The 72,089-nt window shown below is 45.9% G+C and overlaps 3 protein-coding genes across 4 annotated transcripts in view; 1 reads left to right on the top strand and 2 right to left on the bottom strand.

Annotated features, from left to right (window-relative positions):
- Positions 1 to 17,097: 17,097 nt before the first annotated feature.
- BIRC5 (baculoviral IAP repeat containing 5) lies at positions 17,098 to 20,060 on the bottom strand. Its single transcript, XM_075347886.1, has 4 exons — positions 19,868 to 20,060; positions 17,916 to 18,025; positions 17,672 to 17,789; positions 17,098 to 17,312 (listed from the first exon to the last, which is right to left on the bottom strand). Exons 1-4 carry the CDS (start codon positions 20,015 to 20,017, stop codon positions 17,223 to 17,225), a joined length of 468 nt encoding a protein of 155 aa, XP_075204001.1. The 5' UTR covers positions 20,018 to 20,060; the 3' UTR covers positions 17,098 to 17,222.
- A 15,656-nt stretch (positions 20,061 to 35,716) lies between these two features.
- Positions 35,717 to 59,227, bottom strand: AFMID (arylformamidase). 2 transcript variants are annotated; one of them, XM_075347885.1, is made up of 11 exons: positions 59,179 to 59,227; positions 58,556 to 58,646; positions 56,219 to 56,323; positions 55,885 to 55,933; positions 53,548 to 53,633; positions 50,418 to 50,490; positions 49,621 to 49,718; positions 36,707 to 36,785; positions 36,480 to 36,609; positions 36,133 to 36,237; positions 35,717 to 36,052 (listed from the first exon to the last, which is right to left on the bottom strand). In XM_075347885.1, the coding sequence occupies exons 1-11, from the start codon at positions 59,206 to 59,208 to the stop codon at positions 36,023 to 36,025; spliced, it is 876 nt and encodes a 291-aa protein (XP_075204000.1). In that variant the 5' UTR covers positions 59,209 to 59,227; the 3' UTR covers positions 35,717 to 36,022. The 2 variants fall into 2 exon arrangements, with proteins under 2 accessions (XP_075204000.1, XP_075203998.1); XM_075347883.1 differs by having other exon boundaries at positions 58,541 to 58,646; positions 59,179 to 59,215.
- Positions 59,228 to 69,969: 10,742 nt separating this feature from the next.
- The window catches only part of SYNGR2 (synaptogyrin 2), a 15,475-nt gene continuing 13,355 nt past the window's right edge, over positions 69,970 to 72,089 (top strand). Inside the window, exon 1 of the mRNA XM_075350666.1 lies at positions 69,970 to 70,123. Coding sequence (XP_075206781.1) covers positions 70,025 to 70,123 — 99 coding nt within the window. The 5' untranslated portion in view covers positions 69,970 to 70,024. The remainder of the gene's footprint in view (positions 70,124 to 72,089) is intronic.

Below are 72,089 nucleotides of genomic sequence, written 5' to 3'. Positions count from 1 at the left end.
AGACCCTCCGGTGTCTAGACTCTCAGCCCGGACAGTTGTATCTGTGGCTGATGGCACCTCACTTAAGGATCCCACTGACCGCCAGGTTGACCTCCTGGCCAAGTCTGTCTATGAGGCGGCAGGGGCCTCGTTCTCCCCATCCTTTGCAGCAGTGTGGGCTCTCAAAGCCATCTCTGCTTCCCTAGAGGAGATGCATTCCCTCACTAGGGACTCTATGCCTGAATTGGTTGCCTTAACTTCCCAGGCTTCAGCCTTTTCAGCCTACGCCATGTCTGCCATGCTGGAGGCTTCTAACCGCACTGCGGTGGCCTCCGCTAATTCCCTCGCTATCCGCAGGATCTTGTGGCTTCGACAGTAGAAGGCAGATGCTTCCTCAAAGAAGTACCTTGCTGGGCTCCCATTTGCTGGGTCCAGGCTGTTCGGTGAACAACTGGATGAAATAATTAAGGAGGCTACTGGCGGGAAGAGTACTTCCTTGCCACAGACTAAAACCAGGAAACCTGTCCAGGGCAGGAACCAGTCGAGGTTTCGTTCCTTTCGTTCCTCTAACTCAGGGGTGGGGAACCTCCGGCCCGCGGGCCGTATGCGGCCCGTGACAACATTTTATGCGGCCCCTGGGCACATTCCCGGTGACCGATGTACTCTGGCAGCAGCAGCACTTTTCCCGGCTGCTGGCCCTTTAAATCCCACAGCCTGATGCCCTGAGGGTAGATGCTAGAATGTACGGGCTCTATTCAGATCCTGACTTCCAGGACCTGACTGCAGCCCATACATTCTAGGCTTAACCCCGGCCTGTGCTGGTGTGCTCTGGTGGGCGGGGTAAGCAGCACGCTGCGATAAAGTCACAGAAGAGCTGCAGCAGATTACCGGCCTCCCGGACCTGTGCTGTGTTGAGCTCTATGACTCACTCCCCCCCCCTCTCTCGACCCCAGTACTGTGAGTATTCAACCCATCGCTGCCCCCCGTCACTCAGTGCTGTGTACCCCCAGTACAGTGTGTACCCCGCAGTGCTGTGTACCTGCTAGTACAGTGTACCCCCTAATGCTATGTACCCCTAGAACTGTGTACCCCCTAATGCAGTGTGTACCCCCTAATGCTGTATACCCCCTAATGCTGTGTGTACCCCCTAATGCTATGTACCCCCTAATGCTGTGTATACACCCCAGTGCTGTGTACCCCCTAGTAGTGTGTGTACCCTCCAGCGCTGTGCACCCCCTCAGCGCTGTGTAACCCCCCACTGCTGTCCATGCCCCCTAGTGCTGTCTGTACCCCCTGGGTGATGTCTATGCTCCCCCAGTTCTGTCCGCACCACCTAATGCTGTCCATGCTGCCACCAGTGCTGTCCATGCCAGTCAGTGCTGTCTGTGCCCCCTTATGCTGTCTGTGCTCCCCAGTGTTGTGTGCCACCCCTCAGTATGGTGTACCCCCAAGTGCTCTGTACTCGCCACTGTTGTCTGTACCCTCCCACTGCTGTCTATGCCCCCCAGTCCCTGCCCTTTTGGTGATGTCTATGCTCCCCCAGTCCTGTCTGTGTCTCCCTAGTGATGCCTCCTAGTGCAGTCCGTGCTGCCACCTAGTGCTGTCCGTGCTGCCTCCTAGTGCTGTCCGTGCTGCCTCCTAGTGCTGTCCGTGCTGCCTCCTAGTGCTGTCCGTGCTGCCACCTAGTGCTGTCCGTGCTGCCACCTAGTGCAGTCCGTGCTGCCACCTAGTGCAGTCCGTGCTGCCTCCTAGTGCTGTCCGTGCTGCCACCTAGTGCTGTCCGTGCTGCCTCCTAGTGCTGTCCGTGCTGCCTCCTAGTGCTGTCCGTGCTGCCTCCTAGTGCTGTCCGTGCTGCCTCCTAGTGCTGTCCGTGCTGCCACCTAGTGCTGTCCGTGTTGCCACCTAGTGCTGCCCTTGTCCCCAGTCATGTCTGTGCCACCGCCAGTTCTGTCCATGCCCCCCTAGTGATGTATATGCCCCAGCCCCTCTTGTGATGTGTATGCCCCCAGCATCTTCAGACCGAGACAAACCTGGAAAAGCAGCTGAGAGAAACAAGATGATCACTATCACTGAACATCACAGCCGCACACCAAAGAGAAGCAGCTTCTGCCTCCACAGTAGTTAATCGTTTGGCCAAATATAGCAGGGTTATTTTTCAAATTGATAATGTTGTGCGGCCCCCAAAGGTTAGTAGGAAATTCCAAATGGCCCCCGGCAGTAAAAAGGTTCCCCACCCCTGCTCTAACTGGTCGTCCTCTAAGCCCTCGGCCTCGTCCACTAACTCAGCCAGGGACCAGAAGCCCACCTGGCGCAAGAAGCCACGTCCACAAAGGTCCGCAGGAGCTGCTGCCACCAAGGCAGCCTCCTCTTGACTATCTGGCCGAGCCAGCAATGTCCTTGGTCGGTGGCAGGCTCTCCCACTTTGGCGACGTGTGGTTTCAACACGTCTCCGATCAGTGGGTGCGGGATATCATCTCCCACGGCTACAAGATAGAGTTCTCTTCCAGCCCGCCAAACAGATTCTTTCTGTCAACTCCTCCCTGCTCCAAGGCCGCCGCCTTCTCTCAGGCCGTGGCATCCTTACAGGCCAACGGAGTAATTGTACCGGTTCCCGCCAGGGAACGGTTCAGAGGTTTTTACTCAAATCTCTTCCTAGTCCCCAAAAAGGACGGTTCCTTCCGGCCCATCCTGGATCTCAAGCTTCTCAACAAGCATGTTCAGGTGCGGCATTTTCGCATGGAGTCTCTGCGATCAGTCATTGCCTCAATGACCCAAGGAGATTTCCTGGCATCCATTGACATCAGAGATGCCTATCTGCATGTGCCAATTGCAGTTTCACACCAGCATTGGCTACGTTTTGCAATCGGAGAGGAACATTTCCAATTCGTGGCTCTCCCCTTCGGGTTAGCCACGGCCCCTCGAGTATTTACCAAGGTCATGGCAGCAGTGGTTGCGGTTCTGCACCTCCAGGGGTTGGCAGTGATTCCTTACATGGACGACCTTCTTGTCAAGGCTTCATCCAGTGCAGACTGTCAGCGGAGTGTCTCGCTCACTCTCGCCACGCTTGTTCAATTCGGGTGGCTTGTCAATCTGCCCAAGTCCACTCTGACCCCGACTCAAAAACTTACGTACCTAGGGATGGAATTCGAGACTCTGCCGGCACTTGTGAAGCTGCCCTTAGTCAAACAGCAGTCCCTCCATCTGGCGGTGCGCTCTCTGTTGAGGCCCCGCCGTCATTCCATCAGGCACCTCATGCAGGTGCTGGGTCAGATGGTGGCGTCAATGGAAGCGGTTCCCTTTGCCCAGTTCCATCTGCGTCCTCTGCAGCATGACATTCTCCGCTGTTGGGACAAGCGGACTTCTTCCTTGCACAGGTTGGTGGCTCTATCGCCACAGACCAGGAGATCTCTTCAGTGGTGGCTTCGGCCCCTCTCTCTGTCTCAGGGACGCTCCTTCCTGATCCCGTCCTGGGTGATTCTCACCACAGATGCCAGTCTATCCGGCTGGGGAGCAGTATTTCTCCACCACCGAGCACAGGGCACTTGGACTCCGTCCGAATCAGCCCTCTCGATCAATGTGCTGGAAATCAGAGCTGTGCTCCTAGCTCTCGTAGCCTTTCACCACCTGTTGGCGGGCAAGCACATTCGAGTCCAGTCAGACAACGCGACAGCAGTTGCCTACATCAATCACCAGGGCGGGACTCGCAGCCGCCTGGCAATGTTGGAGGTTCAACGCATCCTTCAGTGGACGGAGGACTCCAAGTCCACCATATCCGCAGTCCACATCCCAGGCGTGGAAAACTGGGAGGCAGATTATCTCAGCCGTCAAACCGTGGACAGCGGCGAGTGGGCTCTGCATCCGGCAGTGTTCTGGTCGATCTGCCGCAAGTGGGGCACTCCGGAAGTGGATCTAATGGCATCCCGGCACACCAACAAGGTCCCGGTTTACGTGGCTCGCTCCCACGATCCCCAGGCCTTTGCAGCGGACGCGCTGGTTCAGGATTGGTCCCAGTTCCGTCTGTCTTACGTGTTTCCCCCTCTAGCTCTCTTGCCCAGAGTCCTGCGCAAGATCAGAATGGAGGGCCGTCGGGTCATACTCATTGCTCCAGACTGGCCCAGGCGAGCTTGGTACCCAGACCTGCTCCGTCTGTCCGTAGAGGTGCCGTGGCATCTCCCGGACCGCCCAGACCTTCTCTCACAAGGTCCGTTTTTCCGCCAGAATTCTGCAGCTCTCAGATTGACGGCGTGGCTCTTGAGTCCTGGATCCTGACGGCTTCCGGCATTCCTCCCGAAGTCATCTCCACTATGACTCAGGCTCGGAAGTCTTCCTCGGCCAAAAATTTACCACAAGACTTGGAGAATTTTCCTGTCCTGGTGTCGTTCTTCTGGCCATGCCCCTTGGCCTTTTTCCCTGCCGACCCTTCTGTCCTTCCTGCAGTCCGGTCTGCAACTAGGACTATCCCTCAAGGGACAGGTCTCGGCTCTGTCAGTGTTGTTCCAGCGGCGTATCGCCCGGCTGGCTCAGGTGCGCACCTTCATGCAGGGCGCATCTCACATCATTCCGCCTTACCGGCGGCCTCTGGATCCCTGGGACCTTAATCTGGTCCTCACGGTCTTGCAGAAACCCCCTTTTGAGCCTCTTAGGGAGGTTTCTTTGTTTCGACTTTCACAGAAAGTCGTCTTTCTGGTGGCCATAACTTCTCTCAGGAGAGTCTCTGATTTGGCTGTGCTCTCTTCGGAGTCACCTTTTTTGGTTTTTCACCAAGACAAGGTGGTTCTCCGTCCGACTCCGGACTTTCTCCCTAAGGTGGTGTCTCCTTTCCACCTTAACCAGGACATTTCATTGCCTTCCTTTTGTCCGGCTCCTGTGCATCGCTTTGAGAAAGCGTTGCATACTTTAGATCTGGTGCGGGCGCTCCGGATCTATGTGTCACGCACCGCTGTTCTTAGGCGGTGCACCTCTCTTTTTGTGCTGACCACAGGTCAGCGCAAGGGTCTCTCGGCTTCTAAACCGACCCTAGCTCGTTGGATTAGGTCGGCCATATCCGATGCCTACCAGTGTACTCAGGTGCCTCCCCCGCCGGGGATCAAGGCGCACTCGACCAGAGCTGTCGGTGCCTCTTGGGCTTTCAGGCACCAGGCTACGGCTCAGCAGGTCTGTCAGGCTGCCACTTGGTCTAGTCTGCTGTTAAAAAATATACTCTTAAATATATTTTTCGTCAAATACGTAAAGGCCGCATGAAAGAAAGAACTTCCAAAGATGTAAAAAATAAATGTATTTTATCTATTTAAAAATGGTTGCCAGGGTTCAGTTACAGAAAGGAAAAAATAATATACTTTGATAGCTTATGTAAAAAAAAGTTCATTTAGTCCATACTGAACAATGGGAAGTCTTTACCCATCTCTCTTTGGCTCCTGAACGGCAATGCAGGGGATGTCTTCTCTTAGCGTGTCTTCATCTTTGCAGCCTCGAGTCTTCTCACAGCAGGCAGTGTGAAGGAGCCCCCAGTAGCCCCTTCCATCGTGTATTATATACCAGCTGCTCAGCCCATATAGGGTGTTCTAGTGGAACATAGTTGAATATAGTTCCATATTACGTAACCTTCTGGAAGCCTCGGGAAGCTTCTGGAAGGATTTATATATATCCTTCCATGCTCAGCATATATATATATATATATTCAATATGGATATTTTAATACTTATTCCTTATAAAAACTTAATTAATAAATTATGCCCTCCAACATAAACAGAACTGTGGACTTGTATGTCTTACTATAACATATTTGATAACTAGATGTATTAATTTTAAGGTTTTTACAATTCCCCCTTGAAGCGGGTAGAATAACCCCGAAATTAATTAATACATCATTAAAACAACAAATCTTCTTTCCTTATTTGGCGATAATGGATTAATATCAATAATAATGATGAAGAATAATTAATTTGCATTATTCATGTAAGTTCAATAATATAATAATGTGGATTCATGTTATGACAGGCTGTGACTGATCATATAAAAATGTATAAAACTATACTTCGCTAGACCTAAAAAGAAATGCAAAAACCAAATCCGGTCACCATATGATGTCCTCTGAGTTGATGTCTTCTTATCTCCGATGTAATCCGGCATAAACACAGTCTCTTAGAAATAAATCCTTTGATAAAAATGAATGGTTACCAATTCATACAGTCCCATATTGTGTTTATCATTGTTAGATCACAGTCCATAAACTTTATTTTTTATTGCAAAGTCCATAGCCAATGTTGATAAACCACAGTTCATGAGTGTAGAAGAAGAATAGCAAAAAGTCTTTGATGTCTGTGCAGTGTGATTTACACTAGTCACCTTTCATGCTGCCTGTTGTCAAATAACCCAGGAACAGATGTTAAGACGTTCTTGGTCAGCACGACAGGGGTTAACTTTAACACGTCATTGCTCTTCTTAGTAACTTTAGGGAGGTCTTAATGCTCAGACCATGTGTCATTGTCCATCCTGGAATCATAGGACTATTATGTTTCTGAAGTGCAAACGCGGTAAGTGTATTTGGTATGTTTCACAGTCTTATTTGAGACGTTACCTTTTGGACCTTTTTGCAGAATCCCTTTTAACTTTAGGATAATTATAAAGTCTTTTTATCTTCTATAATCTTGATTGAAGACTGATTCATTCCCTAATCTAAATACCAAATATGGCAATAACTATCACTAATAAATTTCACAGCGTACCATAACTCTAATACTATAATACCATGTCATTATTATTATCGTAGAAGTATTGATATAATTGATACTCAGAATGATAAAATACTGCATAATGGTATAGACAATAGTATTCTCTTGTAATGACCTTTTTTTATCATTGGTGTATTACCCTTCCAAACCCATAGGTGGCAATGCGTTGAATGTAACCAAAATATAATATAAAATATGAAACAATATAATGTGTACCTATAACATGTATCATATTATAAATATGAAAGGCAACAATGTGGCTTATTAGTTAGATCATTTGTAAAATTATAAACCAAAGCAAATAACCTTTTGAAAAAGACTGGATGATTAATCAAAACACAATAATACCCATTATAAATTATTATTGATTAAAAATATAATATATATTATTTGTAAATATAGGAAGGTAAACCTAGATGTACCTTAATCTTCCATCTTTATTACTCTAATTTAATTTATTTGATTTGTCTATTATTTATTAAATAACCTACTATAAAGAAATGTGTAACTATAAGTAATATTTCATCCATATTAATATAAAAATAATGTATTACTAGGAAATAATTGTATATATTGATGAAAAAAGTATCTTTTCTTCCAAAAAATGGAACTTTTCCCTTTTAATATGATTCATATTTAATAAAGTAATATTCTTATATTAGATATTACTGAACTAAATATTGAAGTGTTTTCTCAATTGAGATATTTAAAATCTGAAGAAAAAATAAAAATTGTAGAATTAAGATTAAAAATGTGAATATTAAATAATAATTAATATAAAAAATAGGAATAAAAAGAAAAATGAAAATCGGAATAAAAATAAAACTTGAAATAAAAATAAGGCCTTCTATGTATATAACACCTATGTCTTTAATAATACATAACCTTAATGTTACCAGATAACCTTATAAAATTACCAAACCTATCAGTAACCAATAAAAATAATTAAGTCATGTAACCTTGCAAATAATACACTTCTCTTAGTATATAAATGCATTATGATATACTTCAAATATATTTTTTTATATTCCCAATTCTTCCTTTGTACTTGAAATATTAATTATTAAAGTATCCTGTAAACACATATATTTATCAAATATAAATGTGTGTGATTGAGACCAAACCTCTCCCTTTCAATATCATGAAATATGATATTATAAAAATTAATATGTTTAGATTAAATTAAATTAAAATTTGTGTTATATATCTTCAAGACCATATTATAAATATCACTTCCATATTTGAAAAGAAAAAATGATTACCAATCTGTGTATCAGTAAAAGAAGTGACTAACACAAAAGATATAAGAAAATCAAAACGTTATAACCTTATTCTAGAATGTAACTCTTCAGAATAAACCCTTAATAATAAAAAAAAAATCCTAATATCTCTATACTAAAAACATATGTCTAAGAATTAAAATATATATCTTGTATAAATTCCTTCATTATTTATACTTATGTACTATAACTTATTTATTCTATATAGTATACATACATATCTTATAACTTCTAAGTTAAAACAAAAATTCCCCCCTTTTTTTTCTCTCACTCTGGATCCAAATACTTTGACTTTAGCAGCTGCTCAAACAATCAATCATTCATTGACACATCTATGCACACAAGACTGCCATGGTCTTTAACATACACTTCTACATAGAAACTGACAAACACATATCCCTTTTTTTTTTCCAATATTCTATGCGCATTTCAAAAATTATGTTACTAATTTGAAGTACTTCTTGAAAAATACAAATTCCAATGTATTACATACTGTACATTTGACCATAGAAATATTTGATATTAGCTTTAGTAATTCAAGTCACATGCTCTAGTACGTGCAAGGAACACCATTCCAAAACAGCAAGCAGTTTTACTACATTCCAAAGCTCAGATTACATTTCTAATAACTCTAAAGAAGATGTATGTGTATTCATAAAAGAAACATTAAAATAATAGTTCTCTGGCAATTGGTACCTGAGAAAATAATTATTATTATTATTCGTGCTTTCGCGATTAAACTTACCCAATAAAATATATGTTACCTGATTGAGGACAAGAACATATGTATAAATAAAAAGTTAATACTTCATCAATCTGCTTTACTGATAAATTCTGAGGGAAATAAAAGAATAAAATTATTATCATATTCATGATAAAAATGAAACACTTTGAATCTGTTACTTTCTCTTATTGTTTTATTTTAAATATTATTATTCATATACAGAGATCAAATTATTAATTTATAACATTAACTATCATTTGACTAAATGAAAATATGACCTTGATTTACTATCACTACCTTTAATATATATATATATATGTATATATATATATATATGTATTGATTCACTGTATATGAATAAGCACATTTGTCAAACAATAAAATTAATTTACCCAGAAATCCACTTTATTTAACTGAAGACCATACCTAATTTTTTCTTCAAAGATTCGATTTATTAGATTCCCTTTGAACTTATAGGAATCTCGGAACTTATGTAATTCAAGGCTTTCTCTTATATGAGAGAGAATGTCCCTCTCTGAAAGACCCCCCAGCTGTTGCTGGCTATCAAATCCTATCCCAGGGAGAGGATCTCCACAAGACACCTGTTTCTGGTTTTCAAAGCTTTTACTCATCATTTGTCTGGGATCCTCAATCCCAGTGATCGATCCCGTCACTGGTGACAAGGGTTTTTCCTGTGGAAAAAGACTTTTAGATGACAGAAATTGGGGTGGATTGTATGGTTTATAACACGTATGCATCTTCCTCCGAACTGCATACACCCTGTCACAGAAATATCTGGATCTGGGAGACACTGTTGGTTTTTCACGGAAACTCTCCCTTTTCCGTGTTGGTTTTTCAGAATTAATTAATTTCTGTCTTGATTGACTTTGGCGACTTCTAACAAAATTGATAAATGTCGTACATTCGAATAGGGACTTTTTATTTAATGCCACTGCACAGGCTGCATTATCAAGGAAATTAAATTTCTTGATGAATAAACGTATCATTCCATCCAATCTGACATTTGGAATGACCGCCCTATACAAACGTTCAAAAACGGACATAAATGAGAACGTACTCTCATTCTGTTCAATTTGTAATTCCTTCAACATCTCATAGTTTGGATCAGATTCATTCCTTGCACAGAAGATGAGATATTTCAGCCTTATTATATCGTTATCATTTGAACAATCAAATGTCTCATTGTCAGAAGACTTTTTTAATGCCAATTGTCTAAAGAAATGCTGAGGTAACCACATACGGAATAACTGATTCGTCTCACTATTGGTTAAATTAAATTTCTCGATGGAACTTTCAAATATCTCTGAATTTCTGCAAACATGTATTTTAGGATTATATGCGGGAATTAATTTGCATATGTCCAATAAATTTTTTCTAAGTGTAATCCCTAACTTAGCCTGTTCTATTTTTAGAAACTGATTGTCGCCATTTTCTCTCTCCACGTGTCTTTCTCTGACGGCTTTCTGCCTGTGTCCCATTCTGGCTCCTCCCCCTTCTGGCTTCTCTACGTCATTTCCTGCTTCTTTCTCAGTATCTTGAAAGGCACCTTGATTAGGTAACACGTGTCTGTCGCCATTATCAAAATTCTGATTTACAAAATTACAGTCTAAATCATCTGACTGATCATTTACAACATTACAGTCAGAATTCACAATATCACTGACTGACATTCCAAGTTCTAAGCAGTCTTTGGATTTCTCTGTCACTGACTCTCCTGACAATTCAGGTTGTCTATTTCCACCATTTTTACACTTTTCTACGATTAACTTGTGAAAATCATAGACTAAATGACAGACATTTCTGATTTTCTGTTTCTCTCTATTAAAAGACCTTGCACATTCTATACGTGAATTCTCAAGTTCACACTCCTCATAAAAGCGTAACCAAAGCTCCTCTACATTAGAAATATCTGAATAAGTGAACTGAAGTTTACTTTGCTTAACATATGAAGAGATAAAATCCATTTTCTTACCTGAAATGATCAGATGATCTGATTGATGATCCTCTAAGACTTGATTCACCTTACTCAGCAGGTCCAATACTTCTTATGGACTGACTTTATCTTCTTACTCAAAAATACGTCAAAAGTTAACTTCTGTGGCTTTGTAAAAACTTTAAAGTTCATTAAAAAAAACATTCATGCAACTTGACTCATACGTATTTCCTAGGTTCTGCGTGATTTTTTATAAATTGTCGATTCCTGATCCTTTGCAGGAGATATTTAAAATACTTATGACTTTGATAACTTCGACCCCCCTTATGCAAAGTGAAGGAACAACAAAAAAATGTAAAAAAAAAAAATCACGAATAGCTGACTCGCCAAAATGTTAAAAAATATACTCTTAAATATATTTTTCGTCAAATACGTAAAGGCCGCATGAAAGAAAGAACTTCCAAAGATGTAAAAAATAAATGTATTTTATCTATTTAAAAATGGTTGCCAGGGTTCAGTTACAGAAAGGAAAAAATAATATACTTTGATAGCTTATGTAAAAAAAAGTTCATTTAGTCCATACTGAACAATGGGAAGTCTTTACCCATCTCTCTTTGGCTCCTGAACGGCAATGCAGGGGATGTCTTCTCTTAGCGTGTCTTCATCTTTGCAGCCTCGAGTCTTCTCACAGCAGGCAGTGTGAAGGAGCCCCCAGTAGCCCCCTCCATCGTGTATTATATACCAGCTGCTCAGCCCATATAGGGTGTTCTAGTGGAACATAGTTGAATATAGTTCCATATTACGTAACCTTCTGGAAGCCTCGGGAAGCTTCTGGAAGGATTTATATATATCCTTCCATGCTCAGCATATATATATATTCAATATGGATATTTTAATACTTATTCCTTATAAAAACTTAATTAATAAATTATGCCCTCCAACATAAACAGAACTGTGGTCTTGTATGTCTTACTATAACATATTTGATAACTAGATGTATTAATTTTAAGGTTTTTACATCTGCACACCTTTTCGAAGCACTACCAAGTGCATGCTCATGCTTCGGCAGATGCGAGCTTGGGCAGACGCATCCTTCAGGCGGCTGTCGCCCATTTGTGAAGTTAGGTTTTGCCTACCTCTCAGTTTTCTGTTTATTTCCCACCCATGGACTGCTTTGAGACGTCCCATGGTCTGGGTCTCCCATAAGGAACAATGAAGAAAAAGAGAATTTTGTTTACTTACCATAAATTCTTTTTCTTATAGTTCCGACATGGGAGACCCAGCACCCTCCCTGTTGCCTGTTGGCAGTTTTCTTGTTCCGTGTGTTTTCACCGGCTGTTGTTGTTGTAGACAGAAGTTCCGGTTGTTCCGGGTTTTGCTCTATCTCTACTTGTGGGTGGATGTCCTCCTTCAGCTTTTGCACTAAACTGGCTAGATTTGGTTATCCAGGGGGTGTATATGCTCGGAGGGAGGAGCTACACTTTTTAGTGTAGTACTTTGTGTGTCCTCCGGAGGCAGAAGCTATACACCCATGGTCTGGGTCTCCCATGTCGGAACTATAAGAAAAAGAATTTACGGTAAGTAAACAAAATTCTCTTTTTCTAGATGTTTGATGTGCACTTTGAACCCCTGGGGGCTTCACAGAAGTTTATAACGCTGAGCCGTGAAAAAAAAACTTTTTTTTACCACAAAACTGTTGCTTCAACCAGGTAGCTTTTTTTTTATCACAAGGGTATCAGGAAAAAATGCACCATAAAATGTATTGTGCATTTTCTCCTGAGTACGCAGATACCTCATATGTGGTGGAAATCAAATGTTTGGGCACACGGCAAGGACTCGGAAGGCAAGGAGCGCCATTTCACAGCAAAATTGGTTGGAATTATTAGCGGACACCATGTTGCGTTTGGAGACCCCCCTGAGGTGCCTAAACAATAGAGCTTCCCCACAATTGACCCCATTTTGGAAACTAGAGCCCTCAAATAATTGTTCTAGATGTTTGATGTGCACTTTGAACCCCTGGGGGCTTCACAGAAGTTTATAACGTTGAGCCCTGAAAAGAAATTTTTTTTTTTTTACCACAAAACTGTTGCTTCAACCAGGTAGCTTTTTTTTATCACAAGGGTATCAGGAAAAAATGCACCATAAAATGTATTGTGCATTTTCTCCTGAGTACGCAGATACCTCATATGTGGTGGAAATCAAATGTTTGGGCACACAGCAGGACTCGGAAGGCAAGGAGCGCCATTTCACAGCAAAATTGGTTGGAATTATTAGCGGACACCATGTTGCGTTTGGAGACCCCCCTGAAGTGCTTAAACAATGGAGCTTCCCCACAATTGACCCCATTTTGGAAACTAGACCCCTCATGGAATTTATCTAGTTGTTTAGTGAGCACTTTGAACCCCTGGAGGCTTCACAAACGTTTGTAATGTTCAGCCGTGAAAATATTTTCTTTTTTTTACCACAAAATTGTTTTTTCAAACAGGTAGCTTTTTTTCACAAGGGTATCAGGAAAAAATGCACCATAAAATGTATTGTGTAATTTCTCCTGAGTACACAGGTACCTCATATGTGGTGGAAATCAATTGTTTGGGCGTACGGCGGGGCTCAGAAGAGAAGGAGCGCCATTTCACAGTAAAATTGATTGGAATTATTAGCAGACACCATGTTGCATTTGGAGACCCCCTGAGGTGCCTACACAATGGAGCTCCCCCACATGTGATCCTATTTTGGAAACTAGACCCCCCCCCCCCCATACAAAAAAATTAGTTTGGCGAAATAAAAAATACAGACATCAGTAAAAAAAAAAAAAGAATAAAAAAAAAAAATATGAGCGCCTGCCACTGAGACCAGTGTCAAACGTGAGAGCAATGCACGAGTCTCGCATCACATCATCCACTCCAGCGGTGGCGGGCGGGGCGATCGGAGACAGCGGCGGGGCTGGCGAACGGAGCCGCGGCGGGGCTGGCGGGCGATCGGAGACAGCGGCGGGGCGATCGGAGACAGCGGCGAGGCTGGCAGTGGCGGGCGGGGCAATCAGAGACAGCGGCGGGGCTATTGGAGACAGCGGCGGGGCTAGCGGTGGCGGGAGGGGTGATAGGAGACAGCAGCGGGGCTGGCAGGGCGATCGGGGACAAGGGCAGCAACTTACCGATGGGCACCCGCAGAGACCGCTCTCCTCGGCTTTCAGGGACGGACACAGGTCACCGGCACCAGATCCACGGTGATTGGAGAGATTGGTCACAAGACCGGTCTCTCCAATCAGAGCTGGGGACGGGTGAAGCACCGATCACCCAGCTCCAGCCAATGGCCAGTGCTACAGCAGCACTGATCAGGCCTGGATTTCAATGTTCCAGCCATTTTCAATGGCTGGAACATTACTGTGACTGTAATTGGCTGAGCGGCGTTCGTCAGCCAATCACAGCCTCTGTAGGTTCGGGGAGGAGGCACCACCCCTCCTGAGGTTAGGCAGAAGTCCCCCTCCTTCCCGAATCTACTGTTTAATTAAACAAATTAGACTCCCTGGGGCTCCGGGACCGCGATTTCGCCATGACGTACTGGGTACGTCATGGGTCCTTTAGCACCATGTCACCATGACGTACCCAGTACGTCAAGGGTTGTTAAGGGGTTAAACAAGAAAAACTGAAATATCACATGGTCATAAGTATTCAGACCCTTTGCTCAGTATTTAGTAGAAGCACCTTTTGAGTTAGTACAGCCATGAGTCTTCTTGGGAATGATGCAACAAGTTTTTCACACCTAGATTTGGGGATCCTCTGCCATTCTTCCTTGCAGATCCTCTCCAGTTCCGTCAGGTTGGATGGTGAACGTTGGTGGACAGCCATTTTCAGGTCTCTCCAGAGATGCTCAATTGGGTTTAGGTCAGGGCTCTGGCTAGGCCAGTCAAGAATGGTCACAGAGTTGTTCTGAAGCCACTCCTTTGCTATTTTAGCTGTGTGCTTAGGGTCATTATCTTGTTGGAAGGTGAACCTTCAGCCAAGTCTGAGGTCCAGAGCACTCTGGAAGCGGTTTTCTTCCAGGATATCTCTGTACTTGGCCGCATTCATCTTTCCTTCAATTACAACCAGTTGTCTTGTCCCTGCAGATGAAAAACACCCCCATAGCATGATGCTGCCATCACCATGTTTCACTGTTGGGATTGTATTGGGCAGGTGATGAGCAGTGCTGGGTTTTCTCCACACATACCGCTTAGAATTAACACCAAAAAGTTCTTTGTCTCTTCAGACCAGAGAATCTTATTTCTCATAGTCTGGGAGTCCTTCCTGTGTTTTTTTGCAAACTCTATGCGGCTTTTATATGTCTTGCACTGAGTAGAGGCTTCCGTTGGCCACTCTGCCATAAAGGCCCGACTGGTGGAGGGCTACAGTGATAGTTGACTTTGTGGAACTTTCTCCCATCTCCCTACTGCATCTCTGGAGCTCAGGCACAGTGATCTTGGGGTTCCTCTTTACCTCTCTCCCCAAGGCTCTTTGCCCATGATTGCTCAGTTCGGCTGGACGGCCAGGTCTAGAACGAGTTCTGGTGATCACAAACTTCTTCTATTTAAGGATTATGGAGGCCACTGTGCTCTTAGGAACCTTGAGTACTACAGAAATTCTTTTAGAATCTTGGCCAGATCTGTGCCTTGCCACAATTCTGTCTCTGAGCTCCTTGGGCAGTTCCTTTGACCTCATGATCCTCATTTGGTCTGACATGCACTATGAGATCTTATATAGACAGGTGTGTGTCTTTCCAAATCAAGTCCTATCAGGTTAATTAAGCACAGCGGACTCCAATGAAGGAGTAGAACCATCTCAAGGAGGATCACAAGGAAATGGACAGCATGTGACTTAAATATGAGTGTCTGAGCAAAAGGGTCTGAATACTTATGACCATGTGATATATCAGTTTTTCTTGTTTAAAAAATGTGCAAAAATTTCTACTTTTTTGTCAAGATGGGGTGCAGAATGTACAATGAGAAAAAAAATGAACTTTGAATTTACCAAATGGCTGCAATGAAACAGAGAAAAATGTAAAGGGGTCTGAATAATTCCGTATGTGTTACCAATGTCTTCTCATTGCTGAGAGGGTTAACTCTTATCTGTATTTTTCAAGACTTCCCTCCATTGATTTACAGCCACAAACTACATCAAAATTAACCCAGAATCAGCAGGTGCTAGAGGAGCTCACTGACTGATTCTCAAATGACTCATTCCGAAATCAGCAACGAAGTATGAGGATAATTTTTAAAGCACCACTACAGTGATTTATTTTTATTAGTAGTATGAAAACACCAGAAGGCGAGTATGAGACATGGGGTGGGGAGACTTACCTTTAAAGCACCACTAGAGTAAAAGAAAAAAAAAAAAAATGCTGTAGTGGTTAATCTGTCACCATTATTTATTTATTTTTTTGCTATATAGTCTGCATGAATCTGCATGATGTAGGTGAAGAGACCCTGATTCCAGTGAGGTGTCACGTCATTTCCTGGGTGCAGCCATTATGAACCAGTCAGTTTTTATCTCCTGTAGATCTAGATCTCTGAATACCAAGCTCTGTATAGGCATAGGCATAAAGCTGTTAAGGGTGCTTTACACGCTGCGGCATCGTTAGCGATGTAACACGCCAGATCGCACATAGGTCATTTTTGTAGCGCCGGTCACATGTGCGATCTCGGCAGATCGTATGTGCGATCTCGCGTGTTACATCGCTAACTATGTCGCAGCGTGTAAAGCACCTTTTAGTCAGTGGGGGGGTGGCGGGGGCTGTGGGGGGCAGGGAAAGGAGCTATACAAAGAGGAATGAGACGCCTAGTCCTGCGGTGATAAACTCCTGCTGATAAAACACTGATTTTATTAAAACAGCCTAATAAGTGACACATACCTGCCCCTACATAATGCTGCTCTCAGAATACATAGTAAAAACCTGCCGACAGATTCCATTTAAAGAAACTGAATCGCAAAATATTTAGTCGAACATACCTGCATTTAAAAGAGAAAATTTTCACTGTCAGTCATTACATGTCACACTGAGAAATCAGTCCTAACTCATTGTGGGGCGTTTTCTTCTTCACCCTGTGTGTTGCTGCCTGCTTATGATTGGTCATACAGGGGAAGAAGAACTCGCCTCCAGAGAAGGAAGAACTGTTTTACGCAGCTCTGCAGCCAACATTATTGGTGGCATCATTGGTTTAATTGGACATGCTAAAGATTGCGAATCTGCTGCCCATTAGCCCTGTTGGAAAACAGAGTATTTTAGGACTTAACTGGGTTCTCCATTCATCTGTTGAAGAGCCTGGACATCCAGGAGGCTGATGCATGTGCAAATAATGGTTATACCCCTTGTAGGAAGTCTGCAGATTTCTCTCGGACCCCAATAGTGCAGCAACAATGGTCGTCATCTTGTAAAAGAAATAACCAGGGAGCAGAGTAGATTATTTACACCCAGAAGGGACAGTTTATTATAAGGGAACGTTACAGGTTGCAGTAAAAACACAATATGACAATGGAAAATAAAATATTAACACTATATACACCGCACAGCGGGGGAGGGGCTCAGTCATCCTTATCCAGCTTCTCCAGCGATCCTCTCACCGTCTGCGCCATCGTCTGGAACTTGTCAATGTGCTGGTTCATTACTTTTTGCTGGGAGAGAAGAGACCGGACATGAGATACAATAGTGAGAGATGGCGCCCTCCACTGGACAAACTGACAAGTGCCCAAGTATACCACTGTCACAGGGAAGATAGGCAGACCACTCTTTTAAAGGCCGAGAGTACGAGCGACATGAATATAAGGGGGGTAGAGGTCTGCAACTTGTCAAAACCACAACGCCCAGTGATAACAAGGGGGTCTGCAATTTCCCCAGAAACCGTGCAGGGTCTGGTATTGCATCACTCAAGTGATTTGTGCTGAGCTGTAATACCGGCTGTGGACAGATGTGGAGCCGTTTCTCTGAATGCTAATTGGTTTTCCAGTTTTGAAGACCGGCCGCGACTACTTACCATTTTTATTTTCACCCGCTCTTTATCCAGCTTCAGGAACTCGCTGAGCGTCAGCTCTTCAGCCGTCTTCTTCAGGCTGATGAAGGGACAGGCCGAGGAGTGCTTCTTGTGTTCCTGCCTGAGAGGGGGAAGAACAGCTATAAAAAGGGGTTCACAACTTATAGCTCCCCACCAATATGGCTGCCATCACCCAACATGTGTACAGTGGATACCAGCGATGGTGCCCCCTGCCCTCTATACTTACAGGGGGTCGTCCTCTGGTTCCCATCCCTCCAGCTCCTTCAAGCAGAAGAAACACTGCGCGACGTCAGGGCTGTTCCCACCGGGACAGTGGATAAAGCCGGCAGCAGCCATCTGTAAGGAAGAAGACAATGGTCAGAGATCGGAGGACCAGGGCAGCCGGGGGGGCTGTGGGGCCAACGGTCAGCTGCAGGAGGACCAGGCCAGAAGAGTGTGTGTGTGTGTGTGTGTGTGCGAGTGCGTGTGTGTGTCGACAATGGTCAGCGACCGGAGGAGCTTCACAAACTAAAGAGCTACACTACCAAAAGCCTGGGCCATATGTACACACTGACAACCTGTGGGTGATGCTCAGTCACCGGTGTCCCTCAGGTGGGGCTCCTCCAGGTGCGTGTGGTATTGTCATATAGATGTAGTCACCTGTATACTGGTCTGTACCCTATGTATAATAGGAGGGTATGAATGTAGGTCTATATCTGTGTAGTAATGTGTCTACAGCAGGACTGGGTAAAGTGCAGCCCGTGGACCCAGATAGCGGAAGGGCAGTAAATAGAGGAGTGCAGGCAGCCCCGTGCCTTCCTTCCCCGGACACCGCACAAGTCTAAATATCTCATTGGCTGTGTCTTCCACCACTCAGCACGACGCACAGCAGACACAATGACATCACATCATTGCGTGTGCTGTGCGTCAGTGCATTAGAGACTGGGGAACAGAAGTGTGGTGAGTATGTGGCGGGGTGTGTGTGTGTGTGTGTAGGAGGTTAAGGGGCTCAGTCCGCATGCGGAAGGCAGTGCGGAGGGGTTAAGGGGCTCAGCCCGCATGCGGGAGGCAGTGCGGAAGGGTTAAGGGGCTCAGCCCGCATGCGGGAGGCAGTGCGGAGGGGTTAAGGGGCTCAGCCTGTATACGGAGGCAGTGTAGCATTGCTCTGTAGCGTTGTTCATGTATATATGGGTGTGCAGATAGGTATAAGTACAAATCTGTATATGAATGTGTATATGTATAGTAGGAAATATATATCATACATACACCAGTCACAGACACGTCCACACAATAATCTGCAGCGCTCTACAATTCATATGAGCTTATATGATAATATCTTATTTGTAGTTATCTGTAGGCGTTAAAGGGAAATTGTCAGGTCCAATATGTACCCAGAATCACGAGCAGTTCTGGGTGTATATTGCTAATCCCTGCCTAACCGTCCCTGTATACACATAGTATAGAAAAAGTATTTCTAAAGATCTTTTAATTGTATGCTAATGAGCGAGGGGACTAGTCCCCTGGGTGTTCGTTCTCCTGGCTAGTAGGCTGTATTAGCATGTTAGGAGGTCCCTGTGGGAGTGCTAACGTGCTAATGAATGCGCAGTGTCACAGGATGATCTCACGCACCTCTCTGCCACCATTGCACCCGACGCTGGATTTCGGTTCAGTGCGCCTGACCCCGGAGGTTCGCTCATGCGCACTACTTCAGTTTGAAGCCAGGACGCGTATACCCGGCTTCATAGTGCACGAGCCAAACTCCGGCGGAGAGGTGAGTGAGATCCTCCTGTGACACTGCGCATTCATTAGCATGATAGCACACCCACAGGGGTGTACTAACATGCTAATGGGGGCGACTAGCCAGGGGAATTAACGCCCAGGGGACTAGTCCCCTCGCTCATTAGCATACGATAAAAGATCTTTAGAAATACTCTTTCTATACTATGTGTATACAGGGACGGTTAGGCAGGGATTAGCAATATGCACCCAGAACTGCTCCTGGTTCTGGGTACATATTGGACCTGACAGGTTCCCTTTAATAAAGGCGGACGTAAATTGTAGAGCGCTGCAGTATATGTAGGCGCTATATATAAACATATATATCCGCATAGTCCTCTACCCTGCAGTATACAGATCTATACACACGTCTGCCACTATCACACACACTACATAGCCGGCCATGGCGGCCCCTCCTCTCACCCGCTCCGGTGTGCAGGCGCAGCCGTCGGTGAACGGCCAGTTGCTGAATGTCCGGACCCGGGTGTCCTGCAGGTACAGCCGCCATTCATCCGGTAACCTGGGCTCCCCGGGCTGAGCCGGCGGAAGGACGAGCGGAGAGCTGTTCACCATGGCGCCCAATTCAAATCTACGTGCAGGACGCAAAGGAGCACGGGAAAAAAAGAAACGTAATGACGAAGCCGCAGAACTACAATGCCCGAAATGCACCGCGGTATCAGAATCACGTTCCATAACGTAATCATCAACAAACTTTATTGGTGTCTACAATAAACAGACAAATTGACACTAGCAGGTCTTTTTTTCTGTTAGAAATTACCATTTTCATCCTCCCGATGTTCTTCTCAATAAGCACAAAGTGCACAAAATGCTTTAATTTAAAGATCCTATCCATTTGTAGTAGTTGTAATAATATAGCAAATGCCTCCAATTAGAAATGTGCTATAGTTCTCTTGATTAGCTACGTTACTTACTTCATGTACAGAGCATTGCAGTCGCTTAGGTATCCATGGTTACAACCACTAGCAACAGTCACTATATGCGTGGTCGTCACCATGGATACATAAGTTGCAATGCCCTGCACATGAGGTAAGTGACATCGCTAATCAGGAGAACTATACTATGTTTCTAATTGGAGGTATTTGCTAATATTATTATTATTACACCTACTACATAATGGAATAGGATCTTGGAGATGGGATTAACCCTTTAAATATTATGAACCTACACCCCCATCACTGGTGGTCCTCCAAGCGGATGACATAAAACGCTTCTCACCTTGAAATCACACAAGCGGAATATATCTGCGATTTGCTGTTGCGTGACAACATTGTAGCTGGCCACAGCGCACTGGAAGCGTAATGCAGCTGATTGGATGGATTCAGCGCAGATTTCAGCCTTCGGGTGGCGGGGGGGGGGGGGGTCATGTTCACATATTGTGTATTTGCTGCTGATTTTCCAACAAGATTTCTGCACAGAAATTCTGCAGCGTGGTCCGGTACTGGCGAAGTACAGGAGAGGTCGTCAGGTGTAGTTTTGTGGAGAACCGCTATGTGGAAACTGACATTTGTAAACATTTTAAAGAGATTTTCCACTATTTTAACCCTTTCCTCACAGAGGACGTACTGATACAATGAAGTGCGCGGATCGGGCTCAGAAGCTGGAATTGCTCCATACGAGGCTGTTTTAACTGACCGCTTACATGCCGCTGTCAATTGCTGGTAAAAGCATTTGAAGGAGTTTTCTAGTTACAGCAAGTTATCACCTATCCATAGTTGATCAGCGGTGATCCAATCTCTAGGATCTGCACCAATCTGAATGGGAAATTTTTATCCCAGTTTGTACTATAGCGGCAGTGCCCATGTGTGACCAGTGCTCCATACTTTCCCTAATGGGCTGCGGCACTCTGCTTTGACCATCAGCCCCACAGAGAAAGACCGGAGCGGCGCTTGGACGTCCACTCTGCAACAGCAATAAAAGTTGCCTGTTCTGACAATCAGTAAATCATCACTCACCCAGTGGATAGATGATAACTTCTATAAACAATCCCTTTAAGTCTGCTGAAGGCACCGTTAACCACTATCTTGGTAGTCTTGAAAAGTCCAGACAGAAGCTAGGTTTCATGGGGGATATTCTGATAATCATTATACATTTTATATATATATATATATATATATATATATATACACACATACACATATATATATATGTATATATATATATATATGTATATGTATATATATAAATAAATATATATATATATATATATATATATATATATATATATATATATATATATATATATATATAGAGAGAGAGAGAGAGAGAGAGAGAGAGCGCCCCTGAACCCCTCAGGGTCCTACAAGGTTCTGCATCCCCACAAGGATGCAGTGTCTACCCCCTTAGGGGGGACCCAGAGCCCCAGTGCCGGTCACAGCAAAAACCCAGGTAATCCCAGTTTTCCCCAACAATGGATGGCCGCCTAGAGGTGGAGCCAGTCCAGTCCACTAGTTGACCAGGTGGGAGGGGCAGACTGTGGAGGGTAGTCAGTTGAAGTCAGACAAGATTTGACAGCAGAGGTGACGGTGACCTGGTACCCAGGAGAGGTAGTTGCCTCTGGAGTACGATGGAGTACTCTCAGAACTACGCACAGATGGGGTACAGGACCCTAGGACAGAAAAGAGCTTCAATCTGACCTGTTAACACCTGCACAGCAAAGGGGACCATCAAAGACCTTGCTGACCCTAAAGAATCCGAAGACTCAGTAGCAAAGAAAGAGTCGGGGACAGGACCAGAGACTCCAACGCCACAGGGTTCACGCTACTGTCAGGCGGACAGAAGTGGACAAACCACAAACTGGGGACCCCCAATGTTCCATACCACGGGGACCCACTTACCAGAGACAGGTGCAGGGGAAGAAGGTACCAGAGAACCAGACTGTCACTGGGATGAAGGAAATCTGGAGGTGAAACCAGACGGTCTCGGGCAACCAGTTAACACCTAAAAAGTGAGTAAACCAGTTGCACTGAATACTTGTCTGGACTCCTTCTTCTGACGTCCACCGCACCATACACCTGCTGGGGCAATACCCTACTTGCGGAGGGCCCAAGTCATCAGAGTCATTCCATCAGCCCCAGCAAAACCTGCAGCGGCGGCTCCCTACACTTAGCCGCAACACCGCAAGTGGCGTCACGAATAACTTTATTCACAAATCCCCTATAAATATCCCCATTACAAAAAGGGCCCAGGGCACAGAACCGGGAACGGCCACCACCGTGACACTCCTAATAGAGACACTGCCCGGAACCGAGTACCCCATATCCCTGGGTGCTACACATTCTGTGTTTTAAAGTAATGGACAATCCCTTTATAAACTGTTGCATGGAAATTTTTGTTATAAAGGATAAAAATCTGCTTCAAAATCATCATGAAACAAAGACAGATTTCTCTGCTGAAAAGCTGCGATTCATTGTGGAAAAATCTGCTATGTGTGACCGTGCCCCTAAACATCGCAGCATAAGTGACCCGTGCCAAAACCCGACAGCTGTAGTAGTTGTAGTAGTGTTGTACTTGGCAATCACCCAGCTTTCCCAGGATAAGATATCTATATTTCTCATGTGTGGTCATGTTGTTATTCCTATATATAAGAATAAGGCTGCACATCAAACTTAGATGATGGTATAATGCCTCAAGCATATGGAAAAATATTGGAATATACAATGAAAAATGCTACTTGCTAATTTGAACGTGTGAATAATGAATTGCATACCTGCTATGAATATTAGGAAAAAGGAGATATTTAGCAATCGCATTGATCAATGTAACTGAGCCCCAAAACCTCGTCAAGGTATATCTCTATATTGGGGTCCCTAGCTCTGTGACCCTAACTGTGTGTCATCTCATTGCAATTAAAAACTGCTATGGGTGGAGAGGGGTAACTAAGGACTTTCTTATATAGGAGATGGAAAAAACATGGCCGAAAGGGGCGGAGCTGTGTTCACATTCAGAAAAAAAACTACATATAACTGAATAGGATAACTGAAGTGAGCACTAATATATATATATGAGTGCAAGCCAAAAATACATACTATATATAAGAATAAGGCTGCACATCAAACTTAGATGATGGTATAATGCCTCAAGCATATGGAAAAATATTGGAATATACAATGAAAAATGCTACTTGCTAATTTGAACATGTGAATAATGAATTGCATACCTGCTATGAATATTAGGAAAAAGGAGATATTTAGCAATCGCATTGATCAATGTAACTGAGCCCCAAAACCTCGTCAAGGTATATCTCTATATTGGGGTCCCTAGCTCTGTGACCCTAACTGTGTGTCATCTCATTGCAATTAAAAACTGCTATGGGTGGAGAGGGGTGACTAAGGACTTTCTTATATAGGAGATGGAAAAAACATGGCCGAAAGGGGCGGAGCTGTGTTCACATTCAGAAAAAAAACTACATATAACTGAATAGGATAACTGAAGTGAGCACTAATATATATATATGAGTGCAAGCCAAAAATACATACTATATATAAGAATAAGGCTGCACATCAAACTTAGATGATGGTATAATGCCTCAAGCATATGGAAAAATATTTGAATATACAATTAAAAATGCTACTTGCTAATTTGAACATGTGAATAATGAATTGCATACCTGCTATGAATATTAGGAAAAAGGAGATATTTAGCAATCGCATTGATCAATGTAACTGAGCCCCAAAACCTCGTCAAGGTATATCTCTATATTGGGGTCCCTAGCTCTGTGACCCTAACTGTGTGTCATCTCATTGCAATTAAAAACTGCTATGGGTGGAGAGGGGTAACTAAGGACTTTCTTATATAGGAGATGGAAAAAACATGGCCGAAAGGGGCGGAGCTGTGTTCACATTCAGAAAAAAAACTACATATAACTGAATAGGATAACTGAAGTGAGCACTAATATATATATATGAGTGCAAGCCAAAAATACATACTATATATAAGAATAAGGCTGCACATCAAACTTAGATGATGGTATAATGCCTCAAGCATATGGAAAAATATTGGAATATACAATGAAAAATGCTACTTGCTAATTTGAACATGTGAATAATGAATTGCATACCTGCTATGAATATTAGGAAAAAGGAGATATTTAGCAATCGCATTGATCAATGTAACTGAGCCCCAAAACCTCGTCAAGGTATATCTCTATATTGGGGTCCCTAGCTCTGTGACCCTAACTGTGTGTCATCTCATTGCAATTAAAAACTGCTATGGGTGGAGAGGGGTAACTAAGGACTTTCTTATATAGGAGATGGAAAAAACATGGCCGAAAGGGGCGGAGCTGTGTTCACATTCAGAAAAAAAACTACATATAACTGAATAGGATAACTGAAGTGAGCACTAATATATATATATGAGTGCAAGCCAAAAATACATACTATATATAAGAATAAGGCTGCACATCAAACTTAGATGATGGTATAATGCCTCAAGCATATGGAAAAATATTGGAATATACAATGAAAAATGCTACTTGCTAATTTGAACATGTGAATAATGAATTGCATACCTGCTATGAATATTAGGAAAAAGGAGATATTTAGCAATCGCATTGATCAATGTAACTGAGCCCCAAAACCTCGTCAAGGTATATCTCTATATTGGGGTCCCTAGCTCTGTGACCCTAACTGTGTGTCATCTCATTGCAATTAAAAACTGCTATGGGTGGAGAGGGGTAACTAAGGACTTTCTTATATAGGAGATGGAAAAAACATGGCCGAAAGGGGCGGAGCTGTGTTCACATTCAGAAAAAAAACTACATATAACTGAATAGGATAACTGAAGTGAGCACTAATATATATATATGAGTGCAAGCCAAAAATACATACTATATATAAGAATAAGGCTGCACATCAAACTTAGATGATGGTATAATGCCTCAAGCATATGGAAAAATATTGGAATATACAATGAAAAATGCTACTTGCTAATTTGAACATGTGAATAATGAATTGCATACCTGCTATGAATATTAGGAAAAAGGAGATATTTAGCAATCGCATTGATCAATGTAACTGAGCCCCAAAACCTCGTCAAGGTATATCTCTATATTGGGGTCCCTAGCTCTGTGACCCTAACTGTGTGTCATCTCATTGCAATTAAAAACTGCTATGGGTGGAGAGGGGTAACTAAGGACTTTCTTATATAGGAGATGGAAAAAACATGGCCGAAAGGGGCGGAGCTGTGTTCACATTCAGAAAAAAAACTACATATAACTGAATAGGATAACTGAAGTGAGCACTAATATATATATATGAGTGCAAGCCAAAAATACATACTATATATAAGAATAAGGCTGCACATCAAACTTAGATGATGGTATAATGCCTCAAGCATATGGAAAAATATTGGAATATACAATGAAAAATGCTACTTGCTAATTTGAACATGTGAATAATGAATTGCATACCTGCTATGAATATTAGGAAAAAGGAGATATTTAGCAATCGCATTGATCAATGTAACTGAGCCCCAAAACCTCGTCAAGGTATATCTCTATATTGGGGTCCCTAGCTCTGTGACCCTAACTGTGTGTCATCTCATTGCAATTAAAAACTGCTATGGGTGGAGAGGGGTAACTAAGGACTTTCTTATATAGGAGATGGAAAAAACATGGCCGAAAGGGGCGGAGCTGTGTTCACATTCAGAAAAAAAACTACATATAACTGAATAGGATAACTGAAGTGAGCACTAATATATATATATGAGTGCAAGCCAAAAATACATACTATATATAAGAATAAGGCTGCACATCAAACTTAGATGATGGTATAATGCCTCAAGCATATGGAAAAATATTGGAATATACAATGAAAAATGCTACTTGCTAATTTGAACATGTGAATAATGAATTGCATACCTGCTATGAATATTAGGAAAAAGGAGATATTTAGCAATCGCATTGATCAATGTAACTGAGCCCCAAAACCTCGTCAAGGTATATCTCTATATTGGGGTCCCTAGCTCTGTGACCCTAACTGTGTGTCATCTCATTGCAATTAAAAACTGCTATGGGTGGAGAGGGGTAACTAAGGACTTTCTTATATAGGAGATGGAAAAAACATGGCCGAAAGGGGCGGAGCTGTGTTCACATTCAGAAAAAAAACTACATATAACTGAATAGGATAACTGAAGTGAGCACTAATATATATATATGAGTGCAAGCCAAAAATACATACTATATATAAGAATAAGGCTGCACATCAAACTTAGATGATGGTATAATGCCTCAAGCATATGGAAAAATATTGGAATATACAATGAAAAATGCTACTTGCTAATTTGAACATGTGAATAATGAATTGCATACCTGCTATGAATATTAGGAAAAAGGAGATATTTAGCAATCGCATTGATCAATGTAACTGAGCCCCAAAACCTCGTCAAGGTATATCTCTATATTGGGGTCCCTAGCTCTGTGACCCTAACTGTGTGTCATCTCATTGCAATTAAAAACTGCTATGGGTGGAGAGGGGTAACTAAGGACTTTCTTATATAGGAGATGGAAAAAACATGGCCGAAAGGGGCGGAGCTGTGTTCACATTCAGAAAAAAAACTACATATAACTGAATAGGATAACTGAAGTGAGCACTAATATATATATATGAGTGCAAGCCAAAAATACATACTATATATAAGAATAAGGCTGCACATCAAACTTAGATGATGGTATAATGCCTCAAGCATATGGAAAAATATTGGAATATACAATGAAAAATGCTACTTGCTAATTTGAACATGTGAATAATGAATTGCATACCTGCTATGAATATTAGGAAAAAGGAGATATTTAGCAATCGCATTGATCAATGTAACTGAGCCCCAAAACCTCGTCAAGGTATATCTCTATATTGGGGTCCCTAGCTCTGTGACCCTAACTGTGTGTCATCTCATTGCAATTAAAAACTGCTATGGGTGGAGAGGGGTAACTAAGGACTTTCTTATATAGGAGATGGAAAAAACATGGCCGAAAGGGGCGGAGCTGTGTTCACATTCAGAAAAAAAACTACATATAACTGAATAGGATAACTGAAGTGAGCACTAATATATATATATGAGTGCAAGCCAAAAATACATACTATATATAAGAATAAGGCTGCACATCAAACTTAGATGATGGTATAATGCCTCAAGCATATGGAAAAATATTGGAATATACAATGAAAAATGCTACTTGCTAATTTGAACATGTGAATAATGAATTGCATACCTGCTATGAATATTAGGAAAAAGGAGATATTTAGCAATCGCATTGATCAATGTAACTGAGCCCCAAAACCTCGTCAAGGTATATCTCTATATTGGGGTCCCTAGCTCTGTGACCCTAACTGTGTGTCATCTCATTGCAATTAAAAACTGCTATGGGTGGAGAGGGGTAACTAAGGACTTTCTTATATAGGAGATGGAAAAAACATGGCCGAAAGGGGCGGAGCTGTGTTCACATTCAGAAAAAAAACTACATATAACTGAATAGGATAACTGAAGTGAGCACTAATATATATATATGAGTGCAAGCCAAAAATACATACTATATATAAGAATAAGGCTGCACATCAAACTTAGATGATGGTATAATGCCTCAAGCATATGGAAAAATATTGGAATATACAATGAAAAATGCTACTTGCTAATTTGAACATGTGAATAATGAATTGCATACCTGCTATGAATATTAGGAAAAAGGAGATATTTAGCAATCGCATTGATCAATGTAACTGAGCCCCAAAACCTCGTCAAGGTATATCTCTATATTGGGGTCCCTAGCTCTGTGACCCTAACTGTGTGTCATCTCATTGCAATTAAAAACTGCTATGGGTGGAGAGGGGTAACTAAGGACTTTCTTATATATGTAGTTTTTTTTCTGAATGTGAACACAGCTCCGCCCCTTTCGGCCATGTTTTTTCCATCTCCTATATAAGAAAGTCCTTAGTTACCCCTCTCCACCCATAGCAGTTTTTAATTGCAATGAGATGACACACAGTTAGGGTCACAGAGCTAGGGACCCCAATATAGAGATATACCTTGACGAGGTTTTGGGGCTCAGTTACATTGATCAATGCGATTGCTAAATATCTCCTTTTTCCTAATATTCATAGCAGGTATGCAATTCATTATTCACATGTTCAAATTAGCAAGTAGCATTTTTCATTGTATATTCCAATATTTTTCCATATGCTTGAGGCATTATACCATCATCTAAGTTTGATGTGCAGCCTTATTCTTATATATAGTATGTATTTTTGGCTTGCACTCATATATATATATTAGTGCTCACTTCAGTTATCCTATTCAGTTATATGTAGTTTTTTTTTTCTGAATGTGAACACAGCTCCGCCCCTTTCGGCCATGTTTTTTCCATCTCCTATATAAGAAAGTCCTTAGTTACCCCTCTCCACCCATAGCAGTTTTTAATTGCAATGAGATGACACACAGTTAGGGTCACAGAGCTAGGGACCCCAATATAGAGATATACCTTGACGAGGTTTTGGGGCTCAGTTACATTGATCAATGCGATTGCTAAATATCTCCTTTTTCCTAATATTCATAGCAGGTATGCAATTCATTATTCACATGTTCAAATTAGCAAGTAGCATTTTTCATTGTATATTCCAATATTTTTCCATATGCTTGAGGCATTATACCATCATCTAAGTTTGATGTGCAGCCTTATTCTTATATATAGTATGTATTTTTGGCTTGCACTCATATATATATATTAGTGCTCACTTCAGTTATCCTATTCAGTTATATGTTGTTATTCCTGGCACAGTATAAATGATTCACCTCCAGGAAGACCGCTCCAGACAATCATTAACCCTGAGAGATTTCCAGGACAGGACGGGGATTCCAGTAAACGAGAGTAGAGGAGGGAGGGCGCACATTCCTGGCGACACATGGTACAGCTATCCGTGGTCAGCTCCGACAGATTACCTGGAGCCAGGTACAGACCCAAGATGTCCACTGCTTTGTTATGTCCGAGTCTGGAAAAGCTGGATGACAACCAACATGGTTGAAGTTACATTAGCACTATATAGCTAAGTAAATTTACCATTCTGGATCAAGGAAAAGTTGGGTGGCAACTAAAATGGCCACCAACACAGACCCGTGAATACAGTGGCGTAGTATGGGCTGCCAGTATCCGGGACAAGGCGAGTATTTCATGCCCCATTATTTAGTACTCTGAGCTCTTTCCATCGCTCCAATATTGAACCTCGTATCCCCCAAGTGCGGAGATTTTAAGATAATACTGATGTAATTATAGTTTGCACTTTGACTCTCTAGGGTTTTTTTCTGCTTTTTGCTTAAATTCGACATTAAAAAAAAATTATACATATTTATATTTTTCTTTTATTAGTTTCTTTTTATGTAACTCTTTTATGTAACTGCTTTAACCTGACCCTAGCCGTAACGCAAGCCTTAATTTGAGACCTAAACCTAACACTGACCCAAGCACTAGCTTTAAATGAAGCCCTGGTCCTACCCATAACTCAGGTCATAATATGAGCCCTAATCCGAGCCCTAATTTTAGTCCTAATCTGAGCCCTAACTCTAGTCCTAATCCGAGCCCTAACGCTAGTCCTAATCTGAGCCCTAACTCTAGTCCTAATCCAAGCCCTAATGCGGGCGTCACACGATACGATCTATCGAGCGATCGTACCCGCCCCCGTCGTTTGTGCGTCACGGGCAATTAGTTGCCCGTGGCGCACAAAGTCGTTAAACCCCCATCACACGTACTTACCTGCTGAGCGACATCGCTGTGGGCGGCGAACATCCACTTCCTGAAGGGGAAGGGACGTTCGGCGTCACAGCGACGTCACACAGCGGCCGCCCAATAGAAGCGGAGGGGCGGAGATGAGCGGGACATAAACATCCCGCCCACTTCCTTCCTTCCGCATTGCCGGCGGAAGCAGGTAAGCTGTGTTCATCGTTCCCGGGGTGTCACACGAAGCGATGTGTGCTACCCCGGGTACGATGAACAACTGGCGCTCAATCAGCTCTACCCTCACCTACTGTATCCTCATCTACCCTTGTAGACTGTGAGCCCTCGCGGGCAGGGACCTCTCTCCTCCTGTACCTGTCTGTGCCTTGTAGTGTTTATGATTATTGTACTTGTCCCTATTATGTACACCCCTTTCACTTGTAAAGCGCCATGGAATTGATGGCGCTATAATAATAAATAATAATAATAAATAAAAGAAGAATAAACGATTTTTTAAAAATAAACGACGTGTAAATGATACACGATTTGTAACCGATTTGCGATCATTCTGAGACGCTCGTAGGTGTCACACGAAACAACGTTGCAAACGATGCCGGATGTGCGTCATGAAAACCGTGACCCCGACGACATATCGCACGATAGATCGTCTCGTGTGACGCCCACATAACTCTAACCCTAATCCGAGCACCAACTCTCTCCCTAACCTGAGCTGTAATTCCAGCCATAAATCTAGTCCTAATTTGAGCCCTAATCTTAGCACTAGACCTAACCTTGTTGAAACCCAAGCCTTCATTTTAAGCCCTAAACCTAACACTGACCCAAGCACTAGCCTTAAATGAAGGCCTAGTCCTACCCATAACTCAAGTCATAATATGAGCCTTAATCCGAGCCCTAACTTTAGCACTAACTCTAGACCTAATCTGAGCCCTAACTCTAGCCCTAATCCAAGCCCTAACTCTAGCCCTAATCTGAGCCCTAACTCTAGCCCTAATCCGAGACCTAACTCTAGCCCTAATACGAGACCCAACTCTAGCCCTAATACAATCCCCAACTCTAGCCCTAATACGAGCCCCAACTCTAGCCCTAATACGAGCCCCAACTCTAGCCCTAATACGAGCCCTAACTCTAGCCCTAATACGAGCCCCAACTCTAGCCCTAATACAATCCCCAACTCTAGCCCTAATACGAGGCCTAACTCTAGCACTAATTCGAGCCCTAACTCTAGCCCTAACCTGAGCTAGAATTCTAGCTGTAACTCTAGTCCTAAAGAATAGCTCTGGCACACTTATAGAATGAAAACAAGGAGAAAAATCGTTTTGCTGCTCAAGTGTATATATTTATTTGTGCATAAAATATATAGATTAAATCTCATTCCCAACGTTTCGACCGTGTATTTTGTGGTCTTTCTCAAGGGTAGGATTTATCTATAGGAAAAAAACGGGCTAATGGGTAATTTATGACAGATGATCGTCACAAAAGGATACTGTGTTAGATAAGCTTGGAATCCTTATGCACCGAAGATGTCTAGTGATAATTAATGAAATCCGTGTCCAAGAACAGGAGGCAGTGTAAAGCCCACTTTACACGTTGCAATTAGTTGTACAATCGCATTTGCGATGTGACACGCCCAGGTTGCATACGGGATCTATCAGATTTCACGTTGGTCGTTCATTTGCTGTCACACGAGCGTTAGTAGTCTATGTTAAATTGGTCAATTTTGTGTGCGATCCTTTAGATCATGTGTTCTGTGACGTATGCATTGAGCACCTTTTTTTTTTTTTATTTATTGACTTGCCAAGCGTGTGTAATGTGGGATGCGTTTTTACTATGTCATCTGCCATTCAGCTCTGCTACATGGCCGCTAACAGCAGACACAGACAGCCATGTAGCAGAGCTGAATGGCAGATGACAGCAGACACAGACAGAGCCGCACTGTCAGAATGAACTCGGGTGAACTTCACCCGACTTCATTGTGATGCTGCGGCTCTGTCTGTGTCGCGTCCTGATTAGCGGTCACCAGTGAAGACTCACCGGTGACCACTAATCCCCTGAGTAACTGAAGTTAGCAGCCCTCTCTCATATACTCACCGATCCCCGGCGCCGCGTTGCACGGCATTCACACTGCTCCGGCGGCTTTTACTGTTTTGAAAAAGCCGGCCGCCCATTAAACAATTTCGTATTCCCTGCTTTCCCCGCCCACCAGCGCCTATGATTGGTTACAGTGAGACACGCCCCCACTCTGAGTGACAGGTGTCACACTGCACCCAATCACAGCAGCCGGTGGGCGTGTCTATACTGTGTAGTGAAATAAATAATTAAATAATTAAAAAAAACGGCGTGCGGTTCCCCCCATTTTTAAAACCAGCCAGATAAAGCCATACGGCTGAAGGCTGGTATTCTCAGGATGGGGAGCTCCACGTTATGGGGAGCCCCCCACCCTAACAATATCAGCCAACAGCCGCCCAGAATTGCCGCATACATTAGATGCGACAGTTCTGGGGCTGTACCCGGCTCTTCCCGATTTACCCTGGTGCGTTGGCAAATCGGGGTAATAAGGAGTTATTGGCAGCCCATAGCTGCCAATAAGTCCTAGATTAATCATGTCAGGCGTCTATGAGACACCCTCCATGATTAATCTGTAAGTTACAGTAAATAAACACACACCCGAAAAAATCCTTTATTAGAAATAAAAACACACACACATTCCCTGGTTCACCACTTTAATCTGCCCCAAAAAGCCCTCCTTGTCCGGCGTAATCCAGGATGATCCAGCGTCGCTTCAACCGCAGCTGCATGGAGGTGACCGGAGCTGCAGCACACACAGCCGCTCCGGTCACCTCCATGCAGCAAATGAAGACAGCCGTGCGATCAGCTGCTGTCACTGAGGTTACCCGCGGCCACCGCTGCATCCACCGGTGGCCGCGGGTAACCTCAGTGACAGCAGCTGATCGCACGGCTGTCTTCATTTGCTGCATGGAGGTGACCGGAGCGGCTGTGTGTGCTGCAGCTCCGGTCACCTCCATGCAGCTGCGGTTGAAGCGACGCTGGATCATCCTGGATTACGCCGGACAAGGAGGGCTTTTTGGGGCTGATTAAAGTGGTGAACCAGGGAATGTGTGTGTGTTTTTATTTCTAATAAAGGATTTTTTCGGGTGTGTGTTTATTTACTGTAACTTACAGATTAATCATGGAGGGTGTCTCATAGACGCCTGACATGATTAATCTAGGACTTATTGGCAGCTATGGGCTGCCAATAACTCCTTATTACCCCGATTTGCCAACGCACCAGGGTAAATCGGGAAGAGCCGGGTACAGTCCCAGAACTGTCGCATCTAATGTATGCGGCAATTCTGGGCGGCTGTTGGCTGATATTGTTAGGGTGGGGGGCTCCCCATAACGTGGAGCTCCCCATCCTGAGAATACCAGCCTTCAGCCGTATGGCTTTATCTGGCTGGTTTTAAAAATGGGGGGAACCGCACGCCGTTTTTTTTAATTATTTAATTATTTATTTCACTACACAGTATAGACACGCCCACCGGCTGCTGTGATTGGGTGCAGTGTGACACCTGTCACTCAGAGTGGGGGCGTGTCTCACTGTAACCAATCATAGGCGCCGGTGGGCGGGGAAAGCAGGGAATACGAGATTGTTTAATGGGCGGCCGGCTTTTTCAAAACAGTAAAAGCCGCCGGAGCAGTGTGAATGCCGTGCAGCGCCAGGGATCGGGGATCGGTGAGTATATGAGAGAGGGGGATAGACTGACATGGACTGAGAGTGAGGGACAGAGATAGTGACGGACTGACAGAGATTAGTGCATGACAGACATTGTGAGGCGCTTCAGAACGCAGCTTTTTAGCTGCGCTCTGAAGCAGACCTTTTTTAAGCTGTGGTGCAGAGCGCACACCTGCGCACATAGCATCAGACAACAAAATCGTATGAGGGATGTCACACGTTACAATTGACTAGGTTCGTGCAACAAAACGCTCAATTCTAGAGAATGATACGATGTGTTTGCGATCAACGGTTTTGCGTTCAATCCTGATCGCATGTAGCTGTCACACGCAGATACCTCACAAACGATGCCGGATGTGCGTCACTTACAACTTGACCCCAACGACGGATTGTGAGATATATTGAAGCGTGTGTAGCGGGCTTTAGTCTGCTAAAGACGTATAAAGAAAACTGATGCGTTCTGCATTAGTGAAGTGCAGAAGGTGTATAGGTAATTCAAAAGAGGAGGTTTTTTTCTCTTTTTTCTCTTTATATGGTAACAGGGGGTAATGAATTAGATGAGCTGCTGATGTGGAAAAAACACTTCTCAGAAAGGCTCTATAGGGAACCGCCAAAAGGCTATGATGATGTAAGTCTTATCATTGGTGATACAGGGTGTGGGCCCTCAGGAGAGTGTGCCACACTAGTAACTCTAGTCCTAACCTGAGTCCTAATCCAAGTCCTAACCTGAGTCCTAACTTGAGACTCAACTGTAGCCCTAACCTGAGCTGTAATTCCAGACATATATCTAGTCCTAATTCAAGCCCTAATCTTAGCACTAGCCCTAACCTGAGCCCTAACTCTATCCCTAATCCGACTCCTAACTCTATCCCTAACCTGAGCTGTAATTCCATACATAAATCTAGTCCTAATTCAAGCCCTAATCTTAGCACTAGCCCTAACCTGAGCCCTAACTCTATCCCTAATCCGACTCCTAACTCTATCCCTAACCTGAGCTGTAATTCCAGACATAATTCTAGTCCTAATTCAAGCCCTAATCTTAGCACTAGCCCTAACCTGAGCCCTAACTCTATCCCTAATCCGACTCCTAACTCTATCCCTAACCTGAGCTGTAATTCCAGACATAATTCTAGTCCTAATTCAAGCCCTAATCTTAGCACTAGCCCTAACCTGAGCCCTAACTCTATCCCTAATCCGACTCCTAACTCTATCCCTAACCTGAGCTGTAATTCCAGACATAAATCTAGTCCTAATTCAAGCCCTAATCTTAGCACTAGCCCTAACCTGAGCCCTAACTCTATCCCTAATCCGACTCCTAACTCTATCCCTAACCTGAGCTGGAATTCTAGCTCTACTTCTAACCCAAGCCCTAACTTGAGACTTAACACTAGCCTTAACCAGAGCCCTAAGCCGTATCCTGAGCCGTAACCTGTGCCCTAATCTGAGCCCTAATCTGAGCCGTAACCTGAGCCCTAGCTATGGCTGAACAAGCATTGAAAAATGTATAGTATAAAAAAATTTTTAGGACACACTTTTACAAATTGGTGACAGCTCTTCCATCGGTGAGGAGAGCATACAAGAGCATTAGCAGCTCAGCTTCTGTCATTGTCAGGAACCTGGTGGCAGCGACTAAGATGATGAAGCCGCCGCTGGATCCATCACTCTCGCAGGACACCGGGCGGGCAATCATCGCACCGGTCCACTGCCCCAATTAGAAACAGCACTCATCAGCACCGGTCTGTATAGTATCACTGTATAACTAAGCAGAATTACCATTCAGGAGCCAGGAAAAGTCAGGTGTAAGAATTGTATTTTATTTGACTGAGAAAGCTGGAATACCGCTCTTCCAGGTGATCATCCAGCTCTCTCTCAGCTGTAATGGTGGCACCCATCTTTTCCAGAAGTAGATTGGCTAAACAGGATTTTGACAGAAGCCTTGAGGAGGATCACTCTACTTGGTTGTCACCATATTATTTGAGCCGAATCTTAGCTATAGGAGGGTGCCGGCATTCCCATCCACAAGGGTCAGAAAAGGACAAGACTCATAACAAGCCATGTGATAGCTTCCGGGCCCTGCTCCTGCATCACGGCCCCCGAGGGAAAGTTCTGATCACTGATCCAGGATCATCTTCAGTATGATCTATATAGAAAACGTAGCCAGGATATGAATGTGCTGCATGAAACAATCTCAGCTCTGCTACCTTTGTGCCGCGGACTAACCTTGGTCAGCACATAGTCTTCTTGGAATAGCTTCTCTATGACGTTAAAGTGATCGGTCCCGTCCACAAGCACATAAGAGGCGCCAAGTGCTGTTTCCTTCAGGCACTGATGGGGGAGAGGAAACGGTTAATTCCAAGATTCCGGAATGCAGCGACACCTCATTCATTCAGAATCTGCAGCAGAAGTCTAATGAAAAATGACAGCGCCTCCTTTGCCCACAGGCGGTATCTGGTATTGCAGCTCTATTTTTAAGCGTCAAATTCAGTGCCATTGTTTTGCCATACACCCCCCATGTTGATGAGGGTCATTTCGGGGGTGCGATATTGTACCCCTATGATCATCCTCACCTGGAAATAGTTCTGTGACTGCCGGTGGAACTCCGGAGAGTCGTGCTCGGCCACCGCAATGACCACCTGACACGTGCCAGCATTCATCTTCCTCACATATTGCATGGGGCTGTTCTCTAGCGCCACCTCTCTGTGAAAACAAACAGCGCCAAGAAAAGAGCGAGCAGAGAACTTGTGAAGAAGCCAAACACAAATGCACAGTAGGTAACTAAAAGGTGCAGACTTACAGCGACATCTTCAGAGCATCATTCACGTAGGTGTCTATGATAGGGAGCAGATCGTATATCCCACTCACCAGCAATGCTCCTGATAATAAGGGGGACAAGAGACAAGTGTAATACAGAAAGGAACGCAGAATTGTGAGCCCAGCTCTGGAGTATAATACAGGATGGAACTCAGGATCAGTGCAGGATAAGTAATGTAATGTATGTACACAGTGACAGCACCAGCAGAATAGTGAGTACAGCTCTGGAGTATAATACAGGATGTAACAATGGATCAGTAATGTAATGTATGTACACAGTGACTGCACCAGCAGAATAGTGAGCGCAGCTCAGGAGTATAATGTAAGGGGTGGACAGACCCCTTACACGGAGGCGCAGTTTTTCCCCCCCTGAAGATACCCCACGCTGGGGTAGTTAAAAATGTTAATTGTGTTTTACAGTGTTAACGGGTTTCCTCTCCCTAGATGTCAGGGTGGGACGGCTGTCCCCATAGGAACAGTACAGGAGAGAGGAGGAGCCGGACAGTCTAGGGGGAGGGTGAGAGGTTGCTGTAGTAAGAAGTCAGTTTCTGCTGGGACGGGGGAGAAGGAGCAACGGGGGCAGAGTGTGGGGTCGATTGTGGCAGTTAGCCAGAGAGAGAGAAAAAGGAGTGTCCGGATCGGGAACCAGCAGAGTACAGGTGGGACCCGAAGAGGCTTAGCCGGCGAAGCAGAAGTGTGTGGGTCAATTCTGCAGTAACTAACCGGAGTGTGAGCTTAGGTAAACGAGAGTAGCTGGGCAAGGCCCCTGAACAGAGAAAACAGGAACAGTTTCCCCGGCAGGAATTGTGATTTGACACTGCAAGATTTGTGTACCGAGACTGTTTTGAAGATATGTGTAATAAAATGCCTTTTGGTTCAGCTGATGCCTGTCTGCGGAGTTTTCCTGAGTCTGCCAGCGTGCTCCTGCCATCCACACTCTGCCCCACCAAACATTCCCCTGTCCCAATAGTGACGGCTGAGCCGGGGGTTAGCCTGATACATGAACGGGCCACGACTACACCCCCCGAGGCACCCCCGGCACCCCGTTACAAGTGGCGTAGTCGGCAGGATACGGACTATCTGCGGAGGGTCCCGATCCAAGAATGTGAAGATCAAGCGGTGCCTAAGGCGTTGGACCAGGCACAAGACGGCGCTAAGATGGCCGCCGTCTTCACGAACACAGTGAGCGCGCGGAAAATTGGCGCCAAACGGAAAACCTGAGCTGGCCGGCGAAGAAAAAGAAGTACAGAGTGCGCCGCCCAAAGAGGGGAGGTACTGGCCCCAAGATGCTGCAGAAGACTAGAGACGTGGGCGGCGTTGCAGGAAAGAAGAGGCGTCGCCTATGCTGGGTCGACCTGGTGAGTGAGGCCAGGGGTGGAGTGTATGCAAGAGCGGGAAAAGAAGGCCCGCCTCCACCTTCCCCGGCGCCATTACAGGAAGAGCCACAGGAGACGCCAACTCAGCAGCTGACTCTAAGTGAGATGGAGACGCAGACAAAGCAGCGAGCTGCAGCGGGCGCGCTGGTGACAACCAGCCTGGGAAGAGGACACCCGAGGCAGAGCTTAGTAGAGGAGGCACCTACCATAACGTTACCGGCTGTGCCAGGAGGTCCGGAGCGGCCCACAAAAGTTACGTGGGTCACTTCATGGGATGCCGTGACCGGTGAAACATCCACGGAAGTCCGGGCCACTTACAAGACTCAACTGCAGCCGGGAAGCGAGGCACTGGGAACACCCCTTCAGAGTCCGGAGGTGGTTCCGCCAGCCAAGGTAGGACCTCCAACCCCCACAGAAGTTCCGGCCCCGGGAGAGCAACATGTCCCGGAGCTTGAAGAAGATGAGTGGGGATTTTTCTGGGAGCCGGTAAAGCCGGCGCCCCTAACCCGACGACAGTCCCCGCCGCCTGAGATAGACCCGGTGCAAGAAAGGCTTCTGGCCGAGACCGTGGCCCGGGAGATGATGGCCGGACCCCTTAGTGAAACATTTGACCGGCAGTGTAGCGTTGGCACCGTGGTCAAGTTTAATCAGGCCGAGGGATATGGGTTTATAGAAGACGACGAGACCGGGGATCACTTCTTTTATAATCGGGTCAATCTGGACATTGAGGGGTTACCCCAACGTCTCCATACTCTGTACCCGGGGGAGAAAGTGAAGTTCCGGAGAGAAGTGGGATGCCGGGGCCTATTCGCCGTAGGGGTGACCCGGATGCCCACTGCCCAGGAGGCCGCGCAGTGGCAACAGGAGATTGAGTGGGAGGAATGTCAGTACCGGAGAAGCAGAGACCGGTGCTGGATGAAACTTGTCGGCCAAGAAACACTCTGGCGGTGTCGCCAGAAGTAGTTACAGGACCGGTAGCCGAGCTGGAAAAGGGAACACCGGCGTTATTGGCGATTCGCCAGAGTATGGTGACGCACCCGGTGGTCGTTGTTGGTAGTCCCCAGCCGTCCCGTCCAGGTACCCCGTCACCCCCGCCGGGGGCCGAGGAGCCAAAACCGGAGACAGAGGAATCAGAGTCACAGGCCAACTATGAACCGTTCCGGAGGCTGCGCCGCTTGCCAGGCCAATCCCTCTCCGAATATGTGAGGGCCCAGCGGGCTGAATGGCTGCGCGCCTACCACCCCGCGTGAACCATAGCGATCGGAGGTGATGGACATATATGTGTTGGGAACCGGTATTGTTAAAAAAACCCGGTGAAGATTTATAGTTGCAACAACGTTCAAGCTACTGAGCCCGGAAGGAGCCTGATGCTGGACTGTGCAAAGACTCCCTCCGTGACTGTTAACGGAGATCTTATTGCCTGTTGCTTCCTACCTACAAAGACCGGGAGTGCTGGAGAGCCTCCGGGCAGAAGACCAGCTAAGACCGGGAGCGCCTGTTGAGGGCCTCCGGCAAACATGCTACAAAGACCGGGAGCTCCCTTGGAGGGACTCCGGGCGCCGGACCTTGTGTGCCCATTGGTTGTGTTTTTACGTGAAGGTTTTAAAGTTTTATAAAGAGATTGTCTTGCTGGTTAGGATTTCGTCTTACAGATGCGACCCTTGCCGGAGGCTAAGGCAAAAAGAGGGGAGGAATGTAAGGGGTGGACAGACCCCTTACACGGAGGCGCAGTTTTTCCCCCCCTGAAGATACCCCACGCTGGGGTAGTTAAAAATGTTAATTGTGTTTTACAGTGTTAACGGGTTTCCTCTCCCTAGATGTCAGGGTGGGACGGCTGTCCCCATAGGAACAGTACAGGAGAGAGGAGGAGCCGGACAGTCTAGGGGGAGGGTGAGAGGTTGCTGTAGTAAGAAGTCAGTTTCTGCTGGGACGGGGGAGAAGGAGCAACGGGGGCAGAGTGTGGGGTCGATTGTGGCAGTTAGCCAGAGAGAGAGAAAAAGGAGTGTCCGGATCGGGAACCAGCAGAGTACAGGTGGGACCCGAAGAGGCTTAGCCGGCGAAGCAGAAGTGTGTGGGTCAATTCTGCAGTAACCGGAGTGTGAGCCTTAGGTAAACGAGAGTAGCTGGGCAAGGCCCCTGAACAGAGAAAACAGGAACAGTTTCCCCGGCAGGAATTGTGATTTGACACTGCAAGATTTGTGTACCGAGACTGTTTTGAAGATATGTGTAATAAAATGCCTTTTGGTTCAGCTGATGCCTGTCTGCGGAGTTTTCCTGAGTCTGCCAGCGTGCTCCTGCCATCCACACTCTGCCCCACCAAACATTCCCCTGTCCCAATAGTGACGGCTGAGCCGGGGGTTAGCCTGATACATGAACGGGCCACGACTACACCCCCCGAGGCACCCCCCGGCACCCCGTTACAAGTGGCGTAGTCGGCAGGATACGGACTATCTGCGGAGGGTCCCGATCCAAGAATGTGAAGATCAAGCGGTGCCTAAGGCGTTGGACCAGGCACAAGACGGCGCTAAGATGGCCGCCGTCTTCACGAACACAGTGAGCGCGCGGAAAATTGGCGCCAAACGGAAAACCTGAGCTGGCCGGCGAAGAAAAAGAAGTACAGAGTGCGCCGCCCAAAGAGGGGAGGTACTGGCCCCAAGATGCCTGCAGAAGACTAGAGAACGTGGGCGGCGTTGCAGGAAAGAAGAGGCGTCGCCTATGCTGGGTCGACCTGGTGAGTGAGGCCAGGGGTGGAGTGTATGCAAGAGCGGGAAAAGAAGGCCCCGCCTCCACCTTCCCCGGCGCCATTACAGGAAGAGCCACAGGAGACGCCAACTCAGCAGCTGACTCTAAGTGAGATGGAGACGCAGACAAAGCAGCGAGCTGCAGCGGGCGCGCTGGTGACAACCAGCCTGGGAAGAGGACACCCGAGGCAGAGCTTAGTAGAGGAGGCACCTACCATAACGTTACCGGCTGTGCCAGGAGGTCCGGAGCGGCCCCACAAAAGTTACGTGGGTCACTTCATGGGATGCCGTGACCGGTGAAACATCCACGGAAGTCCGGGCCACTTACAAGACTCAACTGCAGCCGGGAAGCGAGGCACTGGGAACACCCCTTCAGAGTCCGGAGGTGGTTCCGCCAGCCAAGGTAGGACCTCCAACCCCCCACAGAAGTTCCGGCCCCGGGAGAGCAACATGTCCCGGAGCTTGAAGAAGATGAGTGGGGATTTTTCTGGGAGCCGGTAAAGCCGGCGCCCCTAACCCGACGACAGTCCCCGCCGCCTGAGATAGACCCGGTGCAAGAAAGGCTTCTGGCCGAGACCGTGGCCCGGGAGATGATGGCCGGACCCCTTAGTGAAACATTTGACCGGCAGTGTAGCGTTGGCACCGTGGTCAAGTTTAATCAGGCCGAGGGATATGGGTTTATAGAAGACGACGAGACCGGGGATCACTTCTTTTATAATCGGGTCAATCTGGACATTGAGGGGTTACCCCAACGTCTCCATACTCTGTACCCGGGGGAGAAAGTGAAGTTCCGGAGAGAAGTGGGATGCCGGGGCCTATTCGCCGTAGGGGTGACCCGGATGCCCACTGCCCAGGAGGCCGCGCAGTGGCAACAGGAGATTGAGTGGGAGGAATGTCAGTACCGGAGACGTACGCAGCAGAGACCGGTGCTGGATGAAACTTGTCGGCCAAGAAACACTCTGGCGGTGTCGCCAGAAGTAGTTACAGGATCGGTAGCCGAGCTGGAAAAGGGAACACCGGCGTTATTGGCGATTCGCCAGAGTATGGTGACGCACCCGGTGGTCGTTGTTGGTAGTCCCCAGCCGTCCCGTCCAGGTACCCCGTCACCCCCGCCGGGGGCCGAGGAGCCAAAACCGGAGACAGAGGAATCAGAGTCACAGGCCAACTATGAACCGTTCCGGAGGCTGCGCCGCTTGCCAGGCCAATCCCTCTCCGAATATGTGAGGGCCCAGCGGGCTGAATGGCTGCGCGCCTACCACCCCGCGTGAACCATAGCGATCGGAGGTGATGGACATATATGTGTTGGGAACCGGTATTGTTAAAAAAACCCGGTGAAGATTTATAGTTGCAACAACGTTCAAGCTACTGAGCCCGGAAGGAGCCTGATGCTGGACTGTGCAAAGACTCCCTCCGTGACTGTTACGGAGATCTTATTGCCTGTTGCTTCCTACCTACAAAGACCGGGAGTGCTGGGAGAGCCTCCGGGCAGAAGACCAGCTAAGACCGGGAGCGCCTGTTGAGGGCCTCCGGCAAACATGCTACAAAGACCGGGAGCTCCCTTGGAGGGACTCCGGGCGCCGGACTTGTGTGCCCATTGGTTGTGTTTTTACGTGAAGGTTTTAAAGTTTTATAAAGAGATTGTCTTGCTGGTTAGGATTTCGTCTTACAGATGCGACCCTTGCCGGGAGGCTAAGGCAAAAAGAGGGGAGGAATGTAAGGGGTGGACAGACCCCTTACACGGAGGCGCAGTTTTTCCCCCCCTGAAGATACCCCACGCTGGGGTAGTTAAAAATGTTAATTGTGTTTTACAGTGTTAACGGGTTTCCTCTCCCTAGATGTCAGGGTGGGACGGCTGTCCCCATAGGAACAGTACAGGAGAGAGGAGGAGCCGGACAGTCTAGGGGGAGGGTGAGAGGTTGCTGTAGTAAGAAGTCAGTTTCTGCTGGGACGGGGGAGAAGGAGCAACGGGGGCAGAGTGTGGGGTCGATTGTGGCAGTTAGCCAGAGAGAGAGAAAAAGGAGTGTCCGGATCGGGAACCAGCAGAGTACAGGTGGGACCCGAAGAGGCTTAGCCGGCGAAGCAGAAGTGTGTGGGTCAATTCTGCAGTAACCGGAGTGTGAGCTTAGGTAAACGAGAGTAGCTGGGCAAGGCCCCTGAACAGAGAAAACAGGAACAGTTTCCCCGGCAGGAATTGTGATTTGACACTGCAAGATTTGTGTACCGAGACTGTTTTGAAGATATGTGTAATAAAATGCCTTTTGGTTCAGCTGATGCCTGTCTGCGGAGTTTTCCTGAGTCTGCCAGCGTGCTCCTGCCATCCACACTCTGCCCCACCAAACATTCCCCTGTCCCAATAGTGACGGCTGAGCCGGGGGTTAGCCTGATACATGAACGGGCCACGACTACACCCCCCGAGGCACCCCCGGCACCCCGTTACAAGTGGCGTAGTCGGCAGGATACGGACTATCTGCGGAGGGTCCCGATCCAAGAATGTGAAGATCAAGCGGTGCCTAAGGCGTTGGACCAGGCACAAGACGGCGCTAAGATGGCCGCCGTCTTCACGAACACAGTGAGCGCGCGGAAAATTGGCGCCAAACGGAAAACCTGAGCTGGCCGGCGAAGAAAAAGAAGTACAGAGTGCGCCGCCCAAAGAGGGGAGGTACTGGCCCCAAGATGCTGCAGAAGACTAGAGACGTGGGCGGCGTTGCAGGAAAGAAGAGGCGTCGCCTATGCTGGGTCGACCTGGTGAGTGAGGCCAGGGGTGGAGTGTATGCAAGAGCGGGAAAAGAAGGCCCGCCTCCACCTTCCCCGGCGCCATTACAGGAAGAGCCACAGGAGACGCCAACTCAGCAGCTGACTCTAAGTGAGATGGAGACGCAGACAAAGCAGTGAGCTGCAGCGGGCGCGCTGGTGACAACCAGCCTGGGAAGAGGACACCCGAGGCAGAGCTTAGTAGAGGAGGCACCTACCATAACGTTACCGGCTGTGCCAGGAGGTCCGGAGCGGCCCACAAAAGTTACGTGGGTCACTTCATGGGATGCCGTGACCGGTGAAACATCCACGGAAGTCCGGGCCACTTACAAGACTCAACTGCAGCCGGGAAGCGAGGCACTGGGAACACCCCTTCAGAGTCCGGAGGTGGTTCCGCCAGCCAAGGTAGGACCTCCAACCCCCACAGAAGTTCCGGCCCCGGGAGAGCAACATGTCCCGGAGCTTGAAGAAGATGAGTGGGGATTTTTCTGGGAGCCGGTAAAGCCGGCGCCCCTAACCCGACGACAGTCCCCGCCGCCTGAGATAGACCCGGTGCAAGAAAGGCTTCTGGCCGAGACCGTGGCCCGGGAGATGATGGCCGGACCCCTTAGTGAAACATTTGACCGGCAGTGTAGCGTTGGCACCGTGGTCAAGTTTAATCAGGCCGAGGGATATGGGTTTATAGAAGACGACGAGACCGGGGATCACTTCTTTTATAATCGGGTCAATCTGGACATTGAGGGGTTACCCCAACGTCTCCATACTCTGTACCCGGGGGAGAAAGTGAAGTTCCGGAGAGAAGTGGGATGCCGGGGCCTATTCGCCGTAGGGGTGACCCGGATGCCCACTGCCCAGGAGGCCGCGCAGTGGCAACAGGAGATTGAGTGGGAGGAATGTCAGTACCGGAGACGTACGCAGCAGAGACCGGTGCTGGATGAAACTTGTCGGCCAAGAAACACTCTGGCGGTGTCGCCAGAAGTAGTTACAGGACCGGTAGCCGAGCTGGAAAAGGGAACACCGGCGTTATTGGCGATTCGCCAGAGTATGGTGACGCACCCGGTGGTCGTTGTTGGTAGTCCCCAGCCGTCCCGTCCAGGTACCCCGTCACCCCCGCCGGGGGCCGAGGAGCCAAAACCGGAGACAGAGGAATCAGAGTCACAGGCCAACTATGAACAGTTCCGGAGGCTGCGCCGCTTGCCAGGCCAATCCCTCTCCGAATATGTGAGGGCCCAGCGGGCTGAATGGCTGCGCGCCTACCACCCCGCGTGAACCATAGCGATCGGAGGTGATGGACATATATGTGTTGGGAACCGGTATTGTTAAAAAAACCCGGTGAAGATTTATAGTTGCAACAACGTTCAAGCTACTGAGCCCGGAAGGAGCCTGATGCTGGACTGTGCAAAGACTCCCTCCGTGACTGTTACGGAGATCTTATTGCCTGTTGCTTCCTACCTACAAAGACCGGGAGTGCTGGGAGAGCCTCCGGGCAGAAGACCAGCTAAGACCGGGAGCGCCTGTTGAGGGCCTCCGGCAAACATGCTACAAAGACCGGGAGCTCCCTTGGAGGGACTCCGGGCGCCGGACTTGTGTGCCCATTGGTTGTGTTTTTACGTGAAGGTTTTAAAGTTTTATAAAGAGATTGTCTTGCTGGTTAGGATTTCGTCTTACAGATGCGACCCTTGCCGGGAGGCTAAGGCAAAAAGAGGGGAGGAATGTAAGGGGTGGACAGACCCCTTACACGGAGGCGCAGTTTTTCCCCCCCTGAAGATACCCCACGCTGGGGTAGTTAAAAATGTTAATTGTGTTTTACAGTGTTAACGGGTTTCCTCTCCCTAGATGTCAGGGTGGGACGGCTGTCCCCATAGGAACAGTACAGGAGAGAGGAGGAGCCGGACAGTCTAGGGGGAGGGTGAGAGGTTGCTGTAGTAAGAAGTCAGTTTCTGCTGGGACGGGGGAGAAGGAGCAACGGGGGCAGAGTGTGGGGTCGATTGTGGCAGTTAGCCAGAGAGAGAGAAAAAGGAGTGTCCGGATCGGGAACCAGCAGAGTACAGGTGGGACCCGAAGAGGCTTAGCCGGCGAAGCAGAAGTGTGTGGGTCAATTCTGCAGTAACCGGAGTGTGAGCTTAGGTAAACGAGAGTAGCTGGGCAAGGCCCCTGAACAGAGAAAACAGGAACAGTTTCCCCGGCAGGAATTGTGATTTGACACTGCAAGATTTGTGTACCGAGACTGTTTTGAAGATATGTGTAATAAAATGCCTTTTGGTTCAGCTGATGCCTGTCTGCGGAGTTTTCCTGAGTCTGCCAGCGTGCTCCTGCCATCCACACTCTGCCCCACCAAACATTCCCCTGTCCCAATAGTGACGGCTGAGCCGGGGGTTAGCCTGATACATGAACGGGCCACGACTACACCCCCCGAGGCACCCCCGGCACCCCGTTACAAGTGGCGTAGTCGGCAGGATACGGACTATCTGCGGAGGGTCCCGATCCAAGAATGTGAAGATCAAGCGGTGCCTAAGGCGTTGGACCAGGCACAAGACGGCGCTAAGATGGCCGCCGTCTTCACGAACACAGTGAGCGCGCGGAAAATTGGCGCCAAACGGAAAACCTGAGCTGGCCGGCGAAGAAAAAGAAGTACAGAGTGCGCCGCCCAAAGAGGGGAGGTACTGGCCCCAAGATGCTGCAGAAGACTAGAGACGTGGGCGGCGTTGCAGGAAAGAAGAGGCGTCGCCTATGCTGGGTCGACCTGGTGAGTGAGGCCAGGGGTGGAGTGTATGCAAGAGCGGGAAAAGAAGGCCCGCCTCCACCTTCCCCGGCGCCATTACAGGAAGAGCCACAGGAGACGCCAACTCAGCAGCTGACTCTAAGTGAGATGGAGACGCAGACAAAGCAGCGAGCTGCAGCGGGCGCGCTGGTGACAACCAGCCTGGGAAGAGGACACCCGAGGCAGAGCTTAGTAGAGGAGGCACCTACCATAACGTTACCGGCTGTGCCAGGAGGTCCGGAGCGGCCCACAAAAGTTACGTGGGTCACTTCATGGGATGCCGTGACCGGTGAAACATCCACGGAAGTCCGGGCCACTTACAAGACTCAACTGCAGCCGGGAAGCGAGGCACTGGGAACACCCCTTCAGAGTCCGGAGGTGGTTCCGCCAGCCAAGGTAGGACCTCCAACCCCCACAGAAGTTCCGGCCCCGGGAGAGCAACATGTCCCGGAGCTTGAAGAAGATGAGTGGGGATTTTTCTGGGAGCCGGTAAAGCCGGCGCCCCTAACCCGACGACAGTCCCCGCCGCCTGAGATAGACCCGGTGCAAGAAAGGCTTCTGGCCGAGACCGTGGCCCGGGAGATGATGGCCGGACCCCTTAGTGAAACATTTGACCGGCAGTGTAGCGTTGGCACCGTGGTCAAGTTTAATCAGGCCGAGGGATATGGGTTTATAGAAGACGACGAGACCGGGGATCACTTCTTTTATAATCGGGTCAATCTGGACATTGAGGGGTTACCCCAACGTCTCCATACTCTGTACCCGGGGGAGAAAGTGAAGTTCCGGAGAGAAGTGGGATGCCGGGGCCTATTCGCCGTAGGGGTGACCCGGATGCCCACTGCCCAGGAGGCCGCGCAGTGGCAACAGGAGATTGAGTGGGAGGAATGTCAGTACCGGAGACGTACGCAGCAGAGACCGGTGCTGGATGAAACTTGTCGGCCAAGAAACACTCTGGCGGTGTCGCCAGAAGTAGTTACAGGACCGGTAGCCGAGCTGGAAAAGGGAACACCGGCGTTATTGGCGATTCGCCAGAGTATGGTGACGCACCCGGTGGTCGTTGTTGGTAGTCCCCAGCCGTCCCGTCCAGGTACCCCGTCACCCCCGCCGGGGGCCGAGGAGCCAAAACCGGAGACAGAGGAATCAGAGTCACAGGCCAACTATGAACCGTTCCGGAGGCTGCGCCGCTTGCCAGGCCAATCCCTCTCCGAATATGTGAGGGCCCAGCGGGCTGAATGGCTGCGCGCCTACCACCCCGCGTGAACCATAGCGATCGGAGGTGATGGACATATATGTGTTGGGAACCGGTATTGTTAAAAAAACCCGGTGAAGATTTATAGTTGCAACAACGTTCAAGCTACTGAGCCCGGAAGGAGCCTGATGCTGGACTGTGCAAAGACTCCCTCCGTGACTGTTACGGAGATCTTATTGCCTGTTGCTTCCTACCTACAAAGACCGGGAGTGCTGGGAGAGCCTCCGGGCAGAAGACCAGCTAAGACCGGGAGCGCCTGTTGAGGGCCTCCGGCAAACATGCTACAAAGACCGGGAGCTCCCTTGGAGGGACTCCGGGCGCCGGACTTGTGTGCCCATTGGTTGTGTTTTTACGTGAAGGTTTTAAAGTTTTATAAAGAGATTGTCTTGCTGGTTAGGATTTCGTCTTACAGATGCGACCCTTGCCGGGAGGCTAAGGCAAAAAGAGGGGAGGAATGTAAGGGGTGGACAGACCCCCTTACACGGAGGCGCAGTTTTTCCCCCCCTGAAGATACCCCACGCTGGGGTAGTTAAAAATGTTAATTGTGTTTTACAGTGTTAACGGGTTTCCTCTCCCTAGATGTCAGGGTGGGACGGCTGTCCCCATAGGAACAGTACAGGAGAGAGGAGGAGCCGGACAGTCTAGGGGGAGGGTGAGAGGTTGCTGTAGTAAGAAGTCAGTTTCTGCTGGGACGGGGGAGAAGGAGCAACGGGGGCAGAGTGTGGGGTCGATTGTGGCAGTTAGCCAGAGAGAGAGAAAAAGGAGTGTCCGGATCGGGAACCAGCAGAGTACAGGTGGGACCCGAAGAGGCTTAGCCGGCGAAGCAGAAGTGTGTGGGTCAATTCTGCAGTAACCGGAGTGTGAGCTTAGGTAAACGAGAGTAGCTGGGCAAGGCCCCTGAACAGAGAAAACAGGAACAGTTTCCCCGGCAGGAATTGTGATTTGACACTGCAAGATTTGTGTACCGAGACTGTTTTGAAGATATGTGTAATAAAATGCCTTTTGGTTCAGCTGATGCTTGTCTGCCAGCATGCTCCTGCCATCCACACTCTGGCCCACCAAACATTCCCCTGTCCCAATAGTGACGGCTGAGCCGGGGGTTAGCCTGATACATGAACGGGCCACGACTACACCCCCCGAGGCACCCCCGGCACCCCGTTACAAGAATATAGGATGTAACTCAGGATCAGTACAGGATAAGTAATGTAATGTATGTACACAGTGACTGCACCAGCAGAATAGTGAGTACAGCTCTGGAGTATAATACAGGATGTAACTCAGGATTAGTACAGGATAAGTAATGTAATGTATGTGCACAGTGACTGCACCAGCAGAATAGTGAGCGCAGCTCTGGAGTATAATACAGGATGGAACTCAGGATCAGTGCAGGATAAGTAATGTAATGTATGTACACAGTGACTGCACCAGCAGAATAGTGAGTGCAGCTCTGGAGTATAATATAGGATGGAACTCAGGATCAGTACAGGATAAGTAATGTAATGTATGTACACAGTGAGTGCAGCTCTGGAGTATAATACAGGATATAACTCAGAATCAGTACAGGATAAGAAATGTAATGTAATGTATGTACACAGTGACTGCACCAGCAGAATAGTGAGTGCAGCTCTGGAGTATAATACAGGATGTAACTCAGAATCAGTACATGATAAGTAATGTAATGTATGTACACAGTGACTGCACCAGCAGAATAGTGAGTGCAGCTCTGGAGTATAATACAGGATGTAACTCAGAATCAGTACATGATAAGTAATGTAATGTATGTACACAGTGACTGCACCAGCAGTATAGTGAGTGCAGCTCTGGAGTTTAATACAGGATGTAACTCAGGATCAGTACAGGATAAGTAATTTATGTATACAGTGACTGCAGCAGCAGAATACTGAGTGCAGCTCTGGAGTATAATAATTGATAACATATTTATAAAAGTACTTAACTGTACAGATTATTTCTGAAATGTAATCTGGATTATGGTGTACATGTATCTTATATATAGCTGACCTTTAATATTTGAAGTCGCCTCGTACTCAGTCCAGTCAGTGCAGAGTGTCATGGCTACAAGTTGGGCTCCAGCAGAATGGCCGCACAGATAGATCCCGCTGAGGAGCAAAATGTCAGTGATATATAGAAAAAGAGCAGCAGAGGACGGAGGCCGGAGCTGTGAAATATGAAGGCGATGGCGTCTCGCCAACTCCAAATCCGTCCACTGCTGGCAGGTACAGACAGTTCACCTTCGGGATGTACATTAGAATATTCCCATTCACTTACAGCAAGCAGAGATCCTCAATACTTTTGATATAGCTAATAATAAAGACTTATACGTTTAATAAAGCCATGTTCACATGTTGAGTATTTGGTGAGTTTTTTACCTCAGGATTTGTAGCCAAAACCAGGAGTGGGTGATAAATACAGAAGTGGTGCCCGTGTTTCTATTATACTTTTCCTCTGATTGTCCCACTCCTGGTTTTGGCCTATAAATACTGAGGTAAAAAAACTCACCAAATACTAAATGTGTGAACATGGCCTAAATAGGGAATTACAGTCAATGTCTGCGACACAAGAAGCTGCAGCGCCACCTTGTGTCAAAACCAAGGAACTGAACCAGAAAAATCCTGTAGTGCTGCGATTTTCAGGTAGATACAAGTAAATCTCCGCCTGAAAAAGACGCTGTGTGCACAAACACCGCACACCTGAAGAATACAGAGCCACTCTGGTGGGGAAATAGTTAAACTAGAGGCTTATCTATATTACGTGTAATAATGACGCCACATCAGGCACAGCCTCGAACATAGACTTACGTATTGTACGGGTAAAGCTTAGAAACGGCAGCAATGCTTTTTCTGACCTGTGCCACGATGAGATCCATGTCACCTGTAAAGATTAACAGTAACATTACTACCCATGCTTTACACTGCAGCCCTGCTTATTCAAATTGATCCTTGTGAATATGTACAAGCCCTCCTCATAATCATCAGGAAGTTATCCTGCGGCTGTCTGGGCACAGTATGTTCATTCATCTGGGCACTATATGTCACTATCTGGGCACCCTAACATTTTATTTGTGGTTTATGCACTATTTTATGGCCACTTTTTATCTGGGCGCTGTTTGACACTATCTGAGCATACTATGCTCCACTTATCTGGGCAGTATATGATAGCGTCTGGGCACTCTGTGACATATTATGGGTAGTTTATATACTGTTTGCACAGTATTGCACGATTTATCTGGGCACCGTGTGGCACCATCTTGGTACAGTATGCTCCACTTATCTGGGCAGTATATGACAGCATCTAGGCACTCTGTGAACATATTAATTGGTAGTTTATGTACTGTTTGCATAGTATTGCACCATTTCTCTGGGCACCATGTGGCACCATCTCGGCACAGTATGCTCTACGTATCTGGGCAGTATATGATAGCGTCTGGGCACTCTGTGACATATTATGAGTGGTTTATATACGGTTGCATAATTTATACGGGCACCATGTGGCACCATCTCAGCACAGTATGCTCCACTTATCTGGGTAGTATATGACAGCGTCTGGGCACTCTGTGGCATATTAATTGGTAGTTTATGTACTGTTTGCATAGTATTGCATCCATTTTTGTGGACACCATGTGGCACCATCTTAGTATGCTCTACGTATCTGGGCAGTACATATTATGAGTAGTTTATGTACTTTTTTACATACAATATTGCATTATATATCTGAGCACCGTGTGGCCCTAACTTGGCACAGCATGTTTGATTTATATAGCCATATATGACACTTATCTGGGCACTAAATGACACTATCTGGGCACTCTGTGACATATTATGTGTAGCTTATGTTCTGTTTTTCTATGTACAGTATTGCACTATTGATCTGAGCACTGTGTAGCAGTACCTCAGTACAGTATTTTTGATTTATGTAGCCATGTATGACATTTATCTGGGCACTTTATGACACTATCTGGGCAGTCTGTGACATAGGTAGTTTATGTACTGTTTTTCTATGGACAGTATTGCACTATTTATCTGAGCACTGTGTAGAGCTATCTCGGTACAGTATTTTTGATTTATGTAGCCATGTATGACACTTATCTGGGCACTCTGTGACATAGGTAGTTTATGTACTGTCATCCTACGTACAGTATTGCACTCCGCACAGTATGATCCACTTACCTGGGCACACTGTGACTTATTATGGGTATTTTATGTGCTTTTTTTTTTTTACATTCGGTATTGCACTATTTATCTGGGTACCATGTGGCTCTATCTCGGTACAGCATGTTTGATTTATGTAGCCATGTGTTATATTTATCTGGGCACTGTATAACACTATTTGGGTGACATATTATAGGCAGTTTATATTATGTTTTTCTATGTACAGTATTGTACTATTTATCTGAGCACTGTGTAGCACTATCTCGGTACAGCATGTTTGATTTATGTAGCCATGTATGACACTTATCTGGGCACTTTGACACTATCTGGGCACTCTGTGAAATAGGTAGTTTATGTACTGTTTTTCTATGGACAGTATTGCACTATTTATCTGGGCACTATCTCAGCACAGTATGGGCCACTTATCTGGGCACACTGTGACTTATTAAGGGTAGTTTAAGTACTTTTATTATGTACAGTATTGCACTATTTATCTGGGTACCATGTGGCCCTATCTTGGCAAAGCATGTTTGATTTATGTAGGCATGTATTATACTTATCTGGGCACTGTATAACACTATTTGGGTATATTATGTTTTTTTATGTACAGTATTGTACTATTTATCTGAGCACTGTGTAGCATCTCAGCACAGCATTTTTGATATACAGAATGTAGTCATGTATGACACTTATCTGTGCACTATATGACACTATCTAGGCACGCTGTGACATACAATTGGTAGTTTAGATACTGTTTTTCAATGTACAGTATTGCACTATTTATCTGGACACTAACTATCTTGACAGAGTATGGTCCACTTATCTGGGGACACTGTGACAGATTATGTATAGTTTTTGTACAGTTTTTCTGCGCACAGTATTGCACTATTGATTTGGGCACTATTTCAGCACAGTATGGTCCACTTTGCTGGGCACAGTGTGACAAATTCTGAGTAGTTTTTGTACTGTTTTTCTACATACCGTATTGCACTAATGATCTGGGCACTATCTCGGTACAGTATGGTCCACTTACCTGGGCACTATATGACATATTATAGTTAGTTTATATACTGTACTGTTTTTCTACGTACAGTATTGCACTAATTATCTGGGCACTATCTGGGCACAGTATGGCCCACTTATCTGGACACAATGTGACATATTATAGGTAGTTTCTGTACGGTTTTTCTACATACCGTATTGACTATTTATCTGGGCACTATCTCGGCACAGTATGGTCCACTTATCTGGCACTAAATGACATATTATAGTTAGTTCATATAATGTTTTTCTATGTACAGTATTGCACTATTTATCTGGGCACTATGTGGCCCTTTCTCGGCACAGTATGGCCCACTTATCTGGACACACTGTGACATATTATAGGTAGTTTCTGTACGGTTTTTCTACATACCGTATTGCACTATTTATCTGGGCACTATCTCGGCACAGTATGGTCCACTTATCTGGGCACTATATGACATACTATAGTTAGTTCATATAATGTTTTTCTACATACAGTATTGCACTATTTATCTGAGCACTGTATGGCCCTTTCTTGGCACAGTATGGCCCACTTATCTGGACACTCTGTGACATATTATAGGTAGTTTTTGTACGGTTTTTCTACATACCGTATTGCATTATTTATCTGGGCACTGTGTGGCCCTTTCTTGGCACGGCATGTTTGATTTATGTGGCCCTTGTATGACAATAATCGGGGCATTACTAGTTTATGTATATAGTATTTGTTATTTTTTTTCTAGATAGTCAGCCTCACCTTTGGGAGCAATGTCATAATCCATCACCATCACAGCGATCCCATGTGATACGAGGGGCGCGGCCATGAATCCAGACTCCTCTTTGCTGAAAGGAAATGGCCATAGATATACAACAACAGTATAACTCATTAGCGCCCCCTACCTGTCCTGAATATACTATCGGACCAGGCAGGAATATCAGCCTATGTGTGGTCTGCCATATTCCATCGCCGGCCTGCGTCTCATGAATGTAGATGGAGGATTCCTCATACAGACGAGCAGTTCACAGGATCTTCTTCTCTTCATCTTACAAGACAGTGCGACATGTCACAGAGAAGTGCCTACTCCACCCCCACTAGTGATAATAGCCCCTGACCTCATGGTAAATACAACTTATTCTTTCTGTCGGGGTATTAATGAGGACGGAATCCGTGTGATGGTGTTCACGATATGAGGAGGGGAATGCAGATCCCAGACTGAGAGCTACATAGTGGCTGGAAATAGTCTGCAAGCAGCACAGAGTATTTCAGGAGAGGAGCACACTCATTTTTTGGGGGGACACAGACTGAGAGTTACAGTGGCAACACAATTGGTTACACAATTAGAAATAGGGGGTCCCCATTAGTAACCTCGGACTAGATGACAGCTGTGATTTTTTGACAAATCACAGTTGTCATTAACCGCTTATATTACCCCGATTGACACTGCACGAGTGCAATTAGGATGAGCCGTGTAAAAGCCAGGATTGGCTTATCTAATGGATGCACCAATTGTGGAATGGCTGCAGGCAGCTATTTTGAGGCTGGGGAGGGCCCAATTACTATGGGCCTCCCCAGTCTAAGAATACCAGCCCCAAGCTGTCTGCTTTATCTTGTCTGGATATCAAAATTGGGGGGAATGGTACCCGCATGTAATTTTTAAAATTGTTTATTTAAATCATTTTTAAAAAGCCACAAGGGGTCCCTCGCATTTTGGTACACAAACAAGATAACACACACAGCTGTCGGCTGCAGCCTCCAGCTGTCTATTTTGTCTGCGCTGGGTATCAAAATGTGGGGACCGTATGCCATTTTTCCAATTATTTATTTATTTTTACTCTCCACTTTGCGACCCAGACAGTTAGTTTGAGGTCAACCAATCAGAGATGCTGGCAGTCTGACTGCAACCAATCACAGATGCTGTCACAGAGGGTGGGCAGGTGTAGCAGTGAATATTCATTAGATTCAATGAGCGGACTTGGATAAAGTGTTACAGCCGCCCGGGAACTCGATAAGTATAATTGTCCTGCTTTAACCCCTAGACCCTGTGCGATTTTCTGCTTTTTCCTCCTCTTCTTCCAAGCGCCATAGCTTTTTTGTTTTTCCATTAATATAGCCACATGAGGGCTTGTTTCTTGTGGGACAAGTTGTACTTTTGAACATCATTCATTCGGCCCCATATTGTATTGGAAAAAGGGAAAAAAATTCTAAGTGAACTGAAATTGCAAAAAAACTGAAATTGCACAATTTTTTCATAGTTATTAAAACTTTTTTTTTACATTTCTTACTGATTTTATTAGACTCCCTAGGGGACTTTATGGCTGAAGTGTCCAATCGCTTCTTCTGATCAGTGCAATGCTTCAGGAGAAATGCTGTGTTATACTGTGTGTCGGCGCTCTGCCGGCATTCACAGGAAGTGAGTCATAGCAGCGACTGGGGTCATCATCATGTGACCCCCCACGCTGACATGGAAACAATAGATGCCCCATGATTGTGTAATGGGCCGCCGATGGCGGCAGAAAACAGTGCAATCCCCGCAGAGCGTTCTCGATCGCGCTGTCAGAGTTTGACACCATGATCTAAGGGGTTAGCAGGCACGGGTGGATCAGAGATCCACCAGCACCTGTTAGCTGCACATGTCTGCTGATCAGATCAGCTGACATGTGTAGGGAATAAGGCAGGCTCGACACGTGAGCCTGCATTAAAGGGACAGACATGGCAGTCCCCCCTAGTTTTTGTTAACATCCTTATATAACACTTAAGTCGGGGTCCCTTAGACTTATATGGGGTTCGGCATCCGGGGTCAAGTTCAGGTCAAGTCTGGTCGCCAACCTGACTCTTTTTTTTAACCCACCAAACCCAAACATCTGCTGGTTCGCCCATCTCTAGTCACAAACTATTAGGAAGACAGTGGAAGGAGGAAAGTATGACAGCAGCACAGAGTATTTCAGGTGAAGAGTGTGGACCCTGGGAAGAAGCGTTTGCGAGATGTATTGTATATGGGTGGGGCTTAAAAACACCCTGTGATTGGTGATATAAATATTGGGATGTATGATGGCTGCATACAATCACTACCTCTGCTATCAGTCATCTGCTTACCTCAGAAACTGCCAATATCCTCCATGGATGTAAACCAGTACTGGGAATTCTGGAATGGAAACGAAGGAGCAAATTACTAAGCCATTCTCTATATAGGCTGCATAAATGATTCCCCTAATGATTTAAAGGTGACTGGACACATTACATCTAGTCCAATCAGTAGTCCAGTGGGCGGAGACATTCTCTGAGTCAGATCCTTCTTTGTCTCAGCCAGGCACACATGGATAGCTGTCAATCAGTGAGTAGGACTGTCCCCTGGACTCATTAACCCAGAGCAAGCGGGAAAATGAATTACTGAGGGTACTTCAAGTATGTGAGTTCATATGACTCTTACTGGTTGATTCTCCTTCTGGTAGATACAGGTCCATCTTCTCGCTGTCACTGTCGCCATATTGGACGTTCAGGACCGTCCGTGCCATAATCCGAGATAGGTTAGTACCTGGGAAGATGAGGGTTGTCAGGACAGGTAATGAGTATAGACCTGTATAAATACAGTGCCGGCCAAAAGTTTGATGTAGCTTTCATGTAATGGTTTCCTTGTTCTTATTGGAATGTGCACATTGTAGATTCAGACTGAAGGCAGCAAAGCCAAACAGGAACATATATAGAAACAAGGAGTAAAGAAACACATGTGAAACAAAGCAGAGTACGAGTCCCAACTTTTTACTCTGATGATGGCTTTACAACCCCCTTGGCATTATTTTAGGCAACTTCATCAGGTCATTCCCTTGGAATAGCTTTTAATGAACAGTTTGGCTCGTCAAGAGTTCATTTGTGGAATCACGGACATTAAGAAAGTGTTTGCGACCATCATCACTGGTGTTTTGCAGAGGCTGTGTTGGTACACAGCTCCTTACAGTGAAGAAGAAGAAAAGACTAAATTAATGACTTGTATTGGAGAATATGGCAAGAACCACTCGGCTAAATAAAGACAATACACAACTTTAATTCAGTCAATCTGAAAAATTGGTAGATCTATGAAGGTATCAAGTGCTGTCATGAAAATCATCAGTTACTTTGGTGAAGCTGACCCTCATGAAGACCGTACCAGGAAAGGAAGACCAAGAATGACCTCTGCTGCAGAGGATAAGTTCATCAGGGTTTACCAGCTGCAAAGAAGCCACTAGTGAGGACAGCAAATCAGAAAAAGGGCCAAATTACACAAGAACTGGACATTAGATGAATGGAAATCTGTACTGTGGTCTAATGAGTCAAAATTTGAGATTTTTTTTGGACCAACCACCATGTCTTTGTGGGATGCCAAAAAGGTGAGTGGATGGTTTCTACATGTGTGGTGCCCACCCTGAAGCCTGGAGGGAGGTGTAATGGTGATAATGTTGTTGATTTATTCCAGATTCCAGGAACATTACCCATTATGGCAACCACAGCATTCTGCAGTGACGACATCCAATCCGGTTTGTACTTAGTGGACTTATTTGTGTTGTAACAGGACAATGACCCAAAACACCTCCAGGCTGTGTAAGTTCTATGTGACCAAGAAGGAGAGGGATGGAGGCTGCGTCAGATAACATGGTGTCATGGGTGTGTCATGCTTGACAGACAATATCAATGTAGAATATCGCGGCACATAAATAAGGTGCACAGGTAGGGGCCAATCCCATATATAGTAGAAAACAAAACTGGTTTTGTTTCCTACTATGCTTTACAGACAGTCCTGTGGTGTCTGCCTGTAGGTCGCAGTGTTTGGCTACACAAACTGCTCTCAGACATTCTCCTCTTCTTTACTTGGGGTTAATCCCCTTTCCTTTAGGACCCTGCGGAATCCTCACCTTTCAGCTATTAATCATCAGCACTTCCCGTTGTGTCCTTAAATACTTTCATTCTCCCTTGGTCGTTGCTGGTGATAGGGTTAAAATTCTAATACAGTTCTTAGATGGAAGCAGTTGGCTTGTGTCCATCTGAAGAAATATTGTTGTTCATTGCTCTACTTCTCCCAGAATCATCCTGTAGATAAGTACGGTCGGTAGTTCATGTGCTTTCCCCTGTGTGTGCTCCCTGTGTCTTCTTTCGAGCTTAGTGGGGTTGACTAAGCGCTCATCCCATCTGTTCCTTACCTAGGCCTCAGTTCTAAGGTAAGTAAGGGTCAGGTATCCTGCATGGCGCATAGGTGCAATACCTATCTAGGGTGGTCAGTAGAGCCATGGGCCAGCGGAAGGTTTGGTCAGGGGTCAACATCTACCCTTCCTTAGACACAGGGTTTCCTTTCCCTGTCGCCATATGCGTGGTACTTCCCCATACCTAATGTGACACATGGCCTCCTTAATCCCCCGACCTCAACCTAATAATGGAGATGGTTTGCGATGAGTTGGACGCAGAGTGGGGACATCTTCAGGACTGTTGGAGACCATTCCAGGAGACCACCTGATGAAGCAGCGAGTGAGAAAGGGGGTGTAAAGCCGGAATCAGGGTAAAAGGAGGAAACAGTGATTTATCTAAGGTATAACACATATTCTGGTTGGTTTCACACATTTCTCTACCTCTTGTTCCAATTTTTTTCTTTATGGTTTTGCTGCCTTCAGTCTGAATCTACAATGTGCACATTCTAATAAGAAAAAGGAAAACCATGATCTAAACAGGTCTATTCAGACTTGTGACTGGTACTGTATACATATACTTATAGTCGGCACAGGCTTACGCCCCACGCTGGCACCTTCTGTCATTTCCTTCACATGCGCCTCTATGACGGCATCTTTGTCCATACGATGAGACCAGTGACTTGGCGAGTACTGATGCTCCAACTCCTGGAAATACAAAATATATAGTATGTGCTGAAATCCTCTGCACTGCTAGGGGAACGTACACCTTCCACTATGTATCTCTGTCCGATTTCGGCATTCCTACTCCCCCCTGAAATCCTCTGTGCTGCTGAAATACCCTGATCCTTTTGATATGTAACTCAGTCTGTGACCGCGACAGCGCCGTCCTCTCCTGAAATACTCTGTGCTGCTGAGAACTTTCCATTATATGACTAGTCCTTATCACCTTATCAGGAGAGAAAGGTTACAACTCTCCTTATCTTAAATACTTTGTGCTGCAGAGCTCCCAGGGGCCTCATTTAATATATTTGATATATAGGGTGCTCCATGTGACATGTGGTGACGTGGGACATGTTATTTCGGCCCGGTGTCTCGCCCCCTCGTGTCCTGGTGACTGTCGCCCTGCGCACTTTGCCCTGTGATTATCTCCCGGGGGCTGTAAAGATGTGGATCACCGGTATCACCTGATCGCATGGATACAGTATATAGCATTGTGTCTGGTCTCCCCTGTACTCACCTCCTTCCCCAGCTTTCTCCAGTCCTCCATGCTGCTCCGGCCCCAAACTAGGACTCTGACCGCTCTCAGGAAACTTCACCAAATTATTCCACTCCACAGGTCATAGGTCAAACCCTGCCCCCCCCCCCCCCCCCCGACTCAGTTATGGTAAAGTGCCCCCTGTCTGTAACCTAAGGTGCATGCATCATTTATATTATATATGTTCCTGGGAAAGCTGGGTGATAGGCGATATGGCTGCCATTATACCTCCCACAGGGGTCGTCATGCCATCTTCCCAGATCCTGGGTAAAGTAGTGATGTATCCAGACTGCTGTATATTTACCGTGCTAGCCTGTATTATACCCCAGAGCTGCACTCACTATTCTGCTGGTGCAGTCACTGTGTACATACATTACATTACTTATCCTGTACTGATCCTGAGTTACATCCTGTATTATACTCCAGAGCTGCACTCACTATTCTTCTGGTGCAGTCACTGTGTACATACATTCCATTACTTATCATCTACTGATCCTGAGTTACATCCTGTATTATACTCCAGAGCTGCACTCGCTATTCTGCTGGTGCAGTCACTGTGTACATACATTACTTATCCTGTACTAATCCTGAGTTACATCCTGTATTATACTCTAGAGCCGCACTCACTATTCTGCTGGTGCAGTCACTGTGTACATACATTATATTACTTATCCTGTACTGATCCTGAGTTAATCCTGTATTATACTCCAGAGCTGCACTCACTATTCTGCTGGTGCAGTCACTGTGTACATACATTACATTACTTATCCTGTACTGATCCTGAGTTACAGCCTGTATTATACTCCAGAGCTGCACTCACTATTCTGCTGGTGCAGTCACTGTGTACATACATTACATTACTTATCCTGTACTGATCCTGAGTTACATCCTGTATTATACTCCAGAGCTGCACTCACTATTCTGCTGGTGCAGTCACTGTGTACATACATTACTTATCCTGTACTGATCCTGAGTTATATCCTGTATTATACTCCAGAGCTGCACTCACTATTCTGCTGGTGCAGTCACTGTGTACATACTTTCCATTACTTATCCTGTACTGATCCTGAGTTACATCCTGTATTATACTCCAGAGCTGCACTCACTATTCTGCTGGTGCAGTCACTGTGTACATACATTACATTACTTATCCTGTACTGATCCTGAGTTATATCCTGTATTATACTCCAGAGCTGCACTCACTATTCTGCTGGTGCAGTCACTGTGTACATACATTACATTACTGATCCTGAGTTACATCCTGTATTATAATCCAGAGCTGCAATCACTATTCTGCTGATGCAGTCACTGTGTACATACATTACATTACTTATCCTGTACTGATCCTGAGTAACATCCTGTAGTATACTCCAGAGCTGCACTCACTGTTCTGCTGGTGCAGTCACTGTGCACATACATTACTGATCCTGAGTTACATCCTGTATTATACTCCAGAGCTGCACTCACTGTTCTGCTGGTGCAGTCACTGTGTACATACATTACTGATCCTGTACTGAGCCTGAGTTACATCCTGTATTATACTCCAGAGCTGCACTCACTATTCTGCTGGTGGAGTCACTGTGTACATACATTACATTACTTATCCTGTACTGATCCTGAGTTCCATCCTGTATTATACTCCAGAGCTGCACTCACTATTCTGCTTTTGCAGTCACTGTGTACATACATTACATTACTTATCCTGTACTGATCCTGAGTTACATCCTGTATTATACTCCAGAGCTGCACTCACTATTCAGCTGGTGCAGTCACTGTGTACATACATTACATTACTTATCCTGTACTGATCCTGAGTTACATCCTGTATTATACTCTAGAGCTGCACTCACTATTCAGCTGGTGCAGTCACTGTGTACATACATTACATTACTTATCCTATACTGATCCTGAGTTACATCCTGTATTATACTCCAGAGCTGCACTCACTATTCTGCTTTTGCAGTCACTGTGTACATACATTACATTACTTATCCTGTACTGATCCTGAGTTACATCCTGTATTATACTCCAGAGCTGCACTCACTATTCTGCTGGTGCAGTCACTGTGTACATACATTACATTACTTATCCTGTACTGATCCTGAGTTACATCCTGTATTATACTCCAGAGCTGCACTCACTATTCTGCTTTTGCAGTCACTGTGTACATACATTACATTACTTATCCTGTACTGATCCTGAGTTACCTCCTGTATTATACTCCAGAGCTGCACTCACTATTCTGCTGGTGCAGTCACTGTGTACATACATTAAATTACTTATCCTGTACTCATCCTTAGTTACCTTTAGTATTATACTCCAGAGCTGCACTCACTATTCTGCTGGTGCAGTCACTGTGTACATACATTACATTACTTATCCTGTACTGATCCTTAGTTACCTTTAGTATTATACTCCAGAGCTGCACTCACTGTTCTGCTGGTGCAGTCACTGTGTACATACATTACATTACTTATCCTGTACTGATCCTGAGTTCCATCCTGTATTATACTCCAGAGCTGCACTCACTATTCTGCTGGTGCAGTCACTGTGTACATACATTAAATTACTTATCCTGTACTCATCCTTAGTTACCTTTAGTATTATACTCCAGAGCTGCACTCACTATTCTGCTGGTGCAGTCACTGTGTACATACATTACATTACTTATCCTGTACTGATCCTTAGTTTCCTTTAGTATTATACTCCAGAGCTGCACTCACTATTCTGCTGGTGCAGTCACTGTGTACATACATTACTTATCCTGTACTGATCCTGAGTTACCTTCTGTATTATACTCCAGAGCTGCACTCACTGTTCTGCTGGTGCAGTCACTGTGTACATACATTACTTATCCTGTACTAATCCTGAGTTACATCCTGTATTATACTCCAGAGCTGCACTCACTATTCTGCTGGTGCAGTCACTGTGTACATACATTACATTACTTATCCTGTACTGATCCTTAGTTACCTTTAGTATTATACTCCAGAGCTGCACTCACTATTCTGCTGGTGCAGTCACTGTGTACATACATTACATTACTTATCCTGTACTGATCCTTAGTTTCCTTTAGTATTATACACCAGAGCTGCACTCACTATTCTGCTGGTGCAGTCACTGTGTACATACATTACATTATTTATCCTGTACTGATCCTGAGTTACCTCCTGTATTATACTCCAGAGCTGCACTCACTATTCTGCTGGTGCAGTCACTGTGTACATACATTACATTACTTATCCTGTACTGATCCTGAGTTATATCCTTTATTATACTCCAGAGCTGCACTCACTATTCAGCTGGTGCAGTCACTGTGTACATACATTACATTACTTATCCTGTACTGATCCTGAGTTATATCCTGTATTATACTCCAGAGCTGCACTCACTATTCTGCTGGTGCAGTCACTGTGTACATACATTACATTACTTATCCTGTACTGATCCTGAGTTATATCCTGTATTATACTCCAGAGCTGCACTCACTATTCTGCTGGTGCAGTCACTGTGTACATACATTACATTACTTATCCTGTACTGATCCTGAGTTATATCCTGTATTATACTCCAGAGCTGCACTCACTATTCTGCTGGTGCAGTCACTGTGTACATACATTACATTACTTATCCTGTACTGATCCTGAGTTACCTCCTGTATTATACTCCAGAGCTGCACTCACTATTCTGCTGGTGCAGTCACTGTGTACATACATTACATTACTGATCCTGTACTGATCCTGAGTTACCTCCTGTATTATACTCCAGACCTGCACTCACTATTCTGCTGGTGCAGTCACTGTGTACATACATTACATTACTTATCCTGTACTGATCCTGAGTTACATCCTGTATTATACTCCAGAGCTGCACTCACTATTCTGCTGGTGCAGTCACTGTGTACATACATTACTTATCCTGTACTGATCCTGAGTTATATCCTGTATTATACTCCAGAGCTGCACTCACTATTCTGCTGGTGCAGTCACTGTGTACATACTTTCCATTACTTATCCTGTACTGATCCTGAGTTACATCCTGTATTATACTCCAGAGCTGCACTCACTATTCTGCTGGTGCAGTCACTGTGTACATACATTACATTACTTATCCTGTACTGATCCTGAGTTATATCCTGTATTATACTCCAGAGCTGCACTCACTATTCTGCTGGTGCAGTCACTGTGTACATACATTACATTACTGATCCTGAGTTACATCCTGTATTATACTCCAGAGCTGCAATCACTATTCTGCTGATGCAGTCACTGTGTACATACATTACATTACTTATCCTGTACTGATCCTGAGTAACATCCTGTAGTATACTCCAGAGCTGCACTCACTGTTCTGCTGGTGCAGTCACTGTGCACATACATTACTGATCCTGAGTTACATCCTGTATTATACTCCAGAGCTGCACTCACTGTTCTGCTGGTGCAGTCACTGTGTACATACATTACTGATCCTGTACTGAGCCTGAGTTACATCCTGTATTATACTCCAGAGCTGCACTCACTATTCTGCTGGTGGAGTCACTGTGTACATACATTACATTACTTATCCTGTACTGATCCTGAGTTCCATCCTGTATTATACTCCAGAGCTGCACTCACTATTCTGCTTTTGCAGTCACTGTGTACATACATTACATTACTTATCCTGTACTGATCCTGAGTTACATCCTGTATTATACTCCAGAGCTGCACTCACTATTCAGCTGGTGCAGTCACTGTGTACATACATTACATTACTTATCCTGTACTGATCCTGAGTTACATCCTGTATTATACTCTAGAGCTGCACTCACTATTCAGCTGGTGCAGTCACTGTGTACATACATTACATTACTTATCCTATACTGATCCTGAGTTACATCCTGTATTATACTCCAGAGCTGCACTCACTATTCTGCTTTTGCAGTCACTGTGTACATACATTACATTACTTATCCTGTACTGATCCTGAGTTACATCCTGTATTATACTCCAGAGCTGCACTCACTATTCTGCTGGTGCAGTCACTGTGTACATACATTACATTACTTATCCTGTACTGATCCTGAGTTACATCCTGTATTATACTCCAGAGCTGCACTCACTATTCTGCTTTTGCAGTCACTGTGTACATACATTACATTACTTATCCTGTACTGATCCTGAGTTACCTCCTGTATTATACTCCAGAGCTGCACTCACTATTCTGCTGGTGCAGTCACTGTGTACATACATTAAATTACTTATCCTGTACTCATCCTTAGTTACCTTTAGTATTATACTCCAGAGCTGCACTCACTATTCTGCTGGTGCAGTCACTGTGTACATACATTACATTACTTATCCTGTACTGATCCTTAGTTACCTTTAGTATTATACTCCAGAGCTGCACTCACTGTTCTGCTGGTGCAGTCACTGTGTACATACATTACATTACTTATCCTGTACTGATCCTGAGTTCCATCCTGTATTATACTCCAGAGCTGCACTCACTATTCTGCTGGTGCAGTCACTGTGTACATACATTAAATTACTTATCCTGTACTCATCCTTAGTTACCTTTAGTATTATACTCCAGAGCTGCACTCACTATTCTGCTGGTGCAGTCACTGTGTACATACATTACATTACTTATCCTGTACTGATCCTTAGTTTCCTTTAGTATTATACTCCAGAGCTGCACTCACTATTCTGCTGGTGCAGTCACTGTGTACATACATTACTTATCCTGTACTGATCCTGAGTTACCTTCTGTATTATACTCCAGAGCTGCACTCACTGTTCTGCTGGTGCAGTCACTGTGTACATACATTACTTATCCTGTACTAATCCTGAGTTACATCCTGTATTATACTCCAGAGCTGCACTCACTATTCTGCTGGTGCAGTCACTGTGTACATACATTACATTACTTATCCTGTACTGATCCTTAGTTACCTTTAGTATTATACTCCAGAGCTGCACTCACTATTCTGCTGGTGCAGTCACTGTGTACATACATTACATTACTTATCCTGTACTGATCCTTAGTTTCCTTTAGTATTATACACCAGAGCTGCACTCACTATTCTGCTGGTGCAGTCACTGTGTACATACATTACATTATTTATCCTGTACTGATCCTGAGTTACCTCCTGTATTATACTCCAGAGCTGCACTCACTATTCTGCTGGTGCAGTCACTGTGTACATACATTACATTACTTATCCTGTACTGATCCTGAGTTATATCCTGTATTATACTCCAGAGCTGCACTCACTATTCAGCTGGTGCAGTCACTGTGTACATACATTACATTACTTATCCTGTACTGATCCTGAGTTATATCCTGTATTATACTCCAGAGCTGCACTCACTATTCTGCTGGTGCAGTCACTGTGTACATACATTACATTACTTATCCTGTACTGATCCTGAGTTATATCCTGTATTATACTCCAGAGCTGCACTCACTATTCTGCTGGTGCAGTCACTGTGTACATACATTACATTACTTATCCTGTACTGATCCTGAGTTATATCCTGTATTATACTCCAGAGCTGCACTCACTATTCTGCTGGTGCAGTCACTGTGTACATACATTACATTACTTATCCTGTACTGATCCTGAGTTACCTCCTGTATTATACTCCAGAGCTGCACTCACTATTCTGCTGGTGCAGTCACTGTACACATACATTACATTACTGATCCTGTACTGATCCTGAGTTACCTCCTGTATTATACTCCAGAGCTGCACTCACTATTCTGCTGGTGCAGTCACTGTGTACATACATTACATTACTTATCCTGTACTGATCCTGAGTTATATCCTGTATTATACTCCAGAGCTGCACTCACTATTCTGCTGGTGCAGTCACTGTGTACATACATTACATTACTTATCCTGTACTGATCCTGAGTTATATCCTGTATTATACTCCAGAGCTGCACTCACTATTCTGCTGGTGCAGTCACTGTGTACATACATTACATTACTTATCCTGTACTGATCCTGAGTTATATCCTGTATTATACTCCAGAGCTGCACTCACTATTCTGCTGGTGCAGTCACTGTGTACATACATTACATTACTTATCCTGTACTGATCCTGAGTTACCTCCTGTATTATACTCCAGAGCTGCACTCACTATTCTGCTGGTGCAGTCACTGTACACATACATTACATTACTGATCCTGTACTGATCCTGAGTTACCTCCTGTATTATACTCCAGAGCTGCACTCACTATTCTGCTGGTGCAGTCACTGTGTACATACATTACATTACTTATCCTGTACTGATCCTGAGTTATATCCTGTATTATACTCCAGAGCTGCACTCACTATTCTGCTGGTGCAGTCACTGTGTACATACATTACATTACTTATCCTGTACTGATCCTGAGTTATATCCTGTATTATACTCCAGAGCTGCACTCACTATTCTGCTGGTGCAGTCACTGTGTACATACATTACATTACTTATCCTGTACTGATCCTGAGTTATATCCTGTATTATACTCCAGAGCTGCACTCACTATTCTGCTGGTGCAGTCACTGTGTACATACATTACATTACTTATCCTGTACTGATCCTGAGTTACCTCCTGTATTATACTCCAGAGCTGCACTCACTATTCTGCTGGTGCAGTCACTGTACACATACATTACATTACTGATCCTGTACTGATCCTGAGTTACCTCCTGTATTATACTCCAGACCTGCACTCACTATTCTGCTGGTGCAGTCACTGTACACATACATTACATTACTGATCCTGTACTGATCCTGAGTTACCTCCTGTATTATACTCCAGACCTGCACTCACTGTTCTGCTGGTGCAGTCACTGTACACATACATTACATTACTGATCCTGTACTGATCCTGAGTTACCTCCTGTATTATACTCCAGAGCTGCACTCACTATTCTGCTGGTGCAGTCACTGTGTACATACATTACATTACTTATCCTGTACTGATCCTGAGTTATATCCTGTATTATACTCCAGAGCTGCACTCACTATTCTGCTGGTGCAGTCACTGTGTACATACATTACATTACTTATCCTGTACTGATCCTGAGTTATATCCTGTATTATACTCCAGAGCTGCACTCACTATTCTGCTGGTGCAGTCACTGTGTACATACATTACATTACTTATCCTGTACTGATCCTGAGTTACCTCCTGTATTATACTCCAGAGCTGCACTCACTATTCTGCTGGTGCAGTCACTGTACACATACATTACATTACTGATCCTGTACTGATCCTGAGTTACCTCCTGTATTATACTCCAGAGCTGCACTCACTATTCTGCTGGTGCAGTCACTGTGTACATACATTACATTACTTATCCTGTACTGATCCTGAGTTATATCCTGTATTATACTCCAGAGCTGCACTCACTATTCTGCTGGTGCAGTCACTGTGTACATACATTACATTACTTATCCTGTACTGATCCTGAGTTATATCCTGTATTATACTCCAGAGCTGCACTCACTATTCTGCTGGTGCAGTCACTGTGTACATACATTACATTACTTATCCTGTACTGATCCTGAGTTATATCCTGTATTATACTCCAGAGCTGCACTCACTATTCTGCTGGTGCAGTCACTGTGTACATACATTACATTACTTATCCTGTACTGATCCTGAGTTACCTCCTGTATTATACTCCAGAGCTGCACTCACTATTCTGCTGGTGCAGTCACTGTACACATACATTACATTACTGATCCTGTACTGATCCTGAGTTACCTCCTGTATTATACTCCAGACCTGCACTCACTATTCTGCTGGTGCAGTCACTGTACACATACATTACATTACTGATCCTGTACTGATCCTGAGTTACCTCCTGTATTATACTCCAGAGCTGCACTCACTATTCTGCTGGTGCAGTCACTGTGTACATACATTACATTACTTATCCTGTACTGATCCTGAGTTATATCCTGTATTATACTCCAGAGCTGCACTCACTATTCTGCTGGTGCAGTCACTGTGTACATACATTACATTACTTATCCTGTACTGATCCTGAGTTATATCCTGTATTATACTCCAGAGCTGCACTCACTATTCTGCTGGTGCAGTCACTGTGTACATACATTACATTACTTATCCTGTACTGATCCTGAGTTATATCCTGTATTATACTCCAGAGCTGCACTCACTATTCTGCTGGTGCAGTCACTGTGTACATACATTACATTACTTATCCTGTACTGATCCTGAGTTACCTCCTGTATTATACTCCAGAGCTGCACTCACTATTCTGCTGGTGCAGTCACTGTACACATACATTACATTACTGATCCTGTACTGATCCTGAGTTACCTCCTGTATTATACTCCAGACCTGCACTCACTATTCTGCTGGTGCAGTCACTGTACACATACATTACATTACTGATCCTGTACTGATCCTGAGTTACCTCCTGTATTATACTCCAGACCTGCACTCACTGTTCTGCTGGTGCAGTCACTGTACACATACATTACATTACTGATCCTGTACTGATCCTGAGTTACCTCCTGTATTATACTCCAGAGCTGCACTCACTATTCTGCTGGTGCAGTCACTGTGTACATACATTACATTACTTATCCTGTACTGATCCTGAGTTATATCCTGTATTATACTCCAGAGCTGCACTCACTATTCTGCTGGTGCAGTCACTGTGTACATACATTACATTACTTATCCTGTACTGATCCTGAGTTATATCCTGTATTATACTCCAGAGCTGCACTCACTATTCTGCTGGTGCAGTCACTGTGTACATACATTACATTACTTATCCTGTACTGATCCTGAGTTACCTCCTGTATTATACTCCAGAGCTGCACTCACTATTCTGCTGGTGCAGTCACTGTACACATACATTACATTACTGATCCTGTACTGATCCTGAGTTACCTCCTGTATTATACTCCAGAGCTGCACTCACTATTCTGCTGGTGCAGTCACTGTGTACATACATTACATTACTTATCCTGTACTGATCCTGAGTTATATCCTGTATTATACTCCAGAGCTGCACTCACTATTCTGCTGGTGCAGTCACTGTGTACATACATTACATTACTTATCCTGTACTGATCCTGAGTTATATCCTGTATTATACTCCAGAGCTGCACTCACTATTCTGCTGGTGCAGTCACTGTGTACATACATTACATTACTTATCCTGTACTGATCCTGAGTTATATCCTGTATTATACTCCAGAGCTGCACTCACTATTCTGCTGGTGCAGTCACTGTGTACATACATTACATTACTTATCCTGTACTGATCCTGAGTTACCTCCTGTATTATACTCCAGAGCTGCACTCACTATTCTGCTGGTGCAGTCACTGTACACATACATTACATTACTGATCCTGTACTGATCCTGAGTTACCTCCTGTATTATACTCCAGACCTGCACTCACTATTCTGCTGGTGCAGTCACTGTACACATACATTACATTACTGATCCTGTACTGATCCTGAGTTACCTCCTGTATTATACTCCAGACCTGCACTCACTGTTCTGCTGGTGCAGTCACTGTGCACATAGTACTGATATCTATGTGTTGCTATTAGCTGTAATGGCCCTGTCTGTGAGCAGTGATGTCGGGTGTAGCACCCGCTCTTCGTGTGGCTTTCCCAATCCCTAGTTCACTGGATACACTGAACTGAAGTGACGTCTGTCTCCTGGTGGGCGGGGCGTCCAGACCCGTGTCTGGTGGGCGTGTCTTCTCGTCCTGTGACTTGAGGGCGTGTCTTCTCAGTCCTGTGACTTGTGGGCGTGGTTTCCCGTCCAGGAAGCGCTCGGTGCAGACGGTCGTAGCATGGAGAGCGGGGTGTACGGGGCGGCCAAGGCCGGGGGCAGCTTCAACCTGCAGGATTTCCTCAGACGTCCAGAGACCATCCTGAGGGTGCTCAGCGCTGTGAGTACCGGCCGCAGACGCCATGTCACGTGACGTGCCGAGTTCTTCAGGGGGATATACAAGCTGTGCACCTGCTGGGGGCGGGGGAGGCACAGGTTACAGCTTTACTTTAGTCAGGACCTGTGTATATGATGAGTAGGGTATTAAGACCGCATTGCCTGGACGGTTAGTCACTGCAGGGCATGCTGGGAGCAGTAGTCGGCAGCTGGGGCTCTGCAGGGGCATGCTGGGAGCAGTAGTCAGCAGCTGGGGCTCTGCAGGGCATGCTGGGAGCAGTAGTTGGCAGCTGGGGCTCTGCAGGGGCATGCTGGGAGCAGTAGCCGGCAGCTGGGGCTCTGCAGGGCATGCTGGGAGCAGTAGCCGGCAGCTGGGGCTCTGCAGGGCATGCTGGGAGCAGTAGTTGGCAGCTGGGGCTCTGCAGGGCATGCTGGGAGCAGTAGTCGGCAGCTGGGGCTCTGCAGGGGCATGCTGGGAGCAGTAGTTGGCAGCTGGGGCTCTGCAGGGGCATGCTGGGAGCAGTAGTCGGCAGCTGGGGCTCTGCAGGGGCATGCTGGGAGCAGTAGTCAGCAGCTGGGGCTCTGCAGGGGCATGCTGGGAGCAGTAGTCAGCAGCTGGGGCTCTGCAGGGCATGCTGGGAGCAGTAGTCAGCAGCTGGGGCTCTGCAGGGCATGCTGGGAGCAGTAGTCGGCAGCTGGGGCTCTGCAGGGGCATGCTGGGAGCAGTAGTCGGCAGCTGGGGCTCTGCAGGGGCATGCTGGGAGCAGTAGTCGGCAGCTGGGGCTCTGCAGGGGCATGCTGGGAGCAGTAGTCGGCAGCTGGGGCTCTGCAGGGGCATGCTGGGAGCAGTAGTCGGCAGCTGGGGCTCTGCAGGGCATGCTGGGAGCAGTAGTCGGCAGCTGGGGCTCTGCAGGGCATGCTGGGAGCAGTAGTCAGCAGCTGGGGCTCTGCAGGGCATGCTGGGAGCAGTAGTCGGCAGCTGGGGCTCTGCAGGGCATTCTGGGAGCAGTAGTCAGCAGCTGGGGCTCTGCAGGGCATGCTGGGAGCAGTAGTCGGCAGCTGGGGCTCTGCAGGGCATGCTGGGAGCAGTAGTCGGCAGCTGGAGCTCTGCAGGGGCATGCTGGGAGCAGTAGCCGGCAGCTGGGGCTCTGCAGGGGCATGCTGGGAGCAGTAGTCGGCAGCTGGGGCTCTGCAGGGGCATGCTGGGAGCAGTAGTCGGCAGCTGGGGCTCTGCAGGGGCATGCTGGGAGCAGTAGTCGGCAGCTGGGGCTCTGCAGGGGCATGCTGGGAGCAGTAGTCGGCAGCTGGGGCTCTGCAGGGGCATGCTGGGAGCAGTAGTCGGCAGCTGGGGCTCTGCAGGGGCATGCTGGGAGCAGTAGTCGGCAGCTGGGGCTCTGCAGGGGCATGCTGGGAGCAGTAGTCGGCAGCTGGGGCTCTGCAGGGGCATGCTGGGAGCAGTAGTCGGCAGCTGGGGCTCTGCAGGGGCATGCTGGGAGCAGTAGTCGGCAGCTGGGGCTCTGCAGGGGCATGCTGGGAGCAGTAGTCGGCAGCTGGGGCTCTGCAGGGGCATGCTGGGAGCAGTAGTCGGCAGCTGGGGCTCTGCAGGGGCATGCTGGGAGCAGTAGTGTCTTGGAGTATTAAATTTAACTTAAAGGAAATCCGTCACCAGTTTTTGCCACCTAATCTGAGAGCAGCATAATATAGGGGCAGAGATCCTGATTCCGGCGATCTCTTACTGGGCTGCTTACTGTAGTTTTGATCACTGATTAATCAACAGGAGATTATCATTACAGGACTACTTGGCGTGCTGCAGGTAGTCCAGCATATTCATGAGCTCTGTATAACTGCTAGATCTGCAGCAGAGAAAACATTGATTGTATCAGAATGACAGCAAACAGCTCAGTAAGTGACACATCGCTGGAATCAGGGTCTCTGTCTCTACATTATGCTGCTCTCAGACGGGGGAGCAA

This window comes from Anomaloglossus baeobatrachus, chromosome 5 (genome assembly GCF_048569485.1).
Source record: "Anomaloglossus baeobatrachus isolate aAnoBae1 chromosome 5, aAnoBae1.hap1, whole genome shotgun sequence".
Taxonomy (NCBI): domain Eukaryota; kingdom Metazoa; phylum Chordata; class Amphibia; order Anura; family Aromobatidae; genus Anomaloglossus; species Anomaloglossus baeobatrachus.
This window is presented reverse-complemented; position numbering and strand designations above follow the sequence as displayed.

Bases quoted from the DNA above. Each gene is read 5' to 3' on its own strand.
- BIRC5 (XM_075347886.1), bottom strand. From the start codon at position 20,017: ATGGTGAACAGCTCTCCGCTCGTCCTTCCGCCGGCTCAGCCCGGGGAG. The intron at 18,026-19,867 runs GTGAGAGGAGGG...TCTTCCTTACAG, and splicing joins GCGCCTGCACACCGGAGCGG to ATGGCTGCTGCCGGCTTTAT. The intron at 17,790-17,915 runs GTAAGTATAGAG...TCCCCCTCTCAG, and splicing joins GAACCAGAGGACGACCCCCT to GCAGGAACACAAGAAGCACT.
- AFMID (XM_075347883.1), bottom strand. From the start codon at position 59,208: ATGGAGGACTGGAGAAAGCTGGGGAAGGAG. The intron at 36,786-49,620 runs GTCAGCTATATA...CCTTATTATCAG, and splicing joins GGCGACTTCAAATATTAAAG to GAGCATTGCTGGTGAGTGGG. The intron at 36,053-36,132 runs GTTAGTCCGCGG...TTTTCTATATAG, and splicing joins AAGACTATGTGCTGACCAAG to ATCATACTGAAGATGATCCT.